This window comes from Notolabrus celidotus, chromosome 11 (genome assembly GCF_009762535.1).
Source record: "Notolabrus celidotus isolate fNotCel1 chromosome 11, fNotCel1.pri, whole genome shotgun sequence".
NCBI lineage: Eukaryota > Metazoa > Chordata > Actinopteri > Labriformes > Labridae > Notolabrus > Notolabrus celidotus.
Window position 1 is genome coordinate 18,166,393 of NC_048282.1, and position 60,948 is coordinate 18,227,340.

At 39.8% G+C, this 60,948-nt stretch overlaps 5 protein-coding genes across 9 annotated transcripts in view; 3 read left to right on the top strand and 2 right to left on the bottom strand.

Moving 5' to 3' along the window:
- si:dkey-157g16.6 (uncharacterized protein LOC561837 homolog) overlaps positions 1-4,379 on the top strand; it is a 57,839-nt gene extending 53,460 nt beyond the window's left edge. Inside the window, exon 3 of the mRNA XM_034695185.1 lies at positions 493-4,379. Coding sequence (XP_034551076.1) covers positions 493-2,534 — 2,042 coding nt within the window. The 3' untranslated portion in view covers positions 2,535-4,379. The remainder of the gene's footprint in view (positions 1-492) is intronic.
- Positions 4,380-11,557: 7,178 nt separating this feature from the next.
- On the top strand, positions 11,558-34,505 carry stat6 (signal transducer and activator of transcription 6, interleukin-4 induced). 2 transcript variants are annotated; one of them, XM_034696726.1, is made up of 21 exons: positions 11,558-11,858; positions 11,976-12,126; positions 22,275-22,420; positions 22,580-22,724; positions 23,200-23,280; positions 23,509-23,698; positions 25,581-25,681; positions 26,949-27,097; positions 28,200-28,316; positions 28,439-28,606; positions 29,227-29,314; positions 29,403-29,525; positions 29,689-29,781; positions 30,650-30,853; positions 30,936-31,030; positions 31,132-31,265; positions 31,542-31,691; positions 31,791-31,854; positions 31,956-32,021; positions 32,978-33,073; positions 33,171-34,505. In XM_034696726.1, the coding sequence occupies exons 3-21, from the start codon at positions 22,287-22,289 to the stop codon at positions 33,241-33,243; spliced, it is 2,271 nt and encodes a 756-aa protein (XP_034552617.1). In that variant the 5' UTR covers positions 11,558-11,858; positions 11,976-12,126; positions 22,275-22,286; the 3' UTR covers positions 33,244-34,505. The 2 variants fall into 2 exon arrangements, with proteins under 2 accessions (XP_034552617.1, XP_034552616.1); XM_034696725.1 differs by having other exon boundaries at positions 11,758-12,126.
- A 2,137-nt stretch (positions 34,506-36,642) lies between these two features.
- On the bottom strand, positions 36,643-38,362 carry mipa (major intrinsic protein of lens fiber a). Its single transcript, XM_034696174.1, has 4 exons — positions 38,003-38,362; positions 37,621-37,785; positions 37,436-37,516; positions 36,643-37,333 (listed from the first exon to the last, which is right to left on the bottom strand). Exons 1-4 carry the CDS (start codon positions 38,360-38,362, stop codon positions 37,148-37,150), a joined length of 792 nt encoding a protein of 263 aa, XP_034552065.1. The 3' UTR covers positions 36,643-37,147.
- A 5,587-nt stretch (positions 38,363-43,949) lies between these two features.
- Positions 43,950-47,928, bottom strand: ptges3a (prostaglandin E synthase 3a (cytosolic)). Its single transcript, XM_034695486.1, has 8 exons — positions 47,630-47,928; positions 46,592-46,705; positions 46,070-46,139; positions 45,883-45,981; positions 45,510-45,599; positions 45,368-45,424; positions 45,174-45,201; positions 43,950-44,893 (listed from the first exon to the last, which is right to left on the bottom strand). Coding segments are annotated over exons 1-8 (480 nt in total). The 5' UTR covers positions 47,632-47,928; the 3' UTR covers positions 43,950-44,873.
- dtx3 (deltex E3 ubiquitin ligase 3) lies at positions 47,358-60,505 on the top strand. Of its 4 annotated transcripts, XM_034695481.1 has the most exons (5): positions 52,552-53,141; positions 53,351-53,391; positions 54,275-55,077; positions 56,742-56,959; positions 58,588-60,505. In XM_034695481.1, the coding sequence occupies exons 2-5, from the start codon at positions 53,379-53,381 to the stop codon at positions 58,661-58,663; spliced, it is 1,110 nt and encodes a 369-aa protein (XP_034551372.1). In that variant the 5' UTR covers positions 52,552-53,141; positions 53,351-53,378; the 3' UTR covers positions 58,664-60,505. The 4 variants fall into 4 exon arrangements, with proteins under 4 accessions (XP_034551375.1, XP_034551374.1, XP_034551372.1 ...); XM_034695484.1 differs by lacking the exons at positions 52,552-53,141; positions 53,351-53,391 and adding an exon at positions 47,358-47,598; XM_034695483.1 differs by lacking the exons at positions 52,552-53,141; positions 53,351-53,391 and adding an exon at positions 47,811-47,936.
- The last annotated feature ends 443 nt before the right edge of the window (positions 60,506-60,948 follow it).

Sequence of the window (60,948 nt, forward strand, 5' to 3'; positions counted from 1 at the left end):
GCTCTGGTGTACTGTGGGTGGGTGGGTTGGTGGGTGGTAGGTGGGGTGCAGGGCGGGGAGAGCAGCATTCAGAGCAACATGCACAGGGAGATAACAATAGGTCCTCTGGGAGACCTGCAGATGTTAGCAGTGTGGGGAATAGTAGTGGGATCTTATCACAACCAGAGTATAAGCTGTGAAAGCACAACCAATCCACTGACTCGCTGTCTTAAAGTAGCTTTCTCCTTAATTCCCCGTACAACTGATGGAAATGTTGCAAAAGATTACTGAATGCTTGGATAGGAGAGTATCAGACTACTTTGCATATGATAGTGGGGGGAACAGTGATGAAAACTGGATTCAAATGTAATTTTCTGGTTGAAATAATTGAATACAAATGTATTATATAATGCTCAAAATTGTCAGTTTTGCACAGATATTCTAATCAGATTTCTCCTGCCATAAATGTTATCTCAAGAAAATTATAACCTGGTTTCCCTGTGTTTTTTGCAGGCCTGTTAAAGATGCACTGGAACCCAGAGCATGCCCAGCCCCTAAGCCAGTGGCCTGAGCAGCACCTGGATGTCTCCTCCACCACCTCCTCTCCGGCCCATAAGTCAGAGTTCTACCCTGGCCGAGGCCGCAGCGGCTACAACTACGCCTGGGCCAATGATGACATCTCTGCTATGACGGCCTCAAACCTGTTGAAGCGCTACGCTGAGAAGTATTCTGGCGTCCTGGACTCACACTATGACAGGCCCCCTACTGTGGGTGCCTACCCAGAGCCGGGGGCCTTTGGGGGCCTCAGTGCCCCAAAGACAGAACTAGAGCCATGGCCGCTGACGCACGGCACTGATGCCTCTTATTCCCTGGGGCCCCCAGGAAGCCATGAAAGCCTCTCAGGCTCCAAGGCTGTAGCCACGCCTGCAGGCCCACCCGGGGTCGGCACTGTGTCAGTGGTGAACAGTAACCTCTCAGACTCGGGCTACAGCGGCAGCAGCTCCTGCAGTGGCTCCAGCGAGTACCCTTCCAGCTACAACGGCACCTATCTTTCCTCAGGGTACTGTCCCCAACCCGGTGCAGCACTTCCCCCTGCCTCCCTTCACACTCTTCAATCCACCCCCACCCTAGTGGCCAGCTATAGCCCTACCACACCTGTCTATAACTATCCCCCTAGTTCATACCCTCCCCAGACCAGCCTTGCCCCCAGCTACAGTCACCCTTCTACAACTTTCCTGCCCTCAGGTTTAGCAGCTCCTACTCCGGTCCCCTCAAGGCCCACAGTTGTAGGAGGCAGCTACAGTTACCAGAGCACCAACCTCGGGACACCTGAGCCGGGGGGTACGTTAAAAAGAAAAGCATTTGAGATGAGTGTAGACGAGGATGAGAGTGGGGATGGGTCTCGTTACAGGAAATACAGCTATGACCCCCTGAAAGCCGGGGGGGACTCACCCTACAGTGTGAATGACAAAACAGAATGTCGAGGAAACGGGTTTAGCAGCTCAGGCAGCACAGACCCTCAAACTTTCAAGCCTACTAAGCCCTCCTCCCAGCCACTGGTCTCTCCTCACTACGGGACAGCAGGGGAGTTCAGCCCGCAAGCAGGCATGACGGGGGAGAACATAGTGTCAGAGCAGGGCTTCATCCAGCAGCAGCAACAACACCACTCCCACAAGCGCCCTTCGTTATGTGCTCCGACTGTGGAGACTATGAAGAGCCCAGACCCCAGACTGTTGGACCTTGTCAATGGAGAGTTACTGGACTGTAGCCCTGCACTGGGCTGGGGTGAGCTTGCCGGGCTCACCCATGTAAAGACGGCCCTAGAGGAGGACCTCCTGTGGCCCGTGTTAAGGCCCAGTCCAGTTGTGCGGCCACCAAGAACCGTCCTGCTTTTTGGTCCGAGGGGAGGGGGTAAGACCACATTGACTCGTTCTTTGGCTTCGCAGCTGGGAGCTTCATTCTACCCATTGAGTGGAGCCATGCTGGCCTCTAAAGGGAAGGTGGAGGCAGAGCACATTCTGGGGTCTCTTTTGCAAGCTGCAGGAGCACGACAGCCCTCGGTGGTGCTGCTCAGTCAGGTGGAGGTGATGGAAGAGGAGGGGCTGAGGCAGACCCTGCTGGCGACTCTGGAGAAAGCCCAGGTGGGGTCCACAGGTCTGGTCATTCTTGTTTGTGCTACTGGCAGGCCAGATCTGCTGCAAGATGCAGTTCATCGGAGCTTTGCCAAGCGGTATCATGTGGGCCTACCAGATGTGGGTATGCGCCGGCAAGTGTTGTTGCAGGCGCTTGCGCCTCAAGGCTGCAGCTTGAGCGAGAGGGAGCTGGGCGCTGTGCTGCAGCGCACAGAGGGCTTCTCAGTGCGGGAGCTGCTTCAGCTCAGCCAGCAGGCACTCTCCTCAGCGTCTTCTCCCACTGGGGCCATGCACGGCCTCCCTGCATCATCCAAACCTCCAGCCTTCACGGACTTTGAGAATGCCTTCTGCAAGGTGCGCCCACACACAGGCACAAAAGAACTGGACACTTGTACAGAATGGAGTAAGATGTATAACCACTGAGAAAGTAGCCGGCCGCTGTAGTCGGACTGCTTCATGAGCCTGTCTTTGCTTTGACATGGCAGGCCTTGGGAATGTGTTTTGTAATTACAGATTATGCAGCCAAAAGAGCCAGAGAAGCTAACTCGTACTGATGGATTTTTTTTCACTGGCAGAAGCATGCCATGGTGTGCTTTCTTTCCCTATGAATATCCGCAATATTTAGTTTTTCCCAAAGAAGAGAAGATGAAAGGCCTTGTTGAGTAGGGTAGTGTATCAGTCTTTTGGCCAATGGGAAAATCAGCTTAAATTCTATTTGGATGCTCTCTGAGATCCTGATTAGCCTTGGTCCGGGACAAAATCAATTGTTTGTTGCTAGGTGACGTGGTCCAAGATTATGGATAATCAGGGTTTGGAAATCCCCCTTTGACTGCTACTCTCAGGATCCTATTTATTGCCAATCTACTTCCATGTTATCTTAATGTTGACTTAGTCATAGGATTGTCACTAATTCAGTACGAAGGGCTTGGGATCAGCAACATTTCAGTACCACAGATTTTTTTTCCACTGAAATCACATCTAACCAAATGGAAATTCTTCTGTTATTGTACTTCTTAAAACAGAAACGATTTAAAGTATCTGTCTTTATAGCTTCTCACCAAATCTAAACAGTTCGTCCTTATTATTCCCAAAAATAAAAACAAAGTCAGAGGACTTTTCTGAAATCCAAACATGCTGCTGATATTCCAGGAAATCCATTGTTAAAGGAAATCTTTTAGTAGAGCTCAAAATGTTATAAAAAATACTTCACTTATATTTTCATTAGAGCTTTACGAACACTTAAAACGGTACAACTTGGAGACAACTTTGTATCATTTTTGGGTTGTTATCTGTGACATCAATTTACTTTTTTTCCCGTCTCACATTCCTGATCGTCTGCAGTTTTCCTGAGAATCCCACTCACCCAACAGAAGGTACCTTCTGGCACCCTCAGCTTCTCCTACAGTCTGTTTTTATTTCACTTACTTGTTTTGTTTTCCTAGTATGTAGTCTTGTTTGAAAAGCTCAGGAAAAAAATTTGTTACCTCAGAAAAATGAAATTAAAGAATGTATGTAATCTTAGGGTCTTAGTAGAGAGCAGCGCGGTGCAAGAGAAAGGAGCGAGGAGAAACCTGACAGTCTTGTAACACCCACTACAGCTGGGCTTTTACCTCGGGAGAGAAACTTGAATATGCTACAAAGAGTAACATTGAATGTAATTCAGGTATTTCAAAGGATATTTGATGCCATAAATCCATGTATTATTATATATGAATATATAAATGTTTTCTTTTCTGTTCTTTTACCCTTTATTTCTATTGTAGTTTATGGTGGAGTGATGATTGTCTTCGAGAAATGCTATATAGAAACTGAAAATATTCCTTTTTTTGTTGGACAAACTGCTGGCATACATGTATGTCATTTGGTGTTTACATATCCTGTTTATGTATGTCTTTAAAAACAACTTCCAAAAATATGTTTTGCACACAATCATTCATTTGAATTCATGGTGACATTTGAGCACAAAGCAAAATCCCAGATGAATCAAAGAGTGGGAAAAACAAGTGGTTAGATGCATCTTTTAGTAAATCCCAAAGTGTAAGAATTTAGTTTTTGTGTACATATTGTGGTTAAACCCAACATGTAGACTATCTAAACTTAATCTCTCCTCTGGACCCGTCCTACAGTTCTGTTTTAACAAGCTGGAAAAACCTGCTCACTGGACTGCAGGTACAGAGGTCGTACATATTACACTGACTGTTGCCATGGTCCTGAGGAGGAATACACAGAATGATGTAATATTTCCTCCCTCCCCTCTCCTCCCTCCCTCCCTCCCTCCCTCTCCCTCCCTCCCCTGCCCTCATCATTATTTTTCTCTTTTTCTCTCTCCCTAGTGCAATCTCATTAGATTGGATTGCCCCCTGGCCAGGAGCCCCAGTGGCCATGTGGCGTTGTGTCCCCCCTCCCCTCCCCTCCCCTCCCTTCCACCTTCCCCTTCCCTTGCACCGATCCCTCTGTGGAGTGGAAGTGGTCTGATTGATGTCCAGCAACCCTATATCACAGTGAAGCCGTCCCTCTCCAGCTGGTTGCTTCAGTCATGCCGTACAGCCAGATCAATCAGGGTGACCCCCACTGTGCATACTGATCACTGTCGCAGAAACTGAAAACACATTTGCAAATTACAGAACAACCCCGGCCTCAAGCTGCGCCGTCGAGATAAAGCTGCCGATTATTCACACAATAATCAAAATGAAGCTAAACAAAGACTTAGAGTTTGGGTTAGTTACATAATTTTGATTTGTTGTTGTTCCTACTGCTGCTGACAGTTTGTCCAACAAAACAAGCTTTTATTTTGTACATGTTTTGATCTGTTATCGCAGTATCTTTGTTCTTGGTTAATGTACATTTTCTGTAACCATTTCTACCTCATTTTTGCGGCATATTGTACATGAAAGTATTTATTTCATGTCTTTTTTGATGTCTGTTTTAAAAATGATAATGTTCTTGAACTGTAATGGTCTACCTCAGAAAAGACTGTATTTTAAGAGAAGAGTATCACACAATATTAAACAGAATTTGTCAATATTGCTCTGTAGTTACTTCTTTTTTTATATATTATTTCGGAATTTAAGACTTAAATTTGCTGGAGTGCACATATTAAATATTGGCGTTGCTTACTTTAGATCTGTGTATCTGCGGCCTGACTTGACCCCAATTTTAAGGTCAGCCCTGTTACTTAAACTGATTGCTGAATCATTTAACACAGAAACGCACAAGACTAAATCATGAGGAATTGGATTTGTTCGGACATCAGCTTGGATTGACTTCACACAGCAGTCTGTTCAGTCAGCAGGTGAAGTTAGTATGCTAAACCAAATAGGTTCATAGCTGGTACATGTGACGGTTTGCTGTTGTTAGAAAACCATATATGTGTTTTTATAGTTCTTGTAGATGTGTGTATGTGTGTGGGGTGATAGATTAGGACAAAGGGAGGCTGTATGTGTGTATTAAAGATAAAAACAGACAGCACTGAAAGTTTTTGTGTGGCTTTTTACACATAAGTTTACCCGCCCACGTGTGTGTGTGTGTGTGTGTGTGTGTGTGTGTGTGTGTGTGTGTGTGTGTGTGTGTGTGTTTAAAGCGTCCACAACAGAAGCAGTGCTAGCACACCCCTGAGGCTTCAGGCCTAGCACCAGAGCACAGAGGTCCTTCATCCCTGTCACTCTCTGTAAACAACCGCTCGTCCCAGCGGCCGGCCCTGTGCTATTCCTGGTCTCTCCTGACATCTTTCAAAGACTCAAAACTAACTGAGAAGAAAAAAGTAAATCTGAGCAACTATATGCGAGGAGAGTCAAAGTCTTGTTGAAACCTGAAAAGGGATCCACAGCTCCTCAGTTATGTAGTGTGTTGTCAAAGCAGGGTTTCGAAACATCTGCGACTGAATCCCAGTAGAACAGTGTTGTTGCCAGTGTTGATGACAGAGTAATTAATTGTCTAATAATGATGCATAGCTGTGTTATAAGCACAACCTTGTGCAGCGACTGCCCTTCATCCTCTGATGAAGGGTAATCATTTCTGCAGCTGTTTAAAAACTATTTTCTATCTTTTTCTGTCACAAACTCAATATCAGATTCCAAAGGACATCACAACCTTGGAAGAGCAAAAGAAAAAGAAAACATGAGACATGAGATGTGTCAGTGTTACATAAGGGGGCTTATTTTCATCTTGCATACTAATTTCACAACATACTCATTAAATACGATATGGTTGGATGAGTTGAAAATAGCTGCTTGATTTTGTCAAGCTTTTGTATAAAGTGAAGTGTTAAGGCCTCATCCACACATAAAAGATTGGTCATACAAAATGTTCAAGAGCCCCTTAAAAGAGTAGTTCCCCCTTCAGTTGACCAATGGTTACTAAAAGTTAAACATGTATACACGATGGAACATATGAATGCCCAGCTACGGCTGACACTGCCTGTGTTTCAAAGAAGATGGAGGAAAGATACTGACTATTTTGATTAGGACTTTTATGATTTACTGTTTGGATGTTCATCTCTATAGATATTGCTAGATGGGTTTATTAAGGTCAATCTTTATGCGTGCATGTTAAGCCAGGTATGTGTATGTGGGTATGTATTGTTATGTGTACATGTGAATGCTAGGTTTACCTGTGTATACTTTTATATGTAAATGAGGATGATTGTGAGTGGCAATGTATGGCTGATGTGTGCATGTTCCACCCTGTGTGGGACTGCATTGCTAATGTCTTTCTGTGAGTCAAAAGGGGCCCAATCTCAAGGTGAAACTGTTTTTGTGTATTCCTGATTTGCCCGTTGTTTTGAAACTGTGGCAATAAACGCTACGCTACGCTACGATACGATACGATATGATACGCTACCATGTACTTTAAAGTACACGTTAGCTGGTTTTCTTTCTTCGTTTTTTTTCCATTTCAGGCACTTTTTATGGATTTTTTCCCCTTTTTTTCATACATTAATTCACACATCACAACATGTATAAACAAACAAAAAAAGACATTAACAAACAGCAAAAAGAACTTAACAAGGCAATCCAAGACTCATACACTTAGAAAAGAAAATGTACAGAGTACAACATAAGTATTTTAGGCAGGAGAAAACAAAACAAGACAGCAGAAGAAGAAGGGAATGGGAAAAAAAATTGGTCTTTGACATCAGTGCTGCACATGTTACCTGCTCCTTCAAAATTCACCACAATAAGAAGAAGAACACATAAATAAATAAATAAATAAATAAATATATAAGAAGAAATACAATAAATAATACACATTCATGCAACACACAGCATTATCTTAAAGAGAGACCACCATAACACTGTCCCAACCGTAACAGGCTGTTTACTATTTAAAATTCTAATAGAGATCAGCAAAAAGGAGTTTTTAAAACGATTCAATTTACACTTGAGGACTCTGTACCTTCTTCCAGACGGTAAAAGTTCATACTCAGAGTAAAGGATGTGCAACGGATCTACAAGTATTCTCTGAGCCTGCCCAAGAGCACACTGCTCATAAATGGCCATTAGTGTGGCTAATCAGCAGTGCTAGCACCACCAGTCTTCGGTCATCCTTCAGGTTAATGACAACACGCCTGTGCTGGTTACACATTGCTCTGGTCAAGTGATCATATTCAAGTTTAACCCGACACACCTTAAATATGATTTTATTTCTATATTCTAGATCAGAATACTGCCAATCCGTGTACGAGTATGTTTGTCTACGAGTAGCAATCTGTTCAAGGGCTGGTTTACATCTGGGTAGTAGAGCATCAGAGCTTTAATGCAGTAGGCATTACCATAAGCCCAACAGTTTAAACCCAACATATTATCTAATATCCAGTCTACAATAACACAAATATGAATAATCTGTTTAACTGGAAAGTAATTCTGGTGTCGAGTAGCGGTAAAGACATTTAACTGTTTCTATAAATTATTTCCCATTTCAAGAGACTAAAAAACAGTTTGTCCTTTTTGTCCTGAGTGATTCCCGTCCTCCAAGAAGTCAATCATTTTCCTCTGCCAGCTGATTGGAGGTAATTAGGCGAGCAGAGTTTGTAATTGGATAATAAAAGATGATAATGAGCTGCTGTCCTGTTTACTCATACTTAGGCAGTGAATATCAGGACACAGCTCTTTAAAACAACAGCTTTGATTAAAAATGATATGAGAGGAACATTTCATGATACAAGTTAAATGTTGATTTCAAAATAAATATATATTATAGCTATAAAGTTTGGTTTTAAAATAGGTAAAGAGATCATAAAGTTTACATTTCCAGGTGTCAAATGTGTGTAATTTTTAAAAAGAAACTAAAGCTTTTACTTTTAACTTTCAAGGCACTTTTTTCCCAGGATGTACTCACCTGAAAATATCAAATTTACAGAACGTTCATGTGCTTCTTTTAGAGGTTCACAGACCAAAACTCAAAGTAGTTTATGGTAACAACCTTCATTAAGAAAGGGTCATTTTCTGAATCTCATTTCACTCTGACTCAGCCCATCTCTCTACCTCTGCTGTGCTGCTGGCCGCACATTGTCCGGGCCTTGATACTGACAAGGTTGACATCAGAGGAGAGCTCTGACACAGGGTGAGTTAGGACTGCCAGCTGTTAGCAATCAAGTCTATTTTGAAGTCAGGGACACATAGACCCCCAGGGCCAAAGCAGCAACTAGCCCAACCCGTCAGCCCCTCATCCCCTCTCTTCAACCAAGCCCACAACCTCTGAGCCCCCTGGTACCACAGAAAACCAGCGCAGCTGTATTGTTTCCAGATGTTGCAAAGCTGCACTAAGAGTCCTTTACCTAAGAAGACCCCAAAAGTTATGACAGACCTTTAGTGAGTAGTGATGCAGGATAAAACTAAAGGATGTGATCCAAAACAACACCTACAACAAGAAGAAAGCTAAGATAAATAAATAAATAAAATCATTGATTCATCATTAAAAAAAGACACCTCATTTTGGAACAGAAAAAGCACAAACCCTGCAGATGCTTTCAAGAAAAGCTTCAGTCTTGTTCAAGACAAGATACTGGCTCTTAGGTGCTGTAGCTCTCATCAAAAATACGGCCTGTTTCCTAGCTTTGTATTCTTTAAGGTAATTGGGACTGAGTCAATAAGCCCTGAAATAGTTGGCAGGTTTGAAACAAGACATACGATGAGAAAATAAATCACTACAATATACTGCAGGGTAAATAAAAGCAGGGTAAATGAAATAATCGGAAAAGTGGGTTAAAATGATGAGAAAACGGCACAAAAAAGAACCTTACAGGTTTTTGAAAGGAAATGATCATCTATTAGGAGCTGCATTGTTTCTGTTGGACAGGTCAATCAAAACTGTCAGGAAATTGGTTTTGACAGGTGGAATGTATAATGTCTGAGCCTTCCCCCTTTCACATGACTAAAAAGAAACAAACAATAAACAGAAGTAGCCTCTGGGAGAATAAACAGACAGCTTTTTATAGTATGAGTGAAAGAAACAGAATCTTAAACCGATTTTTAAAAATGAGGGGGTCGAAATGAATGATTTAATCCATGTTGGGAGTCTGCATGTGATCAAGTGAGATTTCACTACGATGACACCGAATTTCAACAGATCATCGATTTGATAGAAGATAGAAAAGATTTGTACAGGTCTGCACCGCCCCCATGTGGCCAATCAAAGAAAATATAAACCCATACATAAATACTATATTAATTTTAAGATTTAAAAAAAATGAATGCAATACAAACAAACAAACAAATATTTTATCATTGAAGTTAAGAAAATCAGCACCTCCTCACATCCGTAAAAAATGGACAAATACAACAAAATCGCAACTTCCAAACAACAAGGCAGAGCATTGAACTCTTGCATATTAAACACACTAACGACCCCTAGTGGCTCCACTTGGGAAACTCTGAAATAGTTTTGTTATGTTTCTATTTCCTATGAAAAGTACTACTATATTAAACATACACAAAGAGACAGCATGACAAATTAAAAGTTTTCAAAATACAATTTACTCTGGGAACAAATTTTCGATAAGCAATGTATTAAAATGCCATTTTCACAACTATTATTTTATTTTAATCATGTATGTTAACATTGGAGGGTTAGGGTCCGGGTAGGTCTAGGTAAGTGGACATGCAATTTTTGTGAGTCATCACACTGAGTCTCTGAGCCAAATTATGCCTTTATATACAGTACATATCCAGAGCAATATTAAGTATACTGGCGTGTGGACAATTTTTACTATTCATTTATGTTGACATAAACAGAAGAACTTCACATGATTTTTTGTTTAAATAAAATGCCCACATATTTCATTCAGCTCAGATTTGATCCTTAATGTTATACTGAAACTGATAAAATATCTGGTATTTAACATAACAACACTGAGTGATTTTTTTGTTTTAATATTTAAAATATATCTATTCATTTTAGAGACATACGTCTATGCATGAAACTCAATGTATTCATTGTAGTGTCTTGTTACATGAAGGGTGTACTTATTTTTAAGTCAGATAGTGACGAATTGGCATTACTAAAAAAAACTCTGGATGAACTTTAATGTTGAATGAAAAAAGTGAAACATAGCAGATTCAGTTAAACGTACTATATAATATAATATCAATACTCTCTGTAAATATACATGTAAATATACAATGCAACAATTCTCCAAGCAGAATTCCATATTTCTATTTATTTTATTATTTAACTACTATTTTTTTAATGTAAAAACTACCTCTGCAACTCACCACTGCACTATTATCATATTATTTTAGCCTGTACATATTAGTCATGCCTATTTGTTGTTCTTTTGTATTTATAGCTGATGTTATTGTAATTTATTTTTATTTTTATTTGTATGTCTTATTCTTATGCCTTGTACATAGAGAGCACAGTTTACCAAAGTCAAATTCCTTGTGTGTTCAAGCATACCTGGCCAATAAAACTGATTCTGATTCTGATTCTGATATTATATTTAAGTGATGTCTTCCAGTGTTCCATTCAATCTTATTTGCATTTAAATATGTTATTCACTTCTATAAATAACTAGTTGTACAGAACAGAATTGTGTATAAAATGACAATTTTTTGCAAGTAGGCCTGGTTAATTCATTATCACTATTCAAATCCAATGAAATAAAAAATATATATTTGATCACACCATACTCGTCTGAAAAACTTGTAAGAAAAATAAACTGAAAGCGTAAAACCAAAGGGCATCTATTTTTCTCACATTGCACTCAGACATGACAAACTGTGAAGGCCTGGTGATTTCCTGACGGTAGATGCCGTTGGGAAGATGAGTCTGTTGAAGGGACTGCCGTGTGCAGATATGGTATCATGTGTCTTACTGGAAGTTACAGCATCTGCAGAAATGACTCAACATTACTCCGCCCACGTGTCCTTCTGAGGAAGTTTACCAAGCCTAGTTTGAGTTGTAGTCTCTGTATTAAAGATAGAGATTAACGATTTCCATAAAAATGTCAAACTCGGTTATAATTTCAGTATCGAGACATGAAAGATTGCAGAGTGCACTTTTGTCAGTTTTATGTCACCGTGTTATTAAAGTGCACAGATTGTAGATTGTCGAAAAACACAGTGTAGCTATAACATCTGTGGATCGAGGAGCCCCTGATACATTGTTGTAAACATACAGCCCGTTAGAGCCACAGGGAGCCCTGATGACGCGCTGCTTCATGTCTCGCTCATGTGTGAACTTGAACGTGAGGGCAGGAAATAAGGCGCGCTCCTCTTGTCTGTGGCACATTGAGCTCTTAACAGGGAAGTGAGTCTAACCTACTTTCTGTTAGTTAAAACCTGCCTGTGTCCTGTACTAACTGCTCGGAGCTGTAAGTCGATTTCCCCCTCGATTAAAACGACGATCATTATTCATGTTTTTAAGGGGCAACGTCAGAGTTTAACGCAGTGATGGAGGCAGGAAATGATCAGTAGGATAATCGGACTGCTGGACTTCTTTAGAGACAGAGAAGACTTGGAGAGAGGCGTCGGATCGGAGCGTTTTTCAATGTTTTGAAAGCTGTTTTTAACTCAAGGTAGGTGTCGATCTTGTATGTTGTATTCAAACAGTACTTTATCTGTAAACACTGATCAGTCGATGAGGCCTTGTCAACAATTAAAGGTGCCCTGAAACGACGTTGACTGTGTTTGGTTGTGGGAAATAAAAGGAAAACAGAAAGCACATAATCTTTGACAGAACTTTATTCCAACCCTGGAAGTGATTATGTCGAAGTTATATCACATCCCTCGCTTAAAGGGGCTCCACCTGGTGTTTTAACTGTCTGTTAAAGCTAACGCCATTAACATGGAAGGAACTGTTGTGATGAAATTTACAGCAGCGAGATTATTTTGTTCATGACCCCAAAAAGCACAGTTGTATAAATATGTGACTTATGCTATATTTGGAGTCTCAGGTGTATCTTCTTATTTTTTTTATTATTTTGTTTTTGCAAAATTATTCCAGTACAACCAATACAGTATAATAGTTAACAGTCTTTTTCTTTTTTTAAACACACACAAACAACTGCCCCCCCACCACCCCACTCCCTCAAGCCCCAGCTCAAGTTAGGAAAATAAAATGTAAAATAAAATACAATACAATCAAGTGATATGTGGTACAGAAATAAATAAATAAGTAAATGAAAAAATAGAAAAATAGATATACAAGATTTCCTGCATAAGAAGTTTGGTATTAGTTTTGTTTGCATCCCAGTCAGAAACAGTCTAAATCAGCCAGCATTGCCCATATGACCCATGTCGGCTCCAGGCGCTCGCCCTTCACTGTGCAAAGGTTTCAGGTGTATCTTCTTGATGCATTGTTGACATTGTATTTATTGCTGATCCTGCTGATCTGTTGGCACTGATATGTGAATGTGGGTTTCTACATGTTTGTGAATGTTTGCATTTGTTTGTTCTTGTTCCCTAATTATTTAGATTGTTGCATTAAGGCAGGGTAAACTGGAAACAGAATTACTCTTCAGGGATTAATAAAGTCGTCTGAACTGAACTGAATTGAATGGACCACTGTCCCAGGACATACTGTTTATTCAACATCATATGACATCATAGTTAGTGAATATATTAGGCTACACACTTAGGCAGCTGCACTTCAGTTTGTCATCATAAATAATTTGTGAGGTGTGCAGCTGCATTCAACTCAAATGTGAATCTATAACCTGAAGAGCTTTTTTCCAGTGTTATCATTCTTCCTGCATGTATAGGTGTGGTGTTTCAAACACAGGTCAGCGTGTACCAAGTGTGTAAACAATACAAACCCCATCCAATATTTTACAAGCAGACATGAAGCCATCAGACTCATGTGCAGCTCTGTGGTGTTCATCCTGGCCTTCAGAGGCAAGACTGGCAATCAGATAGCGTTCCCTTGCCCACCTCAGAGAGACCATCTGCTGTTTCCCCAGCATGGTTATTTGATTATTTAACACAACCTGAAGTCCTCAAAATATCTGCCATTAAGACCCCCGTGGAAAAACACATCAACAGTGCAGATTGTTTACTGCTGATACTGAACAATAACAGCTCAAAGGGGTCTGCCCTAAAGAGAAAGGGGAATATGTTGCCAGCTTTTCCACTCAAACAAAACCAGATCACCAAGGTTTATTGGTGTTGATGTAGAGCTTCATTTAAAAGATTAAAAAAACATGATTGTAATTATGGTCCTAATGTTAATATTAATTGTTCTCTGAGGAAGCATGTATCAAAAGGTGTATTTCTGAATGATGATTACTACCACCAGCAAGCACTGAAACATTTAAATGAACTTGTGCAAAACGGAGTAGGAAGAAGTTAAAACTTATTTAATCCTACCCCTATAATCATTTCTTTTCTGGCATTCCATGCATTCCCACAAAAAATGTCATAACTTAGATATCATATTATGTCATATTTAAACATGCAATCAAAGCAAAGCCCTGGTGTTTTTTAACTCCCTGTACCCCATGAAAATCCTTTCTTTATACTTATTCTTAAACTTGATTATGCGATGGCATTGCTGTAGCTCTTTATTGACATTTACATCACAGATTGAAATACAGAAGCTTTGCCTTGTAGTCCAAACACTCATAATCTTTAAATTCAACTCCCCTCTTAAGTTATAACCCCTCTCTCTGCCAAAGAATATTTTTGGACATGTCCTGGCAGCAGATTTTTCCTTTCCTTCAACAATATTTGTGCAGTTTTAAAATCCACACGGTCATATAATTACAAGGTTTGGTGTTGAGGAACAATGAATGTGTGTTCACAGAAATCAACATTATGCCTTATTCTTATGGCTCTTTCCTGCAGTACTGAGAGCAGTTACAGTGAGCTTGTATATGTGTTTCCCCAAACCTCAGTACAGTAACTAAGATATGATGGATTAGGTAAACAATAGATAATGTGTAGTGATTTATGATCCCGGCTCTTCTTGGCTTTGGCCAGGAATGAAAAGCTTCTCCACAGTTTGGATTGGACATAATGATAACAATGTTGAGCCCAAATACTTGAGCCTACTTCATCTGATTTGCTGCTTAATAAACAGATGAATGTTCCATTCTTTTTTGGGAAAAGAAACTTGGACGAAAGTTTTACCCCCTCTTTTAAATGATGTATTTCGGGCCCAAAGGGTTTGGGATTTTCCATCCTCAAAAAAAGACTGATGTGACTTTGCCAGATGTGGACCACAGTTGTTGTTCTAATTTGGTCTGAACTGACTCGTAAAGTCAGCCAGCGGAAAGAGCAGTTTGTAAAAGTTTGCAATGTCTGAAAGATTTCTCACAGGGATGTTTGGATCTTTCTGTCCCCCAGGGTTATGTACTCATGTGCATTGGTTGAATACTAAGAGGACGGAGAGGATTAAGGGGAGGGTCTTAATAGTGATACTGTTTGATTCATGGCACTAGAGCAGGGGTGTCAAACATGCGGCCAAAAACCAGCCTGCCAGGGGTTTCCATTCCGGCCTGCGGAATGATTTTTGCAAAGTGAAAAAACTACTGAGAAGACATTAACTGCAATTTTTCAATAAAAGTAACTACTATTTCAAATGGGGTCCACAATAGTCAACTTTACCTTCTTCATTATTATATATTCTTTTGCTGTAAACATTACACTCTGTCAGGTGACTGGGAAACCTGTGTGTTCGGTGTGTTCGCAGCAGGTCTCAGTGCTTAAAGAGTAAAATATTTGGCCCACTATGAGACTCATCATGGCAAAAATACAACATCTGTTTTTGTAGAAAGATAGTTCATTAAATGTGAACATTTTCAGAATGTACTTTTTCGCTCTAAAACAAAGGGAAACATTTAGAGTTGTCTTTATTTAAAGGTTATTATGTTATGATTTTACTGGTCTGGCCCACTTCAGATCAACTTGGGCTGTATGTGGCCCCTGAACTGAAATGAGTTTGATGCTCCTGCAGTGAAGTATTAACTTATCTATCATAATAATGACAGTTTCTTCAGTAAGTTATCATTCTAGATAGGTTTGAACAGCCTTTTTTATCTAACTTGTATCTCAGTAATAAATCAAACAAGAGTGATTAAGCAGACTGCTTCACTCCAGAAGGAATTCTGAATTACCTGAAAGACAACACCAAGAGGTGATGGTTACACTATTGCTTTCAGTCTCTCACCTGTCTGCCTCTCTTTCCTTTGCTACCTTGGTGAACGTTATTTGCAGCTGCTGATTAGCACCTAACATCCTCACTGCTGACATGTTACCTTAAAGGTGTGTGTATGTGAGTGTGTATATGTGTGTTTGTGTCATGTTAATGTTTTTCACGGTGAACATAGCATGAAACATGGCTTGTGTAAATGTCAGATTAGCAGAGGATCGGCTATATTCTAGAGGACCAGATGGTCACAGATTACTGCCGAACAGGCTGAAAATCAGCCGATTGGTCACCAGCTGGTCGATCGATTCACCTCTAGCGGTAATGTACTTTTGGTAATGTACAGCTGGGCGATATGGCAAAAATACCATATCAAAATGTTTTTTTTGGCAGAATCGCAATCTTAATTTTATCAGCATACTTTTTTCAAAACAATTAAAAAAGTAATTGACCAGTAAAACCAAACTTACTCACTTATTTAAAAAATATAGTCTGTAAAGAAAGAGAATAATGGACCATTTAAGCCAGAGTATACGGAGCCCTGAAGGTCACATATGAGGGAAAAAAATTAATTGTAATTTGTGGCCACAAGATAATTAAAACATGGCCACAAAATAGTTCTTGTCAATCATGTCCATGCAGAGACTGTTCATTGTTGCTTTGGTTGCTTTCAAATATCAACATCAACTTAAGTGCAGATTACTTGTATTTCAGTCCCTCCAGGAAGTTGCGATTTCGCGATCGCAACTATCAACGCAAATTCAACCAATCAGCGTGATTTTTTCGCGGCCTTGCAATTTTATACAATCACCGCAACTTTCCCGCAACTTTGACCAATTACCTTAATCTCATCCCCTGTACGTCATCGGTTTCGTCATCAATTTCACTTCCTTGGAACATAAAAAGTCCTCACTTGATCTGCACTTTTCAACAGCAAAACACACACAGAGAACAGGTGATGAGAGGGGACAGCAGGCAGGACAAGTGACGATGACAACGTTGTTATTTATAGATTGAGGGGCTCAGTGTTCGCTTGGTCACCTACCTGCAGCAGGTGTGCTTTATGACCTAGCTCTCCCTCCTCCATTCATCTGTCTCATCTTCATTGATGATTTTTACCCCCAGTGTGCGTTAGTGACAAAGATACAACCGGGGGTCGTCTGTTTAATATTTGACGTTATTGCCGCTATTACCGTAAAAAGCTCCCGTCTACAGAGTGATTTAATCCAGTTTGGTGATACATCAGACACCTTCAGTAAGTTTTGATCAACTCCTAGTCATCAAAGGTGCAGATTCATTTCAGAGTGCCGTGAACTGCCTTTCTGTGCCTCAGTCGCTGTGAGGTGCATTCAGGGACCGTCGTAAATGTGCAATACAGACCTTTCATGGCATTTTTCTGTGAATCAAGACAATCAAAATACAGTCACAGTGGTCACATCAAGAATGTTTTCTAAAAAAATCTGTAATTTAGCGTTTTTACTTGTCCCAGAGATGTTATTGGAGGAAAAAAGCAAAAAAAAAAAAAAATCGCAACTTTCACCGCAATTTTTTCAAAAAGCTGTCGCAAATTCAGGCTTTTTGGGCCGCAACAATCACAAAAAAATCCCGCGAAATCCTGGAGGGACTGATATTTATGGGATATGTAGAACACATGTTTGTAAAGCTTTAGTCTGTTTACTATTGAAGTCTGTAACTTTTTGATAATACATTTTGCAGTGATGCATCCAGCTTTTATGCGCACTCATTTACATTCGCGGACAGAATCGCAGAATTGGCCAATAAAAACGGAATCTACTGTTAAACACGAAATATCCCGGAAATTGACATAATGTGACTGAAATGCTGTCATCATGAGGAGAAGGAACGTTTGTCTGGGGAAATGTTTCCATGTTTTACGAATGTCCGCTCATTTCTGGCACCACCTGTGCATCTCCCTTATTTATACAGTCTGTGGCATCTCCTCACAAACACTCACCCGCCCCCTCCCAGAATAAACATGTTGAAGCCGCCTTCAAAAACACCGGCCAAGTCTGCAAAAAAACTACGAAACTCATCTCTTACTCCAAAATATGTTAACGATCTACTTATGAATGTTACGAGACAGCACTGGTCCACTTTTCATCGACTTTACTGCCAACTTTACAGACTACTGCCGGCCGTAGCCAACGCCAAAAACAAAATTACATAGAACCTGGCTCTGATCATTCATTCCTCAGCCTCTCTTTTTCCTTCTCTCTACTCTCTGTCACACACACACACACACACACACACACAAACACACACACACACACACACACACACACACACACACACACACACACACACACACACACACACACACACACACACACACAGACAGACACAGACAGACACACACACACCCACACCCACCTCCCGCCTCCATTCTCCCTCACCCAATCACAAGCCAAGCTATCCTTGTCAACACATTCACTGACATTATGGAAAACTGAACATCAACTAATTAAGTAACTAACATCATAACAAATTAATAATGCCAGGTGACATGCTTTTTTTGCAAATTCTGCCAACATACTGTTAACTGGAAACATAAAAATAAGCCATGTGAAAAACAGTGTTGCATCGATAAATTTAAGGTTTTTTGCATTTCATTAGAGGACATTTTATTCACTGACACAAAAAGCACACACTATATGGTGGTAAAATAAGTGTAAAGGGTAAAAAACTGAATTAAAAAAAATTAAAACGGAAAAAATGGAATTTGGAAAAAATAAAATGGATTTCATAGGGCCCTACACTTAAAGCACTCATACACTGCTTAAAGGTGACATATTATGCTCTTTTTCATCAAAATATATTGGTCTAAGAGGTCCCCAAAACATGTCTTTAAAGTTTATTGCTCAAAAAACACTTTGAAATCAGATTTTGGCATTCCTGTAAACCCCTCTTTTTCAGCCCTGCTCAGAACAGGCTGTTTTCTGTGTCTGTGCCTTTAAATGAGAATGAGCTCTCTGACCACGCCCCCTCAGGAAGTGGATGTGCCCTCAGCTGTCCAGCACGTTGATCTAATGTTAACATGTTGGCTGAATATACACGGCTGCTCACAGACACAGCTACGTATATGTGGCTATGCTAACTAGCGCTAGCACTTTTCCATGAAAACTAAAAATCATCTACTAGATCTTCAAATCTGCAGACGTGGGGAGTAAAACCGACCTTTGTGTTTATTAAGACAGCCTACAACTAGCATGCCTCCCTCCTAAGCTCCTTGTTACCACACGTGTGCAGGTAATGAAAAACGGAGGAGGAGTTGAGTTGTATTTTATACAGTCTATGGGCTGATCAAGCTCCGAGCTCTGACTTCCGTTACAGACCGGATGGCGTTATGGCGTATGAAAAACATTGAAAACTGAAACGGCTCGTTTCAGCACCAGTGGCGGATCTTCCATGGGGGCACGGGGGGGCACCCGCCCCCTCTGCGATCTGATTGGCCCCCCCATGTGCCCCCCAAAATTTCATTGGGCCTTCATGCTGTCAATCAATGTCGCTACCCGCCGTTCTGCGATAAAGCTGAAAAACGAAACCTAACCCTATATCTGATTGTACCATGTTCGTTCCATTAAGGGGCTCTTAATTTGAAATTCAAACAGGAAATAGCAGCAGCAGACCAACGGTAACTTTATAACACCGACACACTCGCGGACTTCCGTCGCCGAGTTCAGTCTGTTCCAGGTGAGATCACTAGATCCATAAACCTTTATTCCCTAGGTTTATGAGAACTATTGCATGTTTCACTCACTACAACGTTTAGCTTACTACTTTTATTGTTGATTTCTGTAAGTTTGCTTTAGAAACATTAAGGTACTGGTTTAATTTTGACATGCAGAGTAGCAGACACAGACCTCCAGGTGATGTGGAGAAAATGTTATACATCTGCTCTTTATGCTTTGCTGTAAAAAGTATGATAGAAGTTTAATTTACAAATACAGTTAAAGTTTTGATGATGCAATTTAATTTTGTGTCAAAGATACAGCCAGGAAAGAGACCACTGACTCTGAAACGGATTCAGATGACAGCATCAGTAGAAACACAAGCACCCAGTCAGCCATGTGCTGCACCTAAAGGTCCCAAATGCAGACTATTGATTATTAACCCACCATGTAGCAATATATTATTTGCTCTTTTGTATTTCTCACCTGATAGAATGTAGTTTATATCAGTTCAGTTTTTGTGATAAAGGATCAGACTTGGCCACCTCAGGATGTTATTACATCATTTACATTACTTAGAGATCTGTTCATGAAATGCTTTGTAATCTACATAAGATACTTATGCTTTGAAAATAATTCTGTCTGATATATCTTATTTTCAAAAAGTCCTTATAATTACACTCACTTCCTCTTCATCATAAAAATACAAGAGCGTGAACAAACCAATACTTTTAACTTCTGCTGCACAAAATGTCAAACAGGTGATCATACAACAGAATCTTATTTAACTGGTTGCAAAAAGTAAAACATGCAAATGAATGTATAATATTGAGTCTATTGTGCACCACAAAATATCTACTCTGAGTAACAGAGTTCATAGGAATGTTTGGGTTGCTTAGCAACAGTCCAGTCCAGTTGTGGAACTACAGCTGTAAGTTGTTTATCATTACTTTTTACTAAGCACTCAAAATAAATATTATTGCTCTCTCTGTGAGAATGTCATTTGAACTGACCACTAATGTTTGGTATAGAAGCTTGTGGTATGGCTGTCTGGTAAAACTGGATTTGATTCCAGTGTGCATGAAGCAGAGAAAAAGTCTAGCCTTCATTCATTTGTGTAATTAAAGAAAGATGAAGACATCAAAACACTGTCTTCTGTACTATCTATGACAACTGAGTGTAAGAACTTAATGATCGAGAATGTTGAAGTCGGCGCTGCCTTCATTTCTGTAACAGGAACAGGCTGTAACAGGCCCTGAAGTGTCTGGCCTGGGGGGGGAATCGAAAACCGGATCCGGCTTAGAACCGGTTCCATTTGATCAATTCCATCAGAATTCTACACCTCAAATGTTATCGATTCTTCTTAACGATTAATTTCAAATACCTGAAATATGCTGAAGCATTTGTCAACTCGGCCTCAAAGCCTGAGGTTCGTGTCGGGCCAAAGTGAAGGGTTCCATGTGAACATGTTCCTCTCCCCTTTCGGTGTAGGGACGCTTTGCCTCAGGCTCAAGGGGCTACATACGGACTCAAGTGGTTGAGAATGAGGTCAATCTATTGTTCAGTATGTTCAAGTTGAATATGTTCATGTTCAGTTTTGTGTCAGACATAATTTTGGAAAAAATAAAATGGTTCCTTTTGGTGCGGAAGACTGTGTAGAACTACTGTTTTTCCCCTAAAAAAAATACTCAGGAATCGTTAGGACAATAGATAAGGGATTGGATTGATAAGCAGGATCGACAATGGTATTGACATCGATAAAATCTAATCAATTCCCACCTACTTTTTGATTGTGAAGCAGTTTGACTGAAGAAGAAGATCCATAAATGAAAACAGAGAGGAGTGAATCATTTTGTAAAACAGGTCTGCATTCCAGACAGCTTTGTTTTTTCCTGTAGATTGTTTTCCTTTCAATCCTTTCTGCCCTGATATAGTCCAAACTGAAACCAAGCCACTTTCATTTGTGAGCTCTTAGGTTTTGAACTTTTATGAACTGTTACCCTTTGTATTCCTCTTATCTGGACTGATAAAGTTTGATTTCTGTTCCTGTAATATGCGCAGGTAAACTGCCCGGTGAGCACTTATAGGGAGGGATTTCAGCGTTGAAATTTGGTTGAAAACAGGGAGGCATTCAATGAGAATATCTATACCTCATTTTAAACCAGCTAACATGCAGTGACAACATCAGTGTCTCAGAAAACACATTATTGCCTTATAATATACATTTGTTATTTTAGGGATGAATGGATAGAAATGATTATTTTGTTCAATGGATGGTATTTCAATGTTTTTATTTTTTATACTTAAACAAAATGTTGTATTTATTAATAAAAACTCCCTGATATTAAAATGATTATGTTGTGTACACATGTTGTTGTCATTATTATTATTATTGATATTATTATTATTATTATTATTATTATTATTATTATTATTATTATTGGAATATTATATTTGTATTATTATTATTAGTAGTATTATTGACATTATTATTATTATGATTGATATTATTATTATTATCATCATTATTATTGATATTATTATTATTATTATTATTATTATTATTATTATTACTATTTGATTATTATATTATTATTATTATTATTATTGATTTTATTATTATTATTTGATTATTATTATTTACAATAATGATACTAAGGATAATAATAATAATAATAACCATCATCATCATCATCATTATCATAATAATAATATATTAAAAAAATAATCAATAATAATAATAATAATAATAATAATGTTTTGTAAAGTCCTTGATTGGTCCTCGGAATGATAAGTGATAACACATGCCCTATTTCTTTCATACCATGGTCTCTGATAAAAAAAATTTCCTTTTTGGTTCAAGCATCATGTCCTTTCCTTGTACTCCTAGACCTGCTTCATCATGACTCAGTGGATGCACATGTCTCAGATGATCCTGTGCCTGCCTGATGACACAGTCAACAACCTCTACCCTCCCACTGCCTTCCCCATCGAAGTCAGACAGTTTTTAGCTGAATGGCTTGAGAGCCAAAGATGGTACAGCACCAACACCAACACTATTCACACAACAAACAAACACTCAGCAGTTGCACAAAATACACAGTGCATGCATGTGTTAGCCATCTGCACCATGTGTTTGCTTGTTCATGAATGGCATTATTTCATCATTATCTGAATACATGTGTGTGGTCACAGGGAGGACTTTTCACTGGAAAACATGGAGCAGGAGAGCCAGGCTCAGACTCTGTTGGACCAGAGCATCACCCTGCTGCGAACAATTGCCCAGCAGAACAATAACGTGGTGTACAGGATGAAGCTGATGCAGATTAGCAGGAACATGGTAGGGAGGGGTTCACTCAGTGGCTTCTGCTATTAGATCAAATTTCCACCATAGATCTGTGAAGATTTCAGTGAGACAGTGCCATTGTGCTGGCTGTTTGCAGTTAAGGCTTCAAGTTGGAGGATCCATTTTTCTGGCCTATCATTAAATGCCAAACCACTGCCGGCGAGTTCAGTAGGTTTTGATGGTTTGAGTTAAGATGAAACCAAAAACAAGGAAAATATTGTTTTTTCATCATCTAAGGCATTTGGTTGTAAAGTGTGAGAGCAATTCATACAAAAACAGTATCCACTCTGAAAACCACAAAGCAGAAAAGTGTCTCTGAGGAATTCATAGAAAACCCACACACTTCCTTTAAATGTTTGTGTCAGCCTACTTTGGCACAAACGAAACAAATCATTGACATGACTTCATGATAAAACTGTCATGTTGGTATGAGGAAATTTTTTAATGTTTAATTCTGCTTGTTTTACAGACCATGTTTCAGTCACAGCCACTGCAGTTTGCGGTGATGGTCAGAGACATCCTCAGGAAAGAGAGGGTCCTGCTTGCCACGGTAATAAAAGAGGCATTTTCAAAGAAAGCATAGCATATTATACTGATTTTTTTTCTTCTACTTCCATTGATTCAGTAAGATTATTCGTTGACCATAAACATGACTTTTAAAGGAAATTAGCAGTTAAGAGAGACCATTTTTGACTCTCTACTATCTGCTTTGGGATATATTTATTTAAAGCACAAATACCATAAGTAACCTATATTGAATGCTGCTCCCTGTGTGTAGCCTGCTCCAATGCCCATGCCCAACCCACCACAGTACCCACAGTACCCGAACAGAGAGTCCTCATTCCCCAACATGCAGGATGTGGATCATCTGGTTCTGAAAGTGCTGGAGGTCCAGGACATCCGACAGAAGATACACCAGCAGCAAGAAGATCTCAACTGGGAGAGGCAGAACTATGAGGGCCTGCAAGGTAAGACAGACAGACAGACAGACAGACAGACAGACAGACAGACAGACAGACAGACAGACAGACAGACAGACAGACAGACAAACAGACAAACAGACAAACTAACAAAACATTGAAAATGTCTTGTAATGCAAAAATAAATCAAAAGAACACCTGTAGGAACTAGGGATGCAGATTTTTAAGTATTTTCCGTGATCAATCTTTGGAAACATTAACGATCAATAATCAATTCATCATAAAAAAAACCTGTAAACGTTTTCCATGTCAAAAACAATCCCAAATGTGTTTTTTCCCCTGAATCAAATTTTCTTTCTCAACACAATGTATGTAACTGACGGTATTAAACAGCTACGGATCATATTGAGGTGTTCAAAACTTTAAACACGCTGAATATCAACATGTGGAGCAGGGACACAGTCATAAAAGTGAAGACTACAACATGTGGATTACTGCAACAAGAGAACAGAACAGAAACATATTTCAGACTCACAGTGTCCAGTTTCCTGTCTACTCGTTCTTATTGAGAAAAATAAACCTGTGAACCTTGTCAGGTGTCAGCCGGGAGCGCAACCGGGTCATAATCAGTCCGGCGGCGGAGAAAAAAAGAGCTTGTGGAGACCTGTCACTCAGCCGCCAGCTGAGCGTCTCCGCTGTGTGCAACACCTTCAGTCAGCTGATTCACATCGAAACATGCTTTAAACTTAAAACACCTTAAAAGCTAAACGAAATATGAGACCACATGATGTTTGTTCCACGTGATAGAAAATCGAAACACAAAAATGTGTTCCAGTAAGTTCTTAACAATCAATTAATCGATACTGGATAAATTGTTGACATCCCTAGTGGGAACACATCCCAACTAATTACTTTAAGTTGCAACAGGTAGTAGCATGACTGGGTATAAAATGGCATTCCACAGTATCAGTGTTAAAAACAGTTGGTGACTCATTACTCTGAGACACTACATGGGCAAACAGAATAATGTCCCACAGCATAAAATTACTAAGAATTTGGGGATTGCATCATCTATAGTACATAATATTATTTAAAGAATCAGAGGAACTGTAGAAATCCCTGTAAAAAATGGATAAGGCTGAAAACCAATACTGGATGGCTGGGATCCTCTGGTTCTCAGGTTGCACCACAATTAAAAAAGACATCACTGTGTAGTGGAAATCACTGCATGGGCTCAAAATCACTTGCAAAAACCATTGTCTGTGAATGCAGTTCATCGCTACACCCATGAATGCAGATTAAAAATTACCATGCAGAACGGGATGCATATCTGGACATAATCCAGAAATTCTGGTGACTTCTCTGGGCCTGAGTTTATATAAGATGGACTGAGGCAAAGCAGAAAATGTTCCTGTGGTCTAACAAATCAAGATATGACACTCTTTTTGGAAATCATAGACATTGCAGACCCTTCTCTAAAGAGGAGAGAGATCACCCGGCATGTTATCAGTGCACAGCTCAAAAGCCAGCAGCTGGTATGAGGATGCATAACTGCCCATATCTAGGAAGGCCTTTTCAGAGAGGACCTTGCTTATTTCAGCAAGACAATGCCAAACCACTTTGTGACAAATACCACACAGGAGACCCTGAACCTCTGAGCAGACAAAATTCTATATCGGGCAACAATAGGGCAACATTTCATTTTCAGAACTCCAGAAACAGATCATTCTCAGTTTCCAAACATTTAAAGAGTGTTGTTGAAAGAAGAGGCAATGCAACACAATGGATGACACTCCCCTGTCCCAACCTTTTTGAAGCATGTCACTGACTCACTCACTCAAATTTAAAATGAGCATATATCTTTAAGAAAACAATAGTGGTTTTTATCCTTGATATGTTGTCTTTATCATGTCATTGATTGTTTGCACAGGACCGATCCAACAGAACGGAATGGATCCAGCTAATTCAGAAATCCAGAAACTCCAGAACCACATCCAGCAGCTGGAATACAATATGAAAGCAATGGCCACGGTGAGTTTATGCAGAGAGTTAGAACGTAACTGCACTCTAGGGGGGATAAATAATTCCTTTTGCACATTTCTGTAAACAAACAGCAGCTGATTTGGTAGCTTTTTAAAGCCAGAGCTTTGTGGTGTTCAAAACAACTTTAAAGTAGTCTGATGTGTCTAATGTCCCTATGGTAGATGTTGAGTAAGTTCATTTTCTGTCTATTTTATGGATGAATAATATTAATGATGCAATTAGCTTAAAGCTAGGGTTGGTAGTCACGGGAAACTAGCATGAATTTGAATGTAGCATGTCTTCAGGACTCCGTCTAACCCCTCCCCCCCTACCCTCGGAGCCGCTCAGAGCCACTCAGAGCTCCTCCAAAACGACGACCCCGCTCACGAGTGCAGCTGATTCATGACCATATGATCATGACTAATTCAAAACCGGTCTTCGTGAAAGTTAAAAACACAAACAAACATGGCTGCTCACAACTCACAACTCACAGCGAGCGGGATAGAGGAGAGACAGGCAGGAGAAGTTCTTCATTCATTCAAACAGTGACAGTAACCGGTTATTAAAGATCAACGTGTTCACGAATCGACTCGTCATCCCTACAGCGTCCAAACGGACGCTACAATATATACATTTTCTGTAGGACTTACTAAATGTCATTAATTCTTTTGCTAGTCAGAGCCCCCGTGGTGAGAGCTTTTTAGACTCTGATCGGGACTACAATCCTGAGCAAAACCCCTCATCGGGTCAGAGGGGAAAGGCCTGAGGTCGAGCGAGGGGCAGTCAGTAGAGTCAGGGGAAGTAGAGGCAGGGGACGGGGAGTGTACGCTGGGGAAATGTACGCGCAGGAGGCGGGCAAAATGGCAGGACGAGATTTGATTGGTTTAATAAATTGGACCCTAATGACAGTGATTGGTTGGTGTTTTCCCAGGTTTACTGCTGTAGATAGTGGCTTTTTTCACTCTTTTTTAAGAACACATTATGTATTGATTGCCATCAGGACATAAAGATAATTTTAACCAGTATAACAAAAGTGTATCTAAATCTGACTATCAACCCCAGCTTTAAAGAGGTGCAAAGCAAAAGAGAAGATCAAAAGAAATAGTCTTTAAAGTTGACTACTTCTTCCAGTAAATTGTCAAATAGTTAAAGTGAAACTGTTCAGATTGATTGGAAGAAAAACAAAGTGTACTGATGCAGGTTACAGTCCTTTTACCTTTTGTGACGTGTTCACCATTTGTGTCAATGTAACATGTTCATATATTTGTTGTTGTAGAAGCGTTTCCAGCTGCTGAAGGAGTGTGTGGACTGTCTGGACCAGTGTCAGAGCCGACTGATCAGCAGGCTAAAGTCGTGGAGGTGGGAGCAGCACAAAGCCACCATCGGACATCCTTTTGACGACAACCTCAACCCGCTGCAGACATGGTGAGGTGGACCACATTCCACTTACTGTTGTTGTGCTGTCTGAACCTAGAAAAGCACACTCTTAATTACCCATTACAATACTACACAACAAGACAATCTTTTTTTACATGTTTATTTTTTAAGCAATGTTTTTTTGTTGTTTTAAAGTTTTGCACTGACATTTGAAGTTCCCATGAGATGAACCCTGTGCATTGAGTTCTACTCACAAATGCACTGTACTCCTGGGTGGGCTGAGTGTGTGAACGGAAACAGACAACATTTACTCAAAATATTTAGAATTTTATCTTAGTGAAACTTCTGTGTGATGGAGTGAGCTTATGTGAGAGCCCACCAGGAGTTATATACCACTAGTCAGCAGGTGGAGGATGAAGATTTTTATATCCTAGTTTTCTTCTTTGAATCAACAGCAGAGGCTGTCAGTTCATGATATTTATAAATGTTATTGTACCACAAACAGTTCATACATATACAATTATTTAAAGATTTAACAGAGAAACACAAAATTACCTGCCATGAACATTTAATGGATAAATGGATATTCCAGTTATCTCACTATGTCCCAGCTTAAAGGCATACAGGTATGCATGTTGACAGGCAGAACGCCAGTTCAGAAAATCAGAGGCAAGAAACAGCAACTTTGAAAAACTGACAGAGAACTATTCAGCTGATTAGGAGTCATGATGGGAAGCAGGTGAGGATGTGTTAGAGGAAGGTCAGGTGTGTGGGACTGGAGGGTGAGGGGTTACTGCTGGACAGGAGGGCCGGATGTGGGCGTGAGGTGACTGAGACAGGAGAGGAAGTCAGGAGGGCATTTGGTAGACAGAAGTAGAAAAAGGCCATGACTGAGCTGGAGGAGCAAAAGTACCCACAGGAGCATTTCATTATCTTCTCTTTAAGAAACTGTACTCAAGTATCATTCATGTCTACTTGTTGCTGTTCATTAGTTTTTTGTGAGCGAATGCCATGAAGATGACAGGAATTATTAGATTTATGCAATCAGTCTATTATTCTTTAAATAGTCACGTCATTTTCTTTGGCCATCACATCATATTTTAAGAAAACATCTTGCCCTCCCATTTTAGTGTTTTATCATCTCTGTTAGGTGTGAGCAGCTGCTTGGGGTGAATGGGAAGCTGAGGCAAGAACTGATGCTGATAGCAGAGCCGATCCCAGAGCTCCAGGAAAGGCTGGGGAAACTTGTGCAGATTCTCATTCAAAGGTAGCAAAGTCACATTTTTTATATTTCTATTCTTCATTCTAAATAAGAAACCGCAAAAGAAAATACATAATTTTACTCAAACTTTCCAGAGCAACATGAATGACTTATTTTGTCCATTTCAGCTCTCTTGTCGTGGACAGACAGCCTCCTCAGGTCATTAAAACTCAGTCCAAGTTCTCCACCACTGTGCGATACCTGCTGGGGGAGAAAGTGGCTCCAGGGAAGCCTGTGGTGCTGAAGGCACAGATCATCAATGAACTGCAGGCCAGGAACCTTGGCAGCATACCTGGGTGAGTCATGCAGCAAAGCAAGAAGGAATGCACACTGCCAGCAAGGGGGGGAGAAACAGCACACATCACCAACTGTTTTTACAACTGTCAACCTTATTTTTTTCATGAAGTTAAACAACATCTACTTTCAAAGTGTATTAAAACACATAAGTACAAGCTTAAAGGTTATCATTTGATTTGGGTATTGAAATGAGTTCAGTACACCAATAGCTAAATATAAAGAAAGCTTAAATATACCATTCAAGCAACAGTATGTTAAGGTGTAACTATGCTCTGTCTAGTGATTTGATATCTGAATGTTATCAAGAGAGCACCAAATAACAAAACCCCTGGAATCTGATGCTTTCTCAAATATTTTTAAGGATCCTGATCTGTTTGAGTTGGCCATGGTTACATATCACAGTGCCAAAAAGCACACTGGTGGACAAGATCCATTGGCAGAAAATGGTGGCTCTAATTATTGAACCCTTCAAGCTATTTGTGAAACTAAACACGAGTTGCCAGATCGTTCTTTTGTCTTGTAGGCCCTTTTAGTCAAATGAAAACAAATATAATAGGAATAATTTTACACTGAGTCAATACATATTTAATTTTTTATTGATCTATTTATTTATATCCAGTGATAATGTTGGGGAACTGATCAACAACACAGCTGTCCTTGAACACAACACAGCCAGCAAGAGCACATGTGCCACCTTCAGGAACATGGTAGGCAAAAAAAAAGATTTTCTCAGCTGAGATAAGAATAATTTGAAACACTTTTCAACAAATGTAAACTCTTATTTTGCTTTAACAGTCCATCAAGAAGATCAAGAGAGCTGACAGAAAGGGATCAGAGTCTGTGACGGAGGAGAAGTTTGCTCTGTTGTTCTCCACAGAGATCACCATCACAGGCTGTGACACTCCCTACAGGATACAGGTCTGACCCTTTCCATTGTAGCCTGGGCTTGAATTGGTCTTTACATCCTTCTGCTGCATGAGATATGTGAATCATAACTTCATGAGAAAAGGTTACTTCCTTTTGTTGAAAGACGGCTTTTAGATCATTCAAAGATTTGCTTTTTTTTTTCTTTTTTTTACAGATGATCTCTCTACCAGTTGTGGTTATTGTTCATGGTAGTCAAGACAACAACGCTCTGGCCACTATCATATGGGACTGTGCTTTTTCTGAGCCTGTAAGTGCCTGATCTTTCTTCTATTTAAGTGTCCTGGTTTTGTTTTGTTTCCAATTGTCTGTATTTCCCATGTATTTCACTGTATAGGCTTTGAAAATGAAATAGTGTGTCTGTGTTGTTTTAGACAGACTAAATTTGTTTTAGTCAACACACATGGGGAAGACATCATTGTGATTGAATATGTTATTTGCACAGCATGAATATTTGAGCCTTGGCATTATCTCCTTAACTGTTTGGCATCAAAAAGAGAGAGCGTATGTGTGTATATGTGTGTGTGTGTGTGTGTGAGGTGGGGGGTGTTACTGACTTCCTGCGGCTTGTAGGATGGCTTTAAATCCTCCAAATGGATGCTGAGGAGGAGATGGCGCAATATGTAACATGATCACTAGCAGAAGAAATGGTTGTGTAAGTGAGCAGTGTGTCAGCAGGCGTGCAGCAAAAGAATGAGCAGAGCACTGATACCTAAAGTGCATCAACATGAGGGCTTTTGTCTTGGATAAGGTTCACCTACTAATTCCCCTTATCCAGAATTATTGCTCTTAAACAAGTTTTCTCCTGAAAATGCCATGATTCATTTAATGGGATTCTGATATGTATAAAGTTATAAACTGTAACTCTGAAGTTATAGGTTCAATAAGCAAACTAACACTAACTGGTATAATGGGAAGTATTGAGAACATCATTTTCACCATCACCATTTGATTTAATAGATCAGAAAGTGAGCCTATTTAAACTAGGGGCTGGATAAAACCCTAAAATGTCTGGAAATAGTCTGATGTTGTCTGAAAGATATATAAACAACGTCTGACATCAGTGTTAATGTGTATAAGTGTTTCCATTCTGAAAGCCTCCTTGTCTTTGTCTTTAGGACAGGGTGCCATTCGTAGTGCCTGAGCGGGTGCCCTGGAGGATGATGTGCAGCACCCTAAACAGTAAATTCACCTCTGAGGTTCAGACGCAGCACAATCTGGTTGAGTACAACCAGATATTCTTGGCACAAAAGATTTTTGACCAACCTGACTTTTCTGACGACTTCAGCAACTCGTTGGTGTCCTGGGCTCAGTTTAATAAGGTGCGCACGGGTATTTTCCTCTATTACAGACATATATAGATTGATTTATGGTTAAATCTCACAGTGCTCTTTGATCTCACAGGAGGTCCTGCCAGGTCGGCCGTTCACATTCTGGCAGTGGTTCGAGGGAGTGATGGAGCTGACAAAGAAGCATCTGAAGACGTACTGGAGTGAAGGGTGAGGAGGCTCTGCTACTATTCCAATTACTTGTATAAGTACAAGCAACCTGCTACAGTTTGTTAATATGTACATGTGTTTGATATTTTTTGTTTTCATAGGCTGATATTTGGTTTCATTGGAAAACAGCATCTACACCTGATTCTCAAAGACAGACCCAATGGGACGTTCCTGCTCCGCTTTAGTGACTCTGAGATTGGAGGCATCACCATTGCATATGTTTCCGCAAGTGAGAGTAAGTGCTGCTGCAGGACCAGTTCAATGCTGAATGTGTTTGTTTGTCTTTTTATTAGTTTTGTTTTATTTTATTTTGAACTTAACAATAAAACTGGATTCATTTTTTAACCATTTCTATCAATGTTGGACTGAGTTGCCCCTAGCCAACACATGAAATGTTGTTAGCATCAGGCAGAGTGCAAAAAGTCATTGCAAGGGAACAGAAAAGTAAATAAGAATCTCTCCCTCTTCTCTTTCTTCCACTGTCTCTCGCATCAATCGTTTGTCACTCTAGACGGTGGACAGAAAATCCAGAATATCCAACCATTCACCAAGAAAGATCTCGAGATCCGTAGCCTTGGAGACCGCATTCGAGATATCAACCATATAACACATCTGTATCCTGAGTCTCCAAAACATGAAGTCTTCAAAAAGTTCTACTCAGGTAATGATCTTCATGTTCGTGGTTACTTTTATATACGTACTTGTATAATCAAGTGAGATCAGAGAACTAACAGATGTTTTTTTCTGCTCTCTCATGAAGCCGAGCCTCAAACCTCTGCCAGCCACGGTTACATTCCTGTGTCTCTACATACAAAAGTCGGCACGTAAGTAGCTTTTTTTTGTCTTTTATTGTGCCTGAATAAACGTTTTGAAAGAAAATGGTAATCATTCGAGTACTGAATGTATGATTTTTTTGTGTGAACAGGGAAGCTGACTCTGCCTCACCTCCTGCATCTCTCGCTGAAAGCCCCCGCAATAATGTCTTTTCTGTGTAAGTTTCCCTTCAACTCAATATTGTCCTACTTCCATCAGTGCCAATCCTCTATCACAAGCAACATGTCCCTTCTTTTGAATATTATTGAATGGCTATCAAATAAAGCTATAAACAAGTTGACACAAAACATTGATTAAAAAATGACTTATTTATAGAGCTGAAAAAAAATGTCTCTCCAATCCCATGGTTTCCATTGAAAATTTGTTAGACAAGGTGAAGAAGAGTACTGCAAGAGTATTTATGTTGATGTTACTGTCATCATTTAACTTTTATCAGTGTTGTCACTATCACTTAGAGTTATGGGCTTATGGTCTTACTTTAAAGTGATTGGCTACTTAGAGCTAAACTCACCTGCTCTGCTGCAATAAACTGGATCACGACAGGATATAGCTCAGTTTTTCTCTATAAAAGATGGTGGGAGTGTAGCCTGGGTGTTCCTTGGAAATCTCTCAGTTCTGTTCCTAGTAGCTGTCATTATTTCCTGACTTTCAAGACCAGCTTGAGACAGAAACAGCTGTAATGTGCCGGACTCCTTTCCATGGATCATGTTGATACGATGTGTGTGATCAGGTTCTCGCTAGGGTAGCTTTTGCTTTTGAGAATTATAATTATCGTTGTTACGGATTGTTGACCTATCAGAGTCCAGTATTTAACACAGACGGGCAATAGTTTAGGGTAACTGTTTCAAATGACAGACTACAAGTACTTACATATCTCTAATATTTGAGTGTGTGTATAGACTGTTAAGGTTATTCTGCAAAAGCAGCTGATGACATATAATATCATGTTCTCACCCCACGTTTAATATGTAACATTCTTATTCAACATTGACTTCCAAAAAGTCTCATAATACAGACAGGTATATTACTAGGCAGCTGATATTTCCTCTTATTATCAGCCATCCAAAATTATCTCAATGAGTCTGAGCTTCCTGTTCCTCCTTTTGTTTTTAGACATCCATTCCCACAGCCATTTAGCCCACAAGAGCCCATGGACTCTGCTCATTCTGGCAACTTCAGTCCACACCCTCCTGTGTACACTGATAACATGTAAGTAGTACTGTTCACTTTCCCTGTGTTTTTTTATACAAAAAAATACTCATTGTTACCAGGCTATCATATTTAGATGATTTTGTTTGTCTTCTAGTCCCAGCAACATGGATCTTGATTTCGACTCACTTCTTCAAACCCCTCTGAGTAATTCACTCTTCTCAGACTAATCAAGAAGAAAGTTGTTTCTGGGGTCCAAAGACGTCAGAGCCAAACTGTTCTGCCAGACTTTTGTATGGAAAACTTTTCTGCAGACTGTCATCGCCCATCTCCAGTTTCTTCTACCTTTAAGTACAAACTTTTTATGGACACATTCTCTACATGTTGAGCTGGTGCTACAGGAAATAAAGTCCAGTCAAGTGCAAAGTAAAAGTGAAAAACCTGAAAGAAGAGTCTGTGCAACCTTTTCTCTCTCCTGGTTGAAGTTTTTTTTTAATCTGATTTACTTTAATACTCTGTTACCACTGCACAGAATAAAGTCCATCTCTGTTGTATAAAACCCCTTCATGCAATTTAAAAGCTGTGCCAAGCCTTGTTGTGGCATGTCAGACACATGCAAGAGTATGCATGGGAAATATTTCTTAAAATATTTGTGAGCTTAACTTTTTTCTGGTTTTCTGTTGTAACAATACTCCTCTGTAGCGGCGGTGATTTTAAACTTTACTGCATTAATGGACCCGTAAGAAGCAGAATTTAGAAGAGGTGATGATGATGATGATAATGATGATGATGATGATGATGATGATGATGATGGGAAATACTTTTATGTGTACTAAAAGACTAAATAAGGTGTATTTTCTCTATATGTATATATTTTTTGAGCCTTTGTTATAACTTAGCCAATCATCTGGAAAGTTTTTAAATCATGAGCTAGATTGCTGTTTTATTATTTTTTTAAAACAAAATCTTCTTTTTGTCATTGAAGCAATCTGTATCTGTTTCAACCTTTAGTCTGTTGTAGTATTGGGAGAATTATCCAAAGTCTAAATACAATTTCTCCTTTAATCCTGGATATAAATCCTCAAATGAGATATTGTGTTATATTGCATTAGTCAGTTGGGTCATGGGAGCAAAAGAAATGTCATTGCACTTGACAAGAAAATATTCAGGGAAAAGATACACAGTGAATAAGTCTGGCAGAGGATGCTATATATTTGTGTGCTTGGCACCAGATGTTTTAATATTCCAGCTTTTAATGGCAACTAAATTCATATTAAAATCAGTGAGTTCTCATAACCTACTCTTTGTATAGGAAGCTTTGCACTCCCATCTCTGTCAATTTTATACATTTGATCATATAATGTTGGGATTTGTGTACCGCACTGCATGTACATTTGCTGGATGATAATATTTGTGGATCATGCCATGCTAAAACTATAACCCATATATCCTTCAATATTAGTGTCAAATAAAATCTAAGTTGGGAACAGAATATCAGATTGGCAAATTTATTTCCAAGATTTTTTGTAACCTTCTTAAGCTGGTCTTGAATGATATACTCTGTATTTTTGAATCAATGCACATAGAGCAGTATGCCCTCCAAGCTTGAAGTCTTTGCTTTCACTATCCCTGTGGTTTCAGAGATATAACTTTGTGGTATTGACTAATGTTTATTTAATTGATTGATTGATTGGGTATGATTCTAATAAGTTGAATCAGTGTATGCGTAATGGTGACATAAGGCTGATATTTGCTTCTCTGGTTCTTGAAAATGTAGATCTATCATGCCCCTGACTTCCTGTTTGAACCCAGTTTCATCCTTCAGTGAGTTTAAAAGAAAAAAAACGACAAAAGGGATTTGCAACGTGAGAATTTTTGGATTTTTTTGACATATAAAAATAATAAATCAGTGGCATTGCTATGGGGAAGGTATGCATGGTACCAAAAAAAGGCTGTCCATTATGAAAGCATTGGTGTATAACATAAAATGATCACTTCCATAAAGCATCAACCAAAGAGAGGACATTGCATCAACTAGCATATTATATTTTCTATCCATCCAGGTTCAGCTATCATGAAATGTTTTTTAAAAAAGAAAACTTTACACTGTACATCAAAAAGCTTTTTCCATTAGAACACAAATTCTAATTTCAACATTTCACTAAAATGTAAACTCTAATCAACCACTGCCAGGGAAATCACACTGAGAAAAAAAGGTTATGTAGAGGAAGCAGGAAGAGAATCAGTTTACAAGTCTGGTTCAATAACTTTTTTGGTGAGATTTGCCAAAATGCTGAATTATCTTATTGACCAGTCCCCCTCTGTCCATCCCAGCAGCTTTAGTTGTCCCATCATCAGAGCTGAACAAGATGGCCGCCATGTAAACAAAGGGAGGAGGTAGGGTGAATGAAGGAGGGATGGAGGAGAGAGCAGAAACCAGGTCAATGTAGAGCTTCAACTTCAAGGTTCATTGTCTCAGGAGTAAAATGTATGAAAATAAAGTACATTTATCAAACTGTACAAACACTCTAAAGATTTCAATTGCCTCAGGAGGACCTTCTCTCCTCTTCCAAACATCAGAGAGGGGCTATGTCCATTAAAACTGAAACGCCCCACTCAGTTTAGAAAAGAGAAGGCACCAGGTGTTTGCCAACACCAGCATCAAGCCATCTCACACCATGCACTCTTTCATTTTCTAACCTCGAGTGGATGTAACAAAGACAACACTTGTTGCTCCTGACAGCTCTTTAGGTTTGTTTTCTTTGTCTCTCCATGGCAGACAAGCAAAAGTAAAAGCAACCAAAGTATCACACACCTGTACATTAATCTGTAATAAGCGCTGCTCTAAAAGCAAAGCTCATGTCAGGAAGATTTTAAAATATAACCAAACACAAATACTGTCGAAGGTATTTAAATGTGGTAGAAACCTGCAGAAAACCCATCTATACAGCAACAGGTGACAGGTTTGTTTGCACTTTTACCATTTCATGTGTTAGAAATTGTAACTTTGACGAGATTGAGCTTAGAAAAGACCATATACTTTGTGTTTTGTGTTTATTTGAAGATAAATATGAATGTGTGTGCTTCACTAGATGGCACAAAAGCTCTACACTGAATGGGTTTGGCTGAAAGACTGTTTTTATCTGCTATAAAAAGGGGAAACCACTCTAAAATGTGTAATTTGTTGAACTTTTGCAGTATCAGAGAAGGCAGGGAAAAGGCAGAATCTAAAATTATAGAGCTATAATATGCTTGTATGATAAATAAAAAGGAAATCATAATACGAACAAAGGATTGTGGCAATGAAAAGTGAAAAAATAAATATGATCAATTAAAACAAGCACACATGCATACACATGCACAGAGACATGCATGCACTCACTCTTTGTCTCTCTCAGTCTTTTTCTCTCAAGAACGCACACACACACACACACACACACACACACACACACACACACACACACACACACACACACACACACACACACACACACACATACAACTGAAAAAAAAGTGAGCCAAATAAATACTGGTAAAGTACAATACGTACATGTAATTTACCCATAGTTCATTACACAAAACAAAGGGCGAGATCACACTGAATCAAAACTGGAAAAGCATGCATTAGTCCACTGCTCTACTGTAGCTTCACTCCTATCAGACTACAAAAGGGGGAAAAAAAACTGGAGAAAGAATGGGAAGGAAAGATAGAGAGAGAAAGGCCCCTGTCCTGAGCAGTTAGAGCCACCTGGTCAGCCAGGAGTGACTGACACCCCACACCAAAGGGCACAGGGTGCCTCCTTCAGTGGCAATTCTTCTTCTAACCTCCATTATTGGTCTACAGTCCAAGGGGGAGAAGAAGGAGGAGGAGTAGGAGAAGGAGGTGGAGGAGGAGGAGGAGGAGGAGTAGGAGAAGGAGGAGGAGGAGGTGAAATCAGGTGAGATGGTCACTGTTATTCAGTAGGTCCAGTTTGGATTACAAAGATGTTTGGGATCTGAGTTAGCATGTGTGAAGGCAGGGAGGAGGAGGAGGAGGTATGTGTGCAGAGGATGGACCAGGAACTGAGGGAGTAGACTGAGGGGTGTAGGTGGATGAAGGATGTGGGGTCAAAATGCCAATCTTCTTCTCCCGGCTTATAGGGCCTGTGTCTTCAGCTCAATGGGCTCTCCCCTGGTCTCCTGCTGGCCCTCAGCCTCTGGAGGCCGGGTGCCCTTCAGTGTGGCGAGCCTCTCGGAGAGGCCGCGCATGCGTGGGAACAACATGAAGTCATACAGCAGAGCGCCCATGGCACCTCCGATCATGGGACCCACCCAGTACACCTGCCGTTGAAAGAAATGCGAAGAGCAGAATGTGTAAGTGAAGTTATAGATGGTACTTCGGTTTGCCTTAGTTTGTAGAACAAAAATATATAATGATCTTACCCAGTGGTTGACAAAATTCCTGACCAGGACAGCAGGGGCGAAGGACCTGGCTGGGTTCATCCCCGCTCCAGTGTAGTACATCTACATCAAAGACAAAGAGAAAAGTTTAGGGGTACAACAATACATCCTTGTGGGATCCCAGTGAGCTGTTGTCAAATGTTGTCATCCCTCTGGATGTTTCTTACCCCGAGAAGATGCCCCATGAGCACAGAAAAGCCGATAGCCAGTGCAGCAGAGCCAAGGCGTCCGTTGCGTCGCTCATCAGTCACAGCAAAGACGCAGACGACGAGCTGCAGGGTGAGGAAGATTTCCATGGTGGTGGCCATGCCCAGGCTGATACCTGGCTGCAACTGGAAGTGCAGAAATTAAAAACACACAATCAGCATGGTCTTGAATGTATAAGTTGTTGTGTAGCAGAGTTTATTTTTTAAACTAACCCAAATTATTTCACTTGGATGTGATTATTTCAGACTTTCAAGACAGGACAGTCAATTGTGCTATAAAAAAAGGGGACGCTTGTTACACAGTACGGCATTCAGATACAGATGTGAGGCAAGGTGATCTTACCGTGTTGAGTGCCAGGTTTCCCCTCATGTTGCTGGGTGTGACCCCATACAGCACAGCAGCACCAGCCAGCGCTCCCAGACATTGAGCTATGATGTAGAAGAAAGCGCGGAACAGGGACATCTGGGAGCCGATTAGGTAGGCAAAGGTAACAGCCGGGTTGATGTGTCCTCCACTGATGTGGCCGATGGACTGGATAAGGGTGGCAGCCGCCAGCCCAAAGCAAAAGGCAATGTGGAGGACATTATGGGGCCCCGTAGTCCAGCGGAGGGCGGCCCCTAGCCCAAAAAATACAAAGAACATGGTGCCATAGAACTCGGCAAACACCGCCCGCCAGAAAGACATGGACCTGAACTCCCACATGGTGGCAAAAGGTCAATCTCTAAGCGATGGAGGGATGAAAAATCAACAGAAAAACTAACTAATTCACAAAAAGGAGATGCAGTTTCTCCTCAATAACTGTGTTTGAGACCAAAAATCACAGAGCAAATTAAGCTATTTGCCCTAAAAAGTAAACTGCCCCTCTAAACTAAATGAACAACACTTTAACTTCTCAACATGTAACTCTGATCACTCTGCTTTCTGAGTTCTGATTTCTGTCATAGAGAGCTCCTCTGTGGAGCAGAACGCCGGTCTATGTGCATCTATGTGCCAACCCCGCTGGTTGTTAGTAGAAGAACATGGGTAGACAAACGTTAAGCATGTCCTGCAGACATTCAGCTTCTTTACCAGAGCAGGGGGAACCCAGAGGCCTTTTTATAACACCCCAGGGCCACAGCAGCCCCACTCAGCCTAGGGGAGGGGCCAGTGAACAATACTACAAATCAAAACAAGTTTTTTTTACCCCCCGACTGCTGTGACCTCCCTCCCTGCTCACAGGTAGAGATTAAACTGAAGTTTGAAGGTCCCATATGAAGGTTATGAACTATGTACATGAAGCACATTTGGTGTCCAATAGGATTTTTTTTACATTTTAGAGAGGGATCCAGCATCTGAGTACCAAGAACAGCTGGGTAGATGCATTAATACAAATTAAGTGGAAGAAAATCCCATTATTGACACTGGCTGTAAAGCCCCAGTGCATAAACTCCACTTCAGAGCTGAAAATAGAGAATCAGTGGGCTTGTAGTGGGTAGAACCTGTGAGCTGGTAGAAGTGAACTGCAGTGGGAGTTTTGCTGGGTTTCCAATAATTTTGATATTTATTACAAGTGTGGAATTAACATCAGACCAATGATCAACTTATTTTGCATGATTTTGTTTTCCTCTGAAATACACAATCACTCCAACAAAGCTATCACCACCACAGCACGAGCAATTTCTCACTTTCTCAAATTGGGTTTGTGGCAGCAGAACTGATTAAGCACAGTTTTGCATTGTATGTGTGTGTGTGTGTGTGTGTGTGTGTGTGTGTGTGTGTGTGTGTGTGTGTGTGTGTGTGTGTGTGTGTGTGTGTGTGTGTGTGTGTGTGTGTGTGTGTGTGTGTATGTGGGTGTGTGCTGGACTGGTTTGTGGGCTCATGTGGAATAAAGCGGTAGAAAATCCAGGGCTGGAGAGGAAGAGGAGAGAGCAGGCCTGGCATTGAGCTTCTGCACTGGAGCATCATGCTGACCAGGGCAGCCAGAGGGCCGGCCGCAGCGCTCTGAAAGGATTATGCTGAGCTCACTGCTTTGCTCCTTTCATGCGTGGAAACAAAACGCTGGCAGTAACAGTTTCTGCTGCTTTCTATGATCTGTTTTTCTTGCTATCGCTGTTGAATCTGTGCATGCCCTTTTCCATGGGGGGCTATATAAATATTTTTGCATGTGTACTCGTAACGTCATAGAGCTGTGGTAATGGTATCACAAGAGTATGCTAATTTTATTTTGAAAGTTAGATGAGCAATCAGTGAGGTTCACAACAGCCAGACTACAAAACAACGCCAAAAACACGGTAATGCTGCAATAAGGCTGTAGTATTTATCTTTTTGTTCTCATTCAGACAGTTTATTAGCTTGTCTGTTGGTGCACCTCTATTGTGATGAGTATTTTGGCCTTCTCATGACTCCCCCCGTCAATGGTAAGCCACCTTTTGTGGGTTTAAGCCCTCAGTTTGGTTTAACAGGGGAGGGGGGGGCTGAAAAGGTGCTTGCATTGTATTTTCCCATCCCTGGGTCCAGACTGCTGACACGTACATAACAACATGGAGCCCCTAAACATCTCATACTGCAATAGATGCTTCAGTCTGCACTCACCACACAGCGGTGGAAACATGTACTGCAGAAGAGGAAGGTCTACAACATACAGTATGCCCACAGAGGTGTGAACAGAATTAATCCACAGCTAGGAATATGTAGAGACGTTTTATTTCCATCACATGAGAAATGACTGAGAATGTGAGTTAAGCATTTTTGTTCTAACTTTCAATGACAATTTTTGCGACAACAAGGGAAGTAAATAAGGGAACATACAGCAAGATTAAAATACACACTGGAAATAAGCAATATTAAATAATTACTGGCCACCATTTCCTTTTTTAATGCTCTGAATATATTCAACAAGGAGGGATGGGAAGCCCCTGACATGCCCTGTGTAATATTTAAGAGAAGTGAGAGTAGAGTTGTATGAAACATTAGCACTGCAGCAGCATTTCCATAGTAGTATTACACATTTTCCAGGAATTGAGCAAAGTAAAGGTCCTTTTCTAAATGTGTCTCAACACAGAACTTGGATGTCTCTGTGTGAACTGAAAGAGCAGATAGTTGCTGTAGGTGCTCATATTATGTTATCTCACTGTGAACAGACTTCCTCCTGTAGGATTCCAAAGTAAGAGTAACTAAAGAACTAAAGTTAAGATAAGGCTGTGTCAAAACAGGAGGATATTTTTCAAAGTCACTTTCTCTTGGTACAAAATGATCTCTCTGGATTTCTGATTTCTGAGCTGCAACAAAAAAACACTGTCAGAGTGAACAAGGAATGAACTGTATTCTAAAAAATCTGATATATGTATATGTTTTGATAGAGCAAGAATTATAATTTTCTCGCCTATGGTTTGAAACATTAGAATTGTTCGAGGCAAGGATCTCTCAGTATGCTGTATGAACAGGACACACACATTCAGTAATGAATGATTTATTCATGTAGGCAGGTCAGTACTCTTATAGACACGGACTTGGAAATGGTATTTGCTTATACTTGTGCACAGGTGTGGCTCAAAAAAAGTACAGTATTGACCAAAAAAAAACATTTTTACAATTCAGAATGGTTTCATTTTGTATATTCTATAATTATCACATATAAAGTGAAATATTTCAAACTTTTTTGTGGGATAATTTTGATGATTGTGGCTGAGAGCTCATGAAAAACAGAAATCCTAGAACATGGCATGGAAGTGATCTGCCTGTTGCACTCCTGAAGTGTTATTGAAGCCCAACATTGATTGAATAGCAGCCTTCAGCTTGGAGATTCTAAATGGGATTTTGGTAAGGCCAGTTGGCTGACCAATCAAGCACAGTAATATCATGGTCAGCAAGCCATTAGCTAGTAGTTTTGGCACTGTAGGCAGGTGCTAAGTCCTGCTGGAAAATATATCAGCATCTTTATAAAGCTTGCCAGCAGATTACATGGCACCCCCTAAATCATCATAGACTGTGTAAACTTCACACTGGACTTCAAACACCTTGGATTCTGTTCCTCTTCATTCTTCCTCCAGACCCTAGGACTTCAATCTCCAAATGAAATACAGAATTTACTGTCATCTGAAAATATGACTTTGGACCACTGAGCTACAGTCCAGTTTTTTTCTCCTTAGCCCAGGTAAGACACTTCTTATGTTGTTCCTGGTTTAGGAGTGACTTGACACCAGCCTCTCAGTCCACTGTGAGGTCAGCAGTCATCCCCTTGATTGTTGTTTGCACCTACTGAAATAGACTGAGAGATACACTGTTATTTCAGTTTGAATAGTAATTTACTCCAACATGCTGGCATTATAATGCATAATACATTATATTATATAATTATCTTGCTATATTATATTACGTTATATTACATTATTATTGTTTACTACAACTCACGGTCATATTACATACCCATATTTATTTTTATTTATTGCTAATCTGTCATTACCAACTATAATCACACCATGTCAACCTGTCACTACTGATCATTTTTTAAACTGCCTGTAATTACTGCTATTTAATCTAAATTCCATTTGTAACATTGTATACAGTGGGGCAAAAAAGTATTTAGTCAGCCACTGATTTGCAAGTTCTCCTACTTAGAAAGATGAGAGGGGTCTGTAATTGTCATCAGAGGTACACTTCAACTATGAGAGACAAAATGAGAAATAAAATCCAGGAAATCACATTGTAGGATTTTTAAAGAATTTATTTGTAAATTATGGTGGAAAATAAGTATTTGGTCACCCACAAACAAGCAAGATTTCTGGCTCTCACAGACCTGTAACTTCTTCTTTAAGAAGCTCTTCTGTCCTCCACTCGTTACCTGTATTAATGGCACCTGTTTGAACTCGTTATCTGTATAAAAGACACCTGTCCACAGCCTCAAACAGTCAGACTCCAAACTCAACCATGGCCAAGACCAAAGAGCTGTCAAAGGACACCAGGAAGAAAACTGTGGACCTGCACCAGGCTGGGAAGAGTGAATCTACAATAGGCAACCAGGTTGGTGTGAATAAATCAACTGTGGGAGCAATTGTAAGAAAATGGAAGACATACAAGACCATTGATAATCTCCCTCGATCTGGGGCCCCATGCAAGATCTCATCCCGTGGGGTCAAAATGATCATGAGAACGGTGAGCAAAAATCCCAGAACTACACGGAGGGACCTGATGAATGACCTGCAGAGAGCTGGGACCAAAGTAACAAAGGCTACCATCAGTAACACACTACGCCGAGAGGGACTCAAATCCTGCAGCGCCAGGCGTGTCCCCCTGCTTAAGCCAGTAGATGTCCAGGCCCGTCTGAAGTTTGCCAGAGAGCATATGGATGATCCAGAAGAGGATTGGGAGAATATCATGTGGTCAGATGAAACCAAAATAGAACTTTTTGGTAAAAACTCACCTCGTCATGTTTGGAGGAAGAAGAATGCCGAGTTGCATCCCAAGAACACCATACCTACTGTGAAGCATGGGGGTGGAAACCTCATGCTTTGGGGCTGTTTTTCTGCAAAGGGGACAGGACGACTGATCAGTGTTCAGGGAAGAATGAACGGGGCCATGTATCGTGAGATTTTAAGCCAAAACCTCCCTCCATCAGTGAGAGCATTGAAGATGGAACGTGGCTGGGTCTTCCAGCATGACAATGATCCCAAACACACCGCTCGGGCAACGAAGGAGTGGCTCCGTGAAAACCATTTCAAGGTCCTGGAGTGGCCTAGCCAGTCTCCAGACCTCAACCCCATAGAAAATTTGTGGAGGGAGTTGAAAGTCTGTGTTGCCCAGCGACAGCCCCAAAACATCACTGCTCTAGAGGAGATCTGCATGGAGGAATGGGCCAAAATACCAGCTACAGTGTGTGCAAACCTGGTGAAGACTTACAGGAAACGTTTGACCTCTGCCATTGCCAACAAAGGTTATGTTACAAAGTCTTGAGTTGAACTTTTGTTATTGACCAAATACTTATTTTCCACCATAATTTACAAATAAATTCTTTAAAAATCCTACAATGTGATTTCCTGGATTTTTTTCTCATTTTGTCTCTCATAGTTGAAGTGTACCTCTGATGAAAATTACAGACCTCTCTCATCTTTCTAAGTGGGAGAACTTGCTAAATCAGTGGCTGACTAAATAGTGTTTTGCCCCACTGTATATCCAAATTGTATTTTATCTTTATCTATTTTTATTTTAACTTATTGAAACTTCTTTTTGATTGTGCTTATGTCTGGGTTGCTGTAACAACTGAACCCCCCCCCCCCCACTTGTGTTCTTCAACAAGAGACAATTTACCAAAACCTTGTATTCAAGGGTCTGAAACTGTTTATTAGAAACGTTAACTCAAACTCAAACAGAATTAGACAAGCCCAAAAGTGTTCAACACGTGCTGCATTTAACACCAGCCTCCAAAGCATTGTTCTAGTGACAAACAGTAATAATCTGTTAACCATTTGGGAAATCTTGGTAGGCCACATACAATTTCTGCCCTCACCTCTGGAAGATATCACACTTTTGTTTATACCTGCTAAAATGTGCAATGTTTTGAACACTGGCAGAAACATGCACATTTGTAAAGGTTTTACTATATGCAGGTTTTGCCCCTCTTATCCTATAATCTCAATACAAGCTGTAAATTGCACAAGCATATCAGTTTACTTTAAATGCTGAAGAATGTTAAAAAATGAAATTATTAAATATTTGCAGGTGTTGGCATACACAGAAATCACCATTTCTGGTGTAACTGCTTTTTTAAAATAACAAAAAAACAAGTGCATTTTTACAATACAAACATTAAAGGGGAAATCTGTCATTAAAAAATCTACTTTTTGGAAAATAGGCATTTTGAAACTATTTTCTAGTTAGAAATCACAATGTTCAATACATAACCTGACATCGCCAAAAGAAAAAAAAAGGGAAAAAAGTGAGAGAAAGGTGTAAGACATCAGCACATCCCATTACAGTCATTTAAGTCAATAAACATAACATTTTCATTTGAACAGAATTGTCCATGCAGAACAGAACAGCAAAGCACAGCACTGTACGTCTCTATGGTTCTCTGTGCCTGTCTGTGTCTGACGGTCACTCCCTCGTAGGGTTTCGCTTTGGAAACTGCGTAGAGAGAGAAGTGAGGTTTCTTCTCCAACATGACTGCCAACTCATGTCTAGTCTCTCTTCAATGGACACATAACTCGCTTTTTACTACTGAGGTGGCATCTGTATTCCTCTACTCAAGGTCAGGCATTTCTGGAGGGCAGACAGAAACGAGATCAGATTAACATTCTAAGCTTTTGTCTATTGAAGCAAATCAACAAATGCAGGGAAAACAAAATGAGTATCTTAATATGAAACCAAAAATAAGTGATAAACTAATAACAAAATTAGGTTATGCAGGTTTTTGGATGGAGCTCCACTATATGTAAACTAATACCCAGACATTTCTCGTTCGCAATTTTGTTGCCATCATCTCACACTTTGCTTTGATCTTGTTTTACTTCTTATTCTAAAAGGATAGAATATAACTTACTTTCATCGTCACTGTCTGCAGATTCATGCTGAAAAACAAGAAAAACACAATGATCAAAAATCTTCATGATATACCCTGCTAGGTAAATTTAACTTGGTTTACATTTAACAAAAAACGTAACACTTGTCTCTTGAACGATGGCGTTATTTGCTTTAAAAAAAACAAAAACAGCATGTGTATTTTAAAACAAATACCTCTTCCTCTGCACCATCTAACTCAGGTAGATCATCTCCTCCCATGCTGTTCATCATCTGGAGAAATGTACAAAGCAAGCATGTAAGTACTACAGATATCTAGCCACTCGCTTTAGGCACCTTGCATATTTGAGAGCCTTACCTCTGAAAATTTGTCAAAACTTGACAAGTCCTCATCCGAGTCATCTTCCCAGTCTTTCCAGTTATTGAAATCCACACTCAGCCAGTTGCACTAAGATATGATAGATTAAAGGGCATCAGTAGGGCAATGTATCAAACACTTATTTAAACTCTTTTTAAATAACTATATTTTAGTACAAGAAAATTGTATGCCATTTATGAGAGTACCCTAGACCAGGCAGATTCAAGTTGTATTGATACAAGGGTTTGATAAATGAGCCCACAGCTATCATTATTCCAATTTGTGACATTTAGTATGTGATTTTTAACAAATATGAACCCGAACAGCTGATTGACTAACATTTGTACATTTATATTTAGAGAATAAGTGTTACCTTTGTCTTGTCTTTGGTAAGTCGCGGCCATGATTTCCCTGCCTCTGCTTTTCGTATACAACACAACACAGATCTGTCAGTGCGTCTGTGTCTGGATGCCTTGACAGAAAAAAAGGGATTGATTGAAGTTATGAAGGAATACAACTCATGATAGAGCTTATATTTTGTCTATGGGTGAGGCACCTACTTTGGGGTCAATCTCCCCAAATAGGTCCACCGTATTCTGGAGTTTGACATTATCTGATCCATTCAAACAGCTGCAAAGAAGGGAGAAGAGAGGTTGTGATATTTTCTGTATAACTTTCAACAATAAGTGAAAATCCAGCTATTTATGTTACAGTTATTCTATTTTGTTATAAGGACCAGGGGCCTCATGTACAGAGACTTGCGTGGATTTTCTACTGGAACATGGCGTACTCTCAAATCCAGAAAACTTCTTACGCACAAAAATACTCAGATGTATAAGTCTGTGCACAGGGATCAACAGCTGTAGAAACGTGCGTACGCCAGCCATGAAGTTGGCGTGAGGCACCGCACATTTCCACGGTCATTTCACTCTTAATACATCTGAACTTTGCCGTACACACCCTTTGTACATGAGACCCCTGGACCTTATTTCCAGAATGCATTATTGCACCTTGATCAATAAAACAAACAGGTTAGTAAATTCTTTAAAGAAAGACAATTAATATGCTAAGAGACAACTTACCTGAAATCAAATTTTGAGGTGTCAAACTTTACTTGCACATTTTTACTGTCCTCCACACAGAATTCTACAAAGACAGAGTCCCTTCTGTCATACCACTTAGCTGTTGCAGGCTGCCTGATGACAAAGGAAATAAGAACTTACATTAAACCAGTTACCATCATTGTGCATAATTCTTTCTAAACTGACATGGTGACTATTCAGAGGTGTCCTGATTATCAAACTAATTGTCAATTAGATTCACAGACAGCGATGGGTGTTCTGCTCTGATGGTCCACGTGTGTAAGGGGCAGTGCATTTGAGGTCACGTTTAATCCATGTTGACGAAGGCTGGCTTCATTCATTCATTCATTCATTCATTCATTCATTCATTCATTCATTGAAGTAAGCACTGGTGCCACTCAACAACTAAAAGCAATAATTTGTTATTTAGAACGACTTAAAGAATGAGCATGTTATGGGAATGGTGCACCTGCTAACATCATGGTGGATAATAAACGCCTGTCATAGCAGACGTTAAGTTATGAGACGTTGACAGTCAGTTAAACTGGTATTTAGAGAGAAGGGACACATACATGGATGAAGTCTGATTATTTTAAAACGTATTACTCCCGCTGATGATCCCCTGTAAAATGGCGTTAGCTTATGTTAGCTTAAAAAAAGATGGTCCAAGCTAATCATGACAGCGGGCTTTTTCAGAGCTAACATTAACGCTCCCCTGACATTAGCCTGCTAGCTAACGAGTGCTGAGCTGATGTCAAGCGCGTGAACAACACTACATAAAAGTCAGTCTGTTTATTGGACACGTAGGTGCAAATTCACGTTACACTGAGAGTAACCTAGCCGTATGTTGCAGTTAAAATGTGCAGTGCCTTTTCGAAGTGACAGCTCTGTGTGTTTGTAGAAAGTTATGACTGCACCACTGAGGCTAACTCGCGTGTTTAGCTCAGTTAGCTAATATTAGCTGCTTGATTCGCTCTAAACTACCATGACTCGCTGATCGTTGACAGGTAAGGGCTGCGTAGTAAACTCAAGACTTACATATCCACAGTTTTAGCAGTGTTTCTCTTCGTCGGACCACGATATGGATAACAGTGTTATCTAGCACTACTGCCCGGCTAATACCTAAACAGTTAACTCAATGATAGCAACAGATGCACTTGTGTCTCTCCAAACATCGCGTGGTTTCCTGGTTACTTTCGTGACGTATGGCTTCACCGAGCGCGAGTGCCGGTGCCTAACCAATCGCAGCCGTTGGAGACTCTTCTAGAACGTGCTCTGCACTTTTAGAAGAGCACAAGAGCTCCACCAGCAGTGTGGTTCCTTTCTGGGGACTGTGTGATAAACAGTGAGTTGTTTGGCTTAGGCTAATTTTAACCTATTTCATGTCTTTAAAAGTGCTCCTTTACCTTTCTTTGCACGTATTGTATTTTTATTTTTATTTTGAATTTTTGGATTTGTGTTTAGGTTTATTTATTGTTCTTAAAGTCTTGTTTGTTTTTTTTTAAATGCTTTATTTATAGTTTTTCATTTAACAAACAAGAACATTTATTCCCTACATCCACCCATATTACCCACCTACCCTAAACCTTGACACAGGAGTGACAATAATGAAAAAATATAAATAAATAAACAACACAAAAATAAAACAATAATAATAATAAAAGTAAATGCAGTAACAAGCAAATACTTACATAATAAACATTGTAAACAAAAAATAAATGAATACATTAAATAACAAATTCTCCTTTACATTCATAGACATGACAATAAAACATGAAGAATGCCATTACAAAAACAAAAAGAGTTTCATGATTGACTAAGGTTTTTTACATATTCGATGAAAGGTGACCAAATGGCATTATATTTTTCAGGACAGTTGGCTCAATTGAATCTTAGTTTTTCTAGTTGCAGCATGGAGCATTTCTCCAATCCCGCTGTTGAATGAGGGAGGTTTTTACTCTATTTTAGATGTACATGAAAACAATGGACACATTCATACATAAGCAATCATTAAGGACACAGAAACCATACAGCTTCAGTTGGTAATTTAAGGTGAATGAGAAAATTATACATACATAGAAAATAAATAACAAATTAAGTTGAGTAAGGAGAGGGAATCATTTTACAGTTCAGTGAGGAATTGTTTTAGGGAATTGTATATTTAAAGTGCTTTTGGTCCTTTCATTATTTTCAATGATTTTAGGTATACTTATAATTCATTTAGAAGAATAACAAATTTGGGGGGAGATTTCATAGTTCTGTTTTTGTGAATGAAGAATTTTGAGAGGCACAGGATTATGTTACAGCAGATTTGATCACTTTTATTTTTTAATATCAAACCGAAAGTTATGTCATTTATTTAAAAGGAAATTGGATTGGATTTAATTTTTATTTTTAACCATTCATGGATATCAGTCAAGAAGGTTTTCACAGTTTGGCACGAGAAGAAAACATGGTTCGTCGACTCAACTTCATTTTCACAAAGGGGGCAGAAATTGTCTTCAAATTTAAAGAAGTACCAGTGTTCTATTCACCACGTCAAATTCCTTGTGTGTGTGAGCTCACTTGGCAATAAAGCTATCTTGAATCTTGAATCTTCAAACAATGAAATGAACATAAAACAATGAAAATAGTTAAAATAGTCATGTACCTATTTGGTGTCACTAGACAACTGCCCTGAAATGTTATCTCCCCCCTGTTGTGTCGAGAATGAAAAAAATAGGCCTGTGTGTGTGTGTGTGTGTGTGTGTGTGTGTGTGTGTGTGTGTGTGTGTGTGTGTGTGTGTGTGTGCTTATAACTCAAAAACAGGCCTAACACAATGTGTAATAGTAATCTATTGTATGACATTGTTATGTATAAAGGGACACGAATTGTAGGAAACTTATTGCACACAAAACTGAGTGTGGATTGTTATCTGTACCTCTAGACCTCTCTGCAATTAATACAGATGTAAATACTATGTAAATGATGTCAGATGTAAATTGTACTACACATTTGGATATAATGTAAAGACAGGACTCTGGCTTGTTTTCAAAATAGAGGCAAGCATTAATCCAGGAAACTAAATCATCTCCATTCACGGCTTGCTTCTCAGCTGCATTATTAACAGATGCTACATCAACATTCCCTCAGCTATAGTGAGACAATAATAGTCAGGTCCTCGCAGGAATAAGGGCTGTAGGATGCACCTGCTGCCTGGTGCTTGACTTCCGATGCCTGTCATGGTGGGTCCAATGGGTCAAGAATCTTTAATGACTACTTTTGGAGAGGCTTTAAGCAGTTGGACTCTGACAAGAGAGGACACAGCCCAAGGGATAGTATAACTTTTATCCAGATTTTAGACTTGGCAGCTTTCGATAGAACAAAGAGCGAGCAGCACTGTAAAATGAGTGGGAAATGTTCTCAGCGGATTCAACCATTGATGACACTGATGGCAACTTGGATAGACTAACAATGCCAGGCAGCAACTGTTTGTGGGATAAAATTAGTAATTTCTAGAGGATGGTATGAAAATATTGTATTTTGAAAGAGTACTTTGAACCAGATAGCCTAATATTGGATCGTTCAGGGAGGGAGGAGGTGTACAGTATAACTGTGCTATTCTAGCCTGTACTTGCGGGAGAAGGGGACCCACAAATTTTAAGAAATGCATTGAAATGACAGACCTAGCATTTCATATCATGGGTTAGTTCATGGTAAACTGTGTGGATTTATACATTTCTTTATTCTAAATTTGAGTTTTGGTTATAAAAACCTTTTAGTAACCAAAACTAGCAACAATTTCTACATTATCCAAAATGTATCAACATTTAAAGCGTACATTTTTCTTGCAACATATTACCAGGCAGGTGTACAGTTTAAAACTGTGTAATCGTCCTCAAAAGATGACTTGTGTACATCAAGAAGACTGAGAACAGCAGCCTTTACAAACATATCTGATCACAAGATGATGTATCCTACTAACAACTATTGGTTGGTTGTAATTCATGGTTGGGGTTAGTTTTTTAATGAACAATGCTGACAATAATGGAGCAGGTTGTCCAATGGTTGATGTATAAAGCTGATATTGCATTGTTGTTTTGTTTTTGCTTTTGATAAAATACAGCAACTTAATAATAATAACAAATGAGGAACAAAATTGTTTAACTTAAGAAAAAAAAAAAGTGTTTTTTAAATAAACGATTAACTCGTCCAAAAGACGTTAACAGCGCGTAAACAAATGAAATAAAATAGATCCTGACTAAATTTAAACTAAAGACCAGAACTCACGTGTATGTGACGCAGCCAAGACTAAAACGTTTAATAAATTCATTTTTAATCTTGTATTTAGGCCTACTATCTCAGTATTATCTGGTAACTATTATTAGTCCATAAAGTACTCAATGGTTCAGCTCCCCGGTACATCTCTGTCTTGCTCACAGTGTATAACCTGACCCGGATCCTTAGGTCAGCAGGTGGAAGTCTTTTAAATGTACCCAGAATCAAATTAAGGTCTGGTAAAGGGGCATTTAGTTACTGTGGTCCATCTTTTTGGAACAAACTGCCTGCTGACCTCAGGCCCATCACAACTGTCTCCACTTTTAAAAAAAAACTCAAAACATATTCATTTTCTCAAGCGTATGAATGATATGACTGTTGTGACTGGATGCATGTGCAGCAACAATTGCTGTTTGTTTGATTGCTGTGTCTGATGTATGTTGGGTGTATCTATTGTTTTTTCTGTTTTTATTTACTCTATTTGGAAAATTATTATTATTATTATTTTTTTTGAACAGTAACAGAGTAAATGTACTTGAGTACTGTACTTAAGTACATATTTGGTGTATCTGTACTTTACTTGAGTATTATTTTTTGGGGATACTTATTACTTTTACTCCACTACATTCAGAAGACAATTATTGTACTTTTGACTCCACTACATTTCTATCAGTGCTCTAGTTACTCTCTACTTGAGCTTTGAAGTCAGCTCATGAATTTCCTTCTCTTTTCTGAAATCTGATCCCTAAGACAGTTAAATGTGTTTGTGTAGTTGTTTGTCTCAGTGGTTTAGTCATACCTGTATATCGTGCGTCTCCACGGTTGAAACACAGAACAAATTTCCCTCAGATCAGGCAGTTCATGTAGAGGTGGTAATGCTGTTTATAATTCTCCACATGAGCATCCATGTCCATATCTTCAGCCCGTGTTAGAGGTTTTTGAAATGAAGAATGATACGTTTGAAATGTTCTCCCTGTTTCCCACTCTGCCCAAACATACAAAAATTCACTGTCCAATCTGAGAAAGCGTGTTGAGCTATGTAACATTTGTTTAACTCCAGATGAACATTTCAAACTAAGTTGTCTGTGCTTGGAGTAACTTGGTTTATGTTTTTATTCCATAGTATAGTTTTTAGAGATTTCAAGTAATGGTTTCTAGATAAACATAATGTAACCGAATGTACTTCTATTTAGTCTTGACTGCATTTATGTATTGTGAAAATACAACATTTTGAGATTTTTTAAGAAGTACTTTGAATACTTAAATATTTTTAAAACCAGGTACTTCAGTACTTTAACTCAAGTAATAATTTGATGGAACAACTTTCACTTGTTATGGGAGTAATATTTCACCAGGAGGATCTATACTTTGACCTAAATAATGAAGCGGTGTACTTTGTCCACCACTGATGAAATGTACTTCATAAATAAAATTGCTATTGCTATAACAATATGATAATGACACAGTTAGTTTATTATTATTATTATTATTATTATTATTATTATTATTATTATTATTATTATTATTGTTATTATTATTATTAATAATAAGCTACAGTTTTGTGTATTCTCTTTTTTCTGTCAAAAGAGTTCACAGTGTTGTTGTCGTGCACCCTGAGAGACAGCTTCATTTGCATCATAACTGAATGAGTGGGTATTCCCTCGATGGCGTGTGGGCTGAACACTTGTGTGTACTTTCCGTGTTTTATGCGTTGCGTTTGCATGAAAGCTCTTAATCACGACATTAAGTATGATTCACTCACAGCACAAAAAAACCCACAAACCACCATTTTTTAAGCCAATCATGTCAGCTCGGTGACGAACTTCCTGGTCACATTTCTCGCAGGTCCCAGTCAGTCCTCCTATTAATGGCTATGTTTGCTCCTTCCACAATGAACAGGGAAGAAAGAGAAGACTCAAAATGACACGAAAGAGCAAACCATCTGCCTGGAGAGAAGTGTCACGCAGCTAGCGTGGAGGGAGCCAGATAAGGAGAGAAATGCTATTTACTCTGTGTTACGCCTAGCCCAAGGACGTACGAAGAAGGCAAACACAAGCGAGTCTGGGGACGAGGTGGAGGCTTTGGATGGCACATACCAAGGCCAGGGGAGGACTATTTAAAACCCGAAGAGACATGAGCTGGGAGTACGTTTGGATACCATGTCCTGACTACAAAAGACTGATTATCTGCGGATAAACTGCAGCAGCAGGTCAGAAATAAAAGGCCTCCTCTGATGGCTCTTTAATCCAGCCAGAAGCCTCCCTGATAGGCAGCGACGAGCTACGGCAAAGGGTGAGGTACTGAAGTAATCATGGGGGAAAACCACTTAGCTAAATGTTGACGAGAAATCTACCAAAGGCTACGCTCATGTTGCGTTATCGCAGAATTTCCCTTTGCCGCTGCAGAGTATGGCTAAGTCAAAATACCACCACCGCCGTGCAGCTGTGAAACCGTGTGTCCCGCTCCTTCAGTGTCTCTTCCTCTCCTTTTCTGTTCAACAGGACGCTTTAATCGCAATTCAAGGGATTTATGGGATCACAAGGTACATTTTCAACCTCTAAAGACGTGTCACTTTGGCGTTAACATGTGGCTGTCAGTTGTGTTTCATGTTGTCCGCGTGTGACGGGGTTTAGTTTCCTTTGTTTACAGTCTCAATCTTTGAACAGCTGATACATCCAAAGCTCCTTTGCCGCGATGCTGACTGTGGTGTGTGTTTCTTTTGACGTGCTGCAGCCACTGCAAATAGCTTCTAATGTAGCTTGTCTTTCGTGTAAACAAAATTACAGTTGTACCAAATATAGCCCACGTGTCAATTTGCACGCACAATAGGTAAACAACACAATATGTATCTTTCTTTTGCATTGACTGAGCTGTGAGGCTATGTTAAAAAGAAACAAAAACAAAGGAACACCTCAACAGCCAGTAGAAACGAAACTATCATGCATCCAACTCTGGGAAAAAAGGGATTCAACTTCTCCATTATGCATATGAAATTAGCCATATTAGATGTATAGATTTAGGGGGCAACTTTTGTTGATATGACTGTCTCAGAATCAGAATCAGCTTTATTGGCCAGGTATGCTTGAACACACAAGGAATTTGACTTTGGTATACTGTGCTCTCTATGTACAAGGCATAAGAATAAGACATACAAATAAAAAAATATAATAATAACAATAACATCAGCAATAAATACAAAAGAACAACAAATAGGAATGACTAATATGCACAGGCTAAGATAATATGATAAAAGTGCAGTGGTGAGTTGCAGAGGTTGTTTTTACATTAAAAAAATAGCAGTTAAATAATAAAATAAATAGAAATATGGAATTCTACTTGGAGAATTGTTGCATTGTATATTTACATGTATTATGAGCATGTCTGCTCATAATGTTCTAATGACTTTTGTGTGCCTCTCTGTGTAGTCTCTTTTGATGAGATGAGTGTGCGTGCTGGCCAGGGCAGTGATGAGGTGCTGGTTTCACAGGCTGTGTGGGATTACCTGGCTGCAGCTGGGCGGCCCTGGCTCATCGACTTCCAGCACAAGCAGGGGATGAGTGCTGGTATCATCAGGCGAGGAGAAAGAGGGGGCTGCTGTGCTGTCAGGCTGCAGCCGGTGGAAGGCTCCAGGAGTGCTGGAGCTGGGCTGACGGATGGAGCCATCTCCAGCGAGACGCGAAAAGCCTTCATTGACTTATGCCGCTGTGCCCGCAAAGAAATGAGCAAACTGGAAGGGGGACCCAAAAGGAAGAGGGCTCTACTGCCCTGCGTGGGAGTCCTGGAGCCCAACGGAGAGGGGAGCCTGCTCCAGCCTCCCCCTCCCCAGCCTCGGCGCTCCCAGAGACAGCAGCAGCGTTTTAGGAAGCCTACCGATGAGGAGGCCTGTGTTATGCTCCATGAGGCGGCACAGAGAAAGGACATGGACTCCAGCTTGGCTTCCCATAGCGAGGCAGAGGACACCAAAACTTGTTCAATCTGCATGGGGGACATAGTGGAGAAAACCACCCTGGAGAGGTGTGGTCATTCATTCTGTCGCTCTTGCCTGGATCAAGCCTTTAAGGTGAAGAAAGCGTGTCCTGTGTGTCGGCTGGTGTATGGCCAGTTGATTGGGAACCAACCTGCCAATGGTACAATGATTGTAGAACGAGATCCTGATCTGGAGCTTCCAGGCCATGAAGGCTTTGGATGTATCTGCATCATCTACAGCTTCCCTCCCGGCCTGCAGGCGGTGAGTACACACAGCAAGGGCCACTCAGTGTTAATGGATTAGCACTTTAACTTTTGATAGTTATCTATGAAATGAAACTCACAGTTGTTCTGGATAAATACTACAGATCACTGAACAAAGGCAAGTATTAGGATTGCATGGAGGACTGTAGGTAATACTTTCAAATGAACCACTCTTTGCCTGACTGTGAAATTGATCCTTTCCATCCTCAATCACTATCTGGTGCTTTTCCCTTTAATAATGTTTTCTGCCTCTGTTTATTAATGCCCCAGTATTAACTTGCAGAAGAAATTACTCTAATTTAAAAAGGCACAGCCTTGGATTCACAGGACACGTGTCAACCATCACCAAAAATCAAAACAGGATATGAACTAGCCACCAGTCTCAGATTACTTTGTTTGTCTTTTATTGCAGCCATATCAGATTTTATTCTGCGCCACCACTGAGAACATGTCTTTGTTACTGTGATTAGCAGACAAAATCTTGGCCAACAAACTGTTAAATTATTCTGTGAATGTATGCAGCCTTAAACTTAAAACAACAAGGATTGGGCCTTTAAGAAAAAAAGGTGTTATTGCCAGTTCATTTTGCAAAAGCTAGGCAGCTTTAGATTACCTGGAGGAGCTGCTTGTAAAACGCAGGTATCTTAATTATTTTAACTGGACATTAAACAAACTGTAGCCTACCAGCTCCTTCTACAAAGTCTGTTTAATATCAGACTAATGTGTGTGCACAAAGAATATCCAGAGCGAATGTTAACATCTTGATGAGTGTAGCTGTCCCCCTCTCAATTTCACTTACCTATACATTGCTTTCCACTCTTTTGTATGTTGTACTGATATTATTTAACAAAAGTCCTCATTACAGTTTAGTACCGCTCTTCATTTTGCAAACTCTGCCCTGGCGCCTCACATTTAAAAACACAGCACATATTTACAGCCAGTGAAAATAGTCTGATTCAAATGAGCGCTTGCTGTGTCTGCATGTCTAAAGGCAACCAAGCCATATTACCATGTGAGATTTTATATAAATATTATGTCTGACATTGATTTTAGTCCAATTTCTAGGCTTAAAATGCTTCGTCATATTTCAAGGTATCAGTTGTATCTTTTTCTAAGCTCTTGTCTGGTATAAGCCATTGCCTCTCAAATTCCATGTTGTCAGTTTGAAATAAAGGCTTTCTGTTATAGATTTGTTGTCCAGGCAGAGACAACCCAAGATGACATCAGCATTTTTCTTCAAACTTTAAAAAGACCTTTCCTACACGCTCAGTGGTGCTTTCTGGTAGCTGCTGTAATTTGTTCTATGTCGAGTCATTTGGGTTCCCCTTTCATAGGAAACAGACAGTGTGCAGATGGAAATAGGTTTGGGAGTTTCTTATTTAAAGGTTCAGGATACAAGCTTTGTATCATTGTCTCCCTGGCTTAAAAATTGTCAAAGACCTAGACAGACGACACAAAATACATCTGTGAAATCCAAAGCCCTCTTGAAAGGAAACTACTCTCAAAAACAGTGAAGTTTATGGTCAGCTACACATTAAAGATATGACCATGGTGACAGTTATTGAAGTAGCAAAGTATGTTAGACATCAACAGACAGAGAAGTGTTTTAAATCCTGTAATGTCTCTTTTTTCTGACCCTGTTTTAATCCTTATTGCCAACAGCCAGAGCACCCCAACCCTGGGGTCCGGTACCCAGGAACAGACCGCGTGGCCTACCTCCCTGACAGCCCTGAGGGGAACCGAGTGCTGGGCCTGCTGCGCCGGGCCTTTGAACAGCGCCTTATCTTTACCATCGGTACCTCCATGACTACGGGCATGCAAAATGTCATCACCTGGAATGACATTCACCACAAGACCTCAATATGGGGCGGGCCTCGCTGGTATGTACAGCCTGATATCCACTAGGGATTGTCCATTTTTATTAAATTTGATAAAACTTCCCTTTGTAATGTGTTAGCTGAGAAGAAGGCTTTGGAAGGACCTCTGACCCAAAAGAAGGACATGCCTCTATCCCTTCCTGTTGTGAAAAGTGAAGCCAAAATACCCCTGCAACGGTCGCTGACATATTGTGGTGTTGTTGGCTTTTGGAGTCTGTACAATACGTATTGATGGTTGGAGCTGTAATATTGATGGCTTGAACTTTCTTCTAACCAAAAATCACATTTAACTTCTAATAAAATGGCCAAGATGGCACAATCTACAGCAGATCAACTTCTTATGTCAGATTTAAAGCAGACACATCCTGCCTTTGAACAGTAAAATGAATCTTGCATTAGTGTCTGTTATACTTCCTCTTGCTGTGCTTCCTCCACTATGCTAATCAATCAAGTGCACACAGTGCTGCTGGAGCAATATTACACCGATCAGCCATGATATTATGATCACCTGCCAAATATTGTGTAGGCCATCATCTAATCAGGGCCGGAGCAGCTCTGACTTAATGAGACATGGACCCACTAGACCTGTGAAGGTGTGCTGTAGAATCTGGCTCCAAGAGCAGCAGATCCTTTAAGTCCTGAAGGTTGTGAGGTGGAGCCTCCATGGTGGATCGGACTTGGTTGTCTAGCACATCTCACAGATACTCCACTGGATTGAGCCCCATACACAACAAACTGTGATGCACTGTTCTGACACCTTCCGATCAGAGCAAGGATTTACTTTTTCAGCAGTTTGAGCTCAAGTGGCTCTTCGATTGGATCGGACCTATGGGCCAACCTTCACTTCCCACGTGCCTCAATGATCCTAGACTACCCATAACCCGGTCTTTGGTTCAGTGGTTTGCTTTCCTTGTATCCCTTTTGCCAGGTACTGACCTCTTCAGACCTGAAACACGTCACAAGTTGTGCAGTTTTGGAGATGCTCTGACCCAGTCGTCCCATCACAGTTTGGTCCTTGTCAAAGTTGCTCACATCCTTGCACTCACCCATTTTCCTGCTTTCAACACATCAACTTTGAGGACAAAATTTTCACCTGCTGCCTAACATATCCCAACCACTGACGGGTCCGATTGTAGTGAGATAATCAATGGTATTCACTTAACCTGCGATCGTAATGTCATGGCTCATTGCTGCATTCAACAGAGCTGTCAATCAGGGCATGAAAGCCCATTTTTATGACATCAAATGATTAACTAAACCTTTCAGTAAAACGAACGCTAATAGATCAGCATGGTATAATACGAGAATTAAGTATAATAACAGAAACCATGTCTGAAAAAAGCTATTTGTTGTGGATTTCAATTTGAAAATCCTACCAGTGTCCCATCTATTAACATGGGGGAAGTGCGCTATGTGACCTATACTGGAGCCAGTCAGGAGGGGGATCTTCAAATGTTTTGGCTTCACTTTTTCATGTCATCCATATCTCTATACAGTCATGGTAGAAACTGTCAGATGTAATTTAAGTTAATGACAAGGAACTGTTATCAGCTGATCTCCTTGTCTGATTGCACTCTTGTCTCCTGAGCTCATACCGATGCAGTGATGGCTTTTTTAATTTCTCCTGACAGTTTTGGCTACCCAGACCCTACCTACCTGGTGCGAGTGACAGAGGAGCTCAGAGAGAAAGGCATCACGGCTGACTGAAACGACAAAATCTTCCTAGACTTTTAAAGACTTCCCGAGTGCCCTTGTGGTGGACAGGTCTCAGCCCAAGGTGGTGCTCGGAGACTGCCCGTCCCTTAAAGGATGTCTGAAGACAAAGCCCACAGCAGACAGGTGTTTAATGCTGCAGAATCCACCTCAATTTAATACTTTTTCCTCTGTTTGTTCATTTTTTTCATCAAGAGTTCAGCTTAACCTCGTGCTACATGTGGAAGAAATACTCTGAGTGCAGTGCATTCATGTATTGCACAATCCTCTACCCATTGCTGTTTGCAATAGGACAGATGTGATACGTTTCCTTAAGAGTATCATGGTGTGTGTTAACTCATGGTACTTCAATATTATAATTTAGGATATCTAAGTTCAATGTTATAAAGACAGATTATGTTATTATCATGTTTATTTGTACTCTGGGGATTCTATTGTTTCTTATAAGCACACAGTCTTGGTTTCACCTCCTCAGAAATGTTTGTTGAGTTATTGAGTCTCTAATTTAATTGTTACTAATTACCTGTACTTAGCATAGTATCTGGGTTATATAGGCTTCAGTAGGCTTCAAAAGAAATCTTTCATTTCCTGAAGTTACTGCAATCTAAAGCACTCAGTGGCACTTTGGTAAGATTTCTGTTTTTGCATCCCTTTTGGAAGAGTGTTCATGGCAAACAAGTTCGTGCAGCCATCAGTTGCTAGCTTGGTGGCCACAAGTTGATGTCAGTTGCTTGAAACTCTTCATTTGCGTGTGATCACCACCCCGACCCCCCCAACTTTTACTGAAATAAGACGAATGTTTACCAATGTCTCATTGCAGCACCTTTATTGTACGCATTCCCTGTTTTTTGTTCTTTTTCCACTATTAGTCACTCCTGTAATTTCATGATGTCTCACAGGTGTTGAGCCCGTTACTTCAGTTCTTAGTAATGTGTTCCTCTTATTACCAGATTTATGACGATGTCAAATACAAAGGGCATACAGACCACTTAAACCAAATCAAAGGCACAAACGCTCTTGGAATATCTATGCCTATGTTCCTGTCAAACTGGGAGATTTGCCTGCTAAGCTAATGTTCTCATTTAAAATGAGGTAATTGTTTTAAATTTGTTATCTGAAGAGATAATCAACAATGCACAGTAAAAAAAAAAAATACAAAAGGAATGTTGTGGTAACACTTGGTCTGATTTAGGATGAGGATTTGATCTCATTTTGTTGTGCCTTTCTTCTATTTACTTTTGATAAAAATCAAGCATGATGTTACTAAGGAATGGTTAGAAGTTTGGGCATATTTTGATGTTATTTGATAGGTAAGAGCATTATGTTTGTTGCCATACTATCTGGCTTTAAGTTCAACTACTTTAGAGTTCATTGAATTATGAATAACAATATATATCACAATAGCTTCTCCTACATAAACATTCTTGTGCTGCAAATGCTGATCAAAAGAAACAACTGTTGTTAAAGTGCTTTGCTAAGTGCAGTAACCTGCTTAGCTATTGCAGATTTGTCATTAACTTCACTTATCAGATACATACATGACATAACCTTTTATGATCTTTCCATAACCTTTGTGTTTTAGTTAAGGGACCAACTGAAACATTTTTTGGGACACAGGATTGTAGTTTACTAAAGCTACTGTGCAAACATTTCTATGCATACATGTTGGAGGAGGAGCCAAGAGAATGGATAGTTGGCCAGATTAAACATACAACAAAATTGATTGTTAAGGAAACATTAGAGTTTTGCTTTTCTAATTGTGTTGATTGGTACTTTGTTGATATTCAGAATAATGTGCTTTACATTTTAATACTTGAATAAAAAGTTATGTTTGGGTTTGTGTTGAATATTTAATGGAGGCCCTAAATAAACTGGATGCAAAATAAGCAACTGAAAATCAAACCTGTGTTCATACGGGATGAGTTCACCATTTAGTATCTGTAGGAGATTTATGCCACACCAAGATACTGAACTCAGGTAATAGAGCATTTTGCGCCATCTAGTGGAAAACATAAAGACTGCAGATTGACAAGACATTTAAAAGCCACATTCTGTATACTCAACATTATTTTATTTAGTAAGAGATGTACCTTATTATTACTGTATTACAGTCAGCCACTGGAACCTATTGCTCTGCATTTCATCCCCCTTTCCCGCTTATTATCTCTGCTCCTTTTAAATCAGCTCAAACCATAAGTACCCAAGTAATCAGTCTTTAGTTAAGACAAACATCAATCACAGGGGGGGGTCCAGGTTCAGTATTACAGGGGCACTGGCCA

What these genes read in the sequence shown, in the direction of transcription:
- stat6 (XM_034696726.1), top strand. Translation starts at nt 22,287, where the DNA reads ATGACTCAGTGGATGCACATGTCTCAGATGATCCTGTGCCTGCCTGAT. An exon ending in AACCTTGGCAGCATACCTGG is followed by an intron (nt 28,607 to 29,226) that starts GTGAGTCATGCA and finishes ATTTATATCCAG; the next exon opens with TGATAATGTTGGGGAACTGA. An exon ending in ATATGTTTCCGCAAGTGAGA is followed by an intron (nt 31,266 to 31,541) that starts GTAAGTGCTGCT and finishes TTGTCACTCTAG; the next exon opens with ACGGTGGACAGAAAATCCAG.
- mipa (XM_034696174.1), bottom strand. Translation starts at nt 38,362, where the DNA reads ATGTGGGAGTTCAGGTCCATGTCTTTCTGGCGGGCGGTGTTTGCCGAG. An exon ending in TCATGGGGCATCTTCTCGGG is followed by an intron (nt 37,517 to 37,620) that starts GTAAGAAACATC and finishes TCTTTGATGTAG; the next exon opens with ATGTACTACACTGGAGCGGG. An exon ending in GGAATTTTGTCAACCACTGG is followed by an intron (nt 37,334 to 37,435) that starts GTAAGATCATTA and finishes TTTCAACGGCAG; the next exon opens with GTGTACTGGGTGGGTCCCAT.
- ptges3a (XM_034695486.1), bottom strand. An exon ending in ACCTCAAAATTTGATTTCAG is followed by an intron (nt 46,140 to 46,591) that starts GTAAGTTGTCTC and finishes CCTTCTTTGCAG; the next exon opens with CTGTTTGAATGGATCAGATA. An exon ending in TTACCAAAGACAAGACAAAG is followed by an intron (nt 45,600 to 45,882) that starts GTAACACTTATT and finishes ATCATATCTTAG; the next exon opens with TGCAACTGGCTGAGTGTGGA.
- dtx3 (XM_034695481.1), top strand. An exon ending in TCCCTCCCGGCCTGCAGGCG is followed by an intron (nt 55,078 to 56,741) that starts GTGAGTACACAC and finishes TATTGCCAACAG; the next exon opens with CCAGAGCACCCCAACCCTGG. An exon ending in ATATGGGGCGGGCCTCGCTG is followed by an intron (nt 56,960 to 58,587) that starts GTATGTACAGCC and finishes TTCTCCTGACAG; the next exon opens with TTTTGGCTACCCAGACCCTA.